The sequence below is a fragment of the Zingiber officinale genome, chromosome 9A (genome assembly GCF_018446385.1).
Source record: "Zingiber officinale cultivar Zhangliang chromosome 9A, Zo_v1.1, whole genome shotgun sequence".
Classification (NCBI taxonomy): Eukaryota; Viridiplantae; Streptophyta; class Magnoliopsida; order Zingiberales; family Zingiberaceae; genus Zingiber; species Zingiber officinale.
The window spans coordinates 24,361,469-24,433,557 of record NC_056002.1 but is presented as its reverse complement, the minus strand read 5'-3'; the positions used below and the strand labels follow the sequence as shown (position 1 = coordinate 24,433,557).

Here is a 72,089-nt window from a genome sequence, read left to right as displayed (position 1 = left end):
ATATATTTGATATTTATTTCTTTAATTTATCAATGGGTAAGATTTAGTTCGATAAATCAATAAGCCCGATAAGTTGGTAAATGGTATCACTTATAGTGTGTGTTGTTGATTATAGAAGGAAACTGTGTCCTAGTAATCTAGGTTGATAATGTCCCAAGAGGAGCTCATAAGGATTGTCATGTTAAACTCTGCAGGTGGACTTAGTCCGACATGACAATAAGGTTGAGTGGTACTACTCTTGGACTAAGATATTAATTAAGTGAGTTATCAGTAACTCATTTAATTAGTGGGCATTCGACATCTTAAACATAGGGAGACTAACACACTCATAATAAGAAGGAGCCCAAAACGTAATTTGGGATTGGTGCGGTAGTTCAATAATAGTTCTTTAGTGGAATGAATTATTATTGATGAAATTAAGTTATGTGTTCGAGGCGAACACGGGATGCTTAATTTCATCGGGAGACCAAAACCGATTCCTCCTCTCGGTCCCTATCGTAGCCTCTTGTATATAAAGATTTATACCCACCACATACTCACCTTTTTACCCATCCTAATGGGGTCGGCCAAGCTAGCTTGGAACCCAAGCTAGGGTCGGCCAAGACCAAGTCGATGAGCCAAGATGGTGGCCGACCAAAACTTGGGGCCCAAGCTTAGGTGGCCGGCCACTAGAATATTAAAAAGGATTTCTTATTTAAATTATTTCTTATGTGGATATCATGTTTTTAAAAGAGAGTTTAAAAATTAAATCTTTCCTTTTAATGCTTTCTACAAAAGATTAAGAAAAGATTTGAAATCTTTCCTTATTTATAGATTGAAAGGAGATTTTATTTTTAAGAAAAACTTTCCTTTTTAACCATGATTATAATTTAAAATAAATATTCTCTTTTATTAGTTTTTACAAAAGATTAAGAAAAGATCTGATATCTTTCCTTATTTGTAGATTGAAAAGAGATATTAATTTTTAGAGATAACTTTCCTTTTTGGAAATTATCCACATGTTTAAAAGAAAGATTTTAATTTATAAAAATTTTTTTTTATTAACCAATCATGAAGGGATTAAAATTATTGGAGAAAATTTTTATAAATTTCCGGAAACAAATTAGGAAGTTTTAATTAAAACTCTCCTTGTTTTAGGAAAATAAGTGGTCGGGCTTTACAATTGTAAAAAGGATTTTAATTTTAATTAAATAAATTTTATTTTCCATGGCAAAAGAATTAAGGAAGTTATTTATTTAAATTTCCTTATTTGCCAAGACCAAGGATTATAAAAGAGGGGGTAGAGGTGCCTTCATGGCTAACGACTCTATTCTTTTCTTCCTCTCTTTTCCTCCTTGGTGTGGCCGACCCTAGGGTCTTCTCTTCTTCTTCTTTTCTCTTCCTCCTTTGTGGCCGGCAGCATCAACACAAGAGCTTTCCATGGTGGTCGGTTCTAGCTAGGAGAAGAAGGAGAGAAAAGAGGTTTTGTTTCTAACATCCCTTGGAGCTTGATGGTGGTGGTCGGACCTCTACTTCTCATGGAGAATTCTTGGTGGCCGAATCTAGCTTGGAGAAGAAGGAGCTTGGTGGTTTTCGTCTCGGAAGATCGTTGCCTACACAACGTCCGAGATTAGAAGAGGAATACGGTAGAAGATCAAGAGGTTATTTTTGCTTACAAAGAAAGATATAACTAGTAATTGTTTTTCGCATCATACTAGTTTTCTTTGTATAGTTATTTTTGGAAATATCAAACACAAGAGGCATATGATTCTAGAGTTTCCGAAATAGTTTTTTTTCGAGTTTGTGTTTTCTTCTTTTTCGAATTTGTGATTCGATTGTTCTTTTTGGTTAACCTAGAGTTATTTAAGGAAATAAATATTAGCTTTCCTTAAAAGGCTTTGCCTAGACGGTGGTGGTTGCTCCCATATCCAAGAAGGTCATGTGCCTCGCCATGCAGTCCTGGGAGCCAATTTTGTAAATTAATATTTATGGAATTAATAACTTAGGTAGATTTGAATCAATAGTGTTAAGTTCCGCTTGCGATTCAAATCTAAACTATTAAGAACAGATAAGTTAAATTTGGAATCAATGATATTTAGTTCCGTCTGTGATTCCTAATTTAATTTTTAAAGAACACAATAGGTTATTTAAGGAAAGGTTCGACACTTGTACAAAAAAATTTTGTACAGTGGAACCGGTACGATTTTCTTAGGACTTACCAACATGCCAAAGGGGGAGGGTTAGGTGGTTAAGTTAGCTAAACCAAAATTGAAAATAAAATCTAACTTAAAAACCTATAAATGCTTTCTTTTACTTGCATTTTTTCACTAACTTAACCAGGTTATCATTCCATCAAAAAGGGGAAGATTGTTGGTGCGGTTAGCACTAACGGTCTAACCCAAGTTTTGATGAATGACAAAATAAGTTAAGTTAGGTTTGTTGTTGATCTAACACTCTGACCGAGTGTGCAGGAGAAGTCCAGACAGGTAGATGGGCTGACCGGATGTCTGGCACAAAGCCAGTTAGGTCGACGGGTCGACCGGATAGCTGGCACGAAGTCCAAACGGGTCGACTTGCTGACCGGACGCTTGGCACGAAGTCCAGACGAGTCGAAGGGCTGCGAGCGCCCCGAGCATCCTATAAAAGGAGGTCAAGGCTGGAGCTTCCAATAACAACTCAGAATTCAAGATCTGCTCTCCTGTGCTCCCCGCGACGCTGCAAAAGCTCTCCGACGACACACTTTGCTTTTCAGTTCTTACTTTCTGTCAGTATTCTCTTTTCTAATAATTCCTGTACTCAATTCTTGTAATCACTTTCTGAATTATTAGTGAATTGCCCATCAAAAGCACCCTTGTGTGCGGGTCTTGGAGTAGGAGTCGCCACAAGCTTCGAACCAAGTAAAAAATTACTTGTGTTAGCCTTGTTTCTTTTCGCTTATATTTTCCGCTGCACTTAACTCTTTTCGAAAGTTTTTAATCGATATTCACCCCCCCTCTATCAAAATTCATGATCCAACAATAAATTTACTATTTGAGTGCATATTATATGTTTGAATAGTCTTAAACTCATTTACTGAATGTCTGTAACATAATTCATAGCATGAGAAAATTTGTAATTGGATCACAACTTATAATTATCTTTACATGTACAATTATGAACGTATTAGAATTTCCCTAGTCATCGAATTGGTGCATTCATACATCATCAATTCTGTAAGACTGACACAGATTATACTCCTCGATTTGTCCAAGCAGTTGTTTCTCACTAGCTGGAGGCATTAGAATGTTGAGAGTTAAACGTGGATGCTAGTTATGATAATAGTTCATTGGAATGGCTTACTATAAGACTTCATATGATTCTCTACATATATGGATATGTCTGTGAAATTCTTATTACAGCTCGAGTGCAAGTTTCCTTAGAGTTGAAGTATACAAGTCACTTTAGTCATGGAGGTTTATACTTTGATATCTTAAACAAGCATCTCCTTGGAGGTGTTGATCCGAGATGATTGGGTATAAGTTAAAGTGTCCAAAGGTCTTTGAATAGCCCATAGAGGATTCACCACTCCTTGCAAGGAGATGTATATCTTATAGCCACTCGCTAGGATTATTACTAAAAGTTTTTGGCCAAAATATCATATGTTAAGAGTATGTTGTTGGGGTTACAAGGTTGCAAACATAGACCTACATTGAAAACACATGGGAAAAATCATGGGTTTATAAGAAAAAAGATATCTTCATTGGCATGAAGCATTTTAGGTAGAGCCCAAGAGAAAAACCATGAGGATTTAGGCTCAAAGTGGACAATATCATACCATTATGGAGATATCTAAATTCTTTTTGATCCTACAATTGATATCAGAGCCTAGACTGCCAGAAGGTTTAACCGCCGACTGTACACAAGAGCTATGGTCTGATTGAGTCATGTGGGTACAATATTAACCTCAAACAAAGAAAGTGGGGACTCCTATGTTCGGATCAAGAGGACCAGACACCAGGCAGGAAGTCCTAGTTGCGTCTAGGTAAGGAAGCCCTAGTAGGTCGGGTGGACCGAGGGGCAGGAAGACCTGGTGGGTTGAGGATTGGACGTGGGAAGCCTGTGGTCCTTTGTTTGAGGGAGGGGATTGTTGGGGTTGCAAGGTTGCAAACATAGTCCTACATTGAAAATACATGGGAAAGATCATGGGTTTATAAGAGAAAAGATATCTCCATTGGCATGAGGCCTTTTTGGTAGAGCCCAAGAGCAAAATCATGAGGGCTTAGGCCCAAAGTGGACAATATCATACCATTGTGGAGATATCTAAATTCTTTTCGATCCTACATATGTAACTCTTGTACACATGAGTAATTTAAATCTGTAGAATGAGGAATTATTAATTGGACTAGATGTGACTTAGTCAGCCTAGTGGGTACAGACACATAGACCATGTCCTAAACCAAATGGGTATAAGACATGAAAGAAACGAGGCACGACTCACTGTAACTACCAAAGGGTTCATAATTAGTTCTGAGATCAATTATGATTTCTGGTTAATTGAGGATTATAATGTACTAGTAGGTATCACTTATGATCATTCCATAATTAAGTAGTTAATTATGTAGGGTTTAAATTAGACCTTCATTATCCAAAAGGGGAAGTTTACCCTTTGGAAAAGGGAGAGGATGAACGAAACCCTCATTTATGCTTTGGTATGAAGAAGAAGTTGAGGTTATGAGATTAGCCTAACTTAAACATATTGTCAAATATCAAAAAGGGAGAAATTATTGGTACAATTTTCCTAGGCTAAGGTTGACTAGATACTAGGCATGAGTGAGTCCCAATAGGTCATGGTTGACCGGATGTTAAGTTTGGGACCCTAGACTTGAATTTATCAAGTTAGGGTTGGTCAATTGATCAACCGATCGATTGAACCAGAGTCAAATCGATCAGTTGATCGATTGGGAGACCTTCACAAACAAAGATAGCTCAATCGATCAACCGATCAATTGAGACTATGCTAATCGATCAACCGATTGATTGGGGCTATGTCAATCGATCAACTGATAGATTGACGACCACTCACGCGAAGAGCACAGTGTGCTCCCTAATCGATCAGGCGATCGATTGGGATACTCCAATCGATCAGTCGATCAATTGGGGCTTATTTTCTCGTGAGATTGGGAGGCAGTTTGAATCAATCAATCAATCAATTCAGGGTTTATCTTCAAGAGTACAGAGGCACTCTGAATCGATTGGTTGATCGATCAAAGCCTCCCTAATCGATTGGTCAATCGATTATGATATGATAATTACGCAAGATGCAGGCTTTGGATGGCTGGGATAATGTGGATCTGATGTAGCAATTGATTGGGAGTAAGCCCAATCGATTTGGAGCCCTAGATCATGACAGGATAAAGATGTTGGCGAGGTTCAAATGCGCACAAGTTCTCCGGTTCTCTTCACCAAGCTCACGACTACTCATCACCGCTTCTTGAATCATCTTGGAGAAAAGTGCTATTGCACGTCCAAGGTCAAGGGGCATCTACAAGCTATACGAGTTCAAGCAAGAAGGAGGTTTTCTCTTGTATTCTTGTATTTATTTCTTGAGTTGAGTTGTATGCTTGTGTGAGTATTGTAAGAGGTTTCTCCACCTCCGGTTGTTCCGAGAAGGAGCTTTTTTCTTAGTGGAGAGTGTGCTCGGTGTGTGGATCCTTGGATTAGTCACCTCTTCTTGAGGTGGATACCAAGTAAATCTTTGTGTTAGCATTGAGAGCTTGCTTCGAGTCTATTTCGCTGCAAATCATCTTTATCGAAGCAACTGAACTAGCGTGACAAGCTATTGACCACTAGCTCCCGAGGTGTCCCAACAAGTGGTATCAGAGCGAGGTAGCTCTTCACTGGACTCATCGCCGGAAAGGAAAATGAGCTAGAGGAAGAAGAAGAAGTTGAAGCTCTAAAGTTAACAAAGTCAAAGACTTTATCAGAAGAGCTCAACTTCAAGATAGCTAGCGAGAAGGACGGCAGTCCGAGGGACGAGGTGCTGCGGAAGAGTACACCGGTGGACGAGAAGGAAGCGCCTGATGGTTCTGAGGGACGAAAGCCGGAGCGGAAGATTGCTCGGGGAGCAAGAGACGCAGCTAGTGAGAAGGACGGCACACGGTGCGTCCGAGGGACGAAGACTACGGATGAGTACGCCGGCGGACGAGAAGGAAACACACGGCGATTCCGAGGGACGAGAAGCCGGAGGGAAGCCCGCTCGAGAAGACCGAAAGTTGGGTTCGGGTGAGCCCTATTCCGGATAGCAGAGATCACCCAATCAAGTGGATCTAGAGCAGAGGACCCGGACGAAAGTCAACTGGAGTTGACTAAGCATCCGGGGCGCCCGGACCAACCCGGGGCGCCCGGACCAACCCGGGGCACCCTGAACCCCTCCAGGCGCCCGGAAGTGAGTTTTTACCGGATCGAATTTTGACTCGATTTGAATATTGGGGGATAAAATTTATCCCCCGTAGGGCGCCCGGAACCCTTCCAGGCGCCCCGACCAAGGCCATAAATATAGCCTTGGTCCAGAAGCTTATCATCAATACAGAACTCAAGCATTCTTTCTACACTTGTACGCTTTTCTGTAGTTTAGCTTCTGTTGTGCGCTTCATTGCTGTAAAAGGCTTCTCCGCCTGAAGGAGACACTAGTGCTACGCTTTCTTGGATTAACAACCTCCCCGGTTGTAACCAAGTAAATCTCGGTGTGCCTTTTACTTTTCTGATTTTATTTATTGCTTTTATTTTATGCAAGTGTCAGTTTAAGAGTTCAAGAAGGGTTGGTTTGTTTTTGAATTTGTAGGCTATCCAACCCCCCCCCTTCTAGCCGGCCGCAACAGTCCTACAAGTGGTATCAAAGCCAAGACGCTTCAGGAGGACTAACCACCGAACGAAGCAATGAGATGGCCAGATCTAACATCTACCGGCCAAAATTCGAGGGGGACTTTGCAAGCTAGAAGAAGCGTATGGAGGTATTTTTCGGTACTGATTTCGATTTATTATTAACAATGGAACTCGGTTTTGAAGCTCCCGAAGGCAAAGTAAAATATCAATGGACGAAGAAAGAACAGGCCGACTACATGACAAACAAGAAAGCATAATTCCATCTTCTAAGCGTACTTCTGCCACAAGAAGTCAACCGTGTCGGCACCTACAACTCGGCAAAGGAGCTTTGGGAGAAGTTCCTTGAACTACACGAAGGAACATCCGAAGCCAAACTTGCGAGATGGGACTTACTTCGCAACCAGCTCACCAACCTCCATCTTGAAGAAGGTGAAACAATTGCACATCTACACTCGAGGATACAGGAGCGCATCACCGGACTTTCGAATCTCGGAGAAGAGGTAAGTAACCGAGATTCACTCAGGTATGCTTTAAATTCCTTTCTAAGAAATTCAAAATGGGCATCACTAATAGATGCCTTTTATATTTCAAAAGACCTAGAAAAAATTTCCTTAGAAGAATTTTTCTCGACATTTGAAGTGCACGAATCAAGATGCGCAGGTTCGAAGGAGCCCAAGAACAACATCGCCCTCAAAGCATCGAGAGACGAACCTGAGTCGGAATCTTCTCTCGACGACGAGGAAATGGTAATGATGGTAAGATGATTTAAGAAGTTATACAATTCTAGAAAAAACTAATCATCCACAGGGTAGAAAGAAAAGAACAATCCGCTGCTACCATTGCGATGAAGAAGGGCACGTCAAGGACAACTGCCCCAAGCTAAAGAACAAGGATAAAGATAAAGGTAAAAAGTCTGTTCAAAAGCGCAAAGCCCTAAAAGTGACATGGGACGATACGTCGTCCGAATCGGAAGTCGAAGCATTCTCCGGACTCGCACTGATGGCGAGTCATCAAGACGACGACTGCGATTCAAATTCCTCCGAGATGAGCATCGAAAGCATCAATGAAGGGGAGCTTCGTCGGAAGAAAACAGTAGTTCAAGGGGAGACACGGACAATGAAATCAACAAGGTAAGTCAGGTACGTTCACTTCCTCCCGATAAACTTTTTAAATTTGTTAAATTAATAACTAAAGACTGCTGCAAGTTAGAAAAAGAAATTAAAATTTTAAAAGGAATATTAGCTAAATCTTGCCCGTTAGAAATGTTAGACAAATCAAAACTAGAAAATGAAAAATTGAAGTTAGAAATTCAAAATTTGAAAATTCAAGTAGAAAACTTAAAAAACCATACATGTCCATCTAAAACCAATTTTAGAAGATCTAATAATTTAAATTGGTACTTTAAATATCACCCTGGACAAATTAGGAACATTTCAAGAAAATATGTCCCTAAAAACTTTTTAATCAATCCAGTAGGTTGGAACCTTTATTGGGTTCCTAAATCTTGCCTAGTTTAAATATTAATAAAAATTAGCGCTTTTAGTGAGAAAATAAAACAATGAATTTCTCTATGGGGCTTCGTCTAAGGAAGTGGTTATTGCTCCAATAACAAAGAAGGTCTAGCGCCTCGCCACGACCTAGAAGCCAAAATATTGAAATAAATGTTTAATTAACTTTCTGTCGAAGCATTAAAATTAAAATTAATTAATGCTTTCAAAGTTTTTTTTTAAACATTTTTTTTCAAAATATTTTTATAATTAGAAAAATACTTTTACGTGAAATTGCCTAAGTCAAATTTTTACTTAGAAAAATTTTCAAAGTTTTAAAAATTTATTTTAAAAATATTTTTACTTAGAATTTTTTTAACTTAGAAAAATTCTCAAAAATCATTTTTTTTAAGTTAAAAACTTTTTCCTGAAACTAAAAATTTCTGCTTAAGTTACTTAGAAAAATTCTTAATTTTTTTAAAAAAAAACTTAGAACTTTTTGACTTAGAAATATTTTTTTTAAAAGTCTTTAACCCTTAGATTGTTTTTGGAACCCCATTTTTTTGTGATCAAAGGGGGAGAAGGATTAGTATAAGTCTAGGGGGAGGTAGACCAAAATAATTTAACTTGTTTTATTTTTTGCACTTAATTGCAAATTTAGTTAAATTTATTTTATGTCTATTTTTACCCTAACTTAACTTGGGTTGCTCACATCAAAAATGGGGAGATTGTTGGAACTCCAAGGTTGTTTTGGTGTGATCAACAAGTTAAGTTAGGTCCTGTTTGTTTCTGACCTTGTGTCTAAGTGTGCAAGAACTTAGGAGCACAGGTAACCGAGCGGAAGACGCAGCTAGCGAGAAGGACGACAGTCCGAGGGACGAGGTGCTGCAGAAGAGTACACCGGCGGACGAGAAGGAAGCGTGCGATGGTTCTGAGAGACGAAAGTCGGAGAGGAAGATTGCTCGGGGAGCAAGAGACGCAGCTAGCGAGAAGGACGGCACACGGTACGTCCGAGGGACGAAGACTGCAGATGACTACACCGGCGGACGAGAAGGAAACACGCGGCGATTCCGAGGGACGAGAAGTCGGAGGGAAGCCCGCTCGAGAAGATCGGAAGTTGGGTTCGGGTGAGCCCTATTCCGGATAGCAGAGATCACCCAATCAAGCAGATTCGGAGCAGAGGACCCGGACGAAAGTCAACTGGAGTTGACTAAGCATCCGGAGCGCCCGGACCAGCCCAGGGCGCCCGGAACCCTTCCGGGCACCAGGAAGTGAGTTTTTACCGGATCGAGCTTTGACTCGATCTGAATGTTGGGGGATAAAATTTACCCCCCCCCCCCCCCCATGGCGCCAGAACCCTTCTAGGCGCCCCGACCAAAGCCATAAATATAGCCTTGGTCCAGAAGCTTATCATCAATTCAGAACTCAAGCATTCTTTCTACACTTGTACGCTTTTCTGTAGTTTAGCTTCTGTTGTACGCTTCATTGCTGTAAAAGGCTTCTCCGCCTGAAGGAGACACTAGTGCTACGCTTTCTTGCATTTACAACCCACTACAACAAAAATGACTTTTCACAGCGCGCAAATTCGCTTTCCGCAGCGCGCATTGCATGCTGCACAATTGAAAGCTGTTGAAAGTTCTAGGTTATTGGCAGCGTGCCTTGCATGCCGCGAATATTATTATCCGCGACGCGCAATGCACGTCGTGGAAAATAATATCCGCAGCATGCGTTGCACGCCGCGGAAAGTGCCTTGCATGCCACAGATATTATTATCCACAGCACGCAATGCAAGCCGTGAAAAATAATATCCGCGACATGCATTGCACGCCGCAGAAAATAATATCTGCAGCATACATTGTGCACTGCGGTTAAAATACCATATAATTATCACAAATATTTATTTAAAATATATAATATAAATATAAAATTTAGACATTATCCCAATTTATACACCACTTAAAATAGAATAAAAATTATAAAATAAAATCAAAATGTGAATACATAATTTTTATTCGTCTAATAATCATTTTACAAAGCTCATCAATTTCTCTATACAACAATATAAATATTGACATGAACCAAAGAAAGACCCTAAGTCTATTGCCTAGTACCAAAGTTATATGGTTGGAACATCTGGATCTATAGTCGCCGTGATGCTTCCTTCTGCATATGGCGTAAATTTTTGTGCAGATGGTGCACAGTAGTATCATAGTTCAAAAACCCCATGAACTAGAATTCATGATTGTCGACCTGAATATACTTTTCAGCATAATTTGTTTTGTTTGTAGAGGGCACAATTGAAGTTAGCTGATGCAAGGGAATTACAACCTGCAAATTAACCATGATGAGAGTTTCAATTGGTAAACTTGATAAAATTAATAAAGCATATATGAGATGAGAAGGAAAATAAGAATACTTCAGATTAATCGTTAAATCACAGATAAGATTAAGTACATTAAATCATAAAAAATTATTAAAACATACTAATTTCTATTACAATCTATTGGTGTATAGAAAAAAAAAGAAACACAGGAGGAAAAAAAAAATCTATGCATGAGGTTGTGTAAAACAATTTGAGGACTCAATGAAGATCTTTATCCAAGTCAATGAAGCAAAAGACATGAGGAGGATGTTATCAGTGGGGACTCAACAAAATAAACTTGTTGAAAATCAAAAGTATGAGCATTAAACTGAAATGTTTTCAAGAAGAAAACAAAATAAGATGACAAAACAAAACAAATAGCATGGGCACAAGGTATATCAATTTAGTGAGAAACCTCTCATATAGTATTAAAAATGATTAAAAAAGGAGTATTGATTATTAAATTTTTAGCTCACTAATAAAAAAAAAAGAGCCTACAATAAATACCTTTAAAAGAACTACTTTTTTAGATTAACTCAAGTTAATGCAGTAGTATGTAGTTTCTCATGCAAACCAAACTTTTTTAACCCATATATATATATATATATATATATATAAAAGTCTTCTATTTTTTTCCCAACTATTTAGAGTCATATCTTATCCCTTCATTAGCTCTACGCAAAGCTATATATTGTATAGCTAGACAAGTTAATAGAGATGAAAGTGTGAAGGATAATGGGAGGAAACGTAACTCTAAATGATGTAATTAAAATGAATTAAGAGAATTGAATATTACTATGATTAAAGTTGCATAAGCTCAATGGATGGATAAACTCTATACAACCTACTTAAATATTTGAGACTATCAAGACTAATTGATGTTGGACATATACTTGAAAGTTTACGTTGTTATAAGCTAAATGGTGTTACATTGATGGAAATGGGAAAGCAATTCGTGTGCACAGTGGCAAAATTAGCAAATTTTGGTGAATTAATTTGAGCAAAAAGTAACCATGCAAGAAAAATAACATTATAATTATCTCAAGATGGACACGGGCATAATAAGTTATGTTTTACCAAAAAAAAAGGGAAATAAACAAAAAGCAATAGTTCACTTCACTGGGCCTTATTGAATAGTGTTTTTCTCTGGTGAATATGTTGCAGAAGGAGTTAAAGGAATGTATGGTTAAAAAGCTGAGAATAAGATAAGATTACAAAACACAATGCATTACAAAGAATTTAGCATAGCTGCATACAATTCTATATAATAACCTAAATTGCAGCCAATGTACTATCCCAACACCAGTTTAAGATAACTGGTCATTCCATTAAACAACAACAAATTAATGGTTTCAACTGTTTCGGATTGGCTATATAGATCTTGTTCCACCATTAAACAGTAAATAAGAATATATAAGGTATCACTTTTGGTAATATCTAAACTTTTTAAATTACCTTTGTTGGGTTCGTCGGGCCGCGAAAACCGCTTTTTCGCGTCGCGGAAACCCCGAGTCACCCAAAGCCGTAGATCCGTGCAAAGATTCGTAAACAAAACTTTTTCGAAAAACTTTTTCTTGTACGAGTTTGTAAAACTTTAGATCTACACTAGATGAAAGTTATACCTTCGAAGCGAAGCCCTTCGCTTATCCCGCTCGTCCAAGGGGTTGCCGGATCTCTAGACCGTCAAGCGCCGGTCCTCTAGAAGTATCCACACGGACACGTAGGTGGAGAAAACCTCACACAAAGGTGTGCTAGCACCTTGGTGAGATTCGGCCAAGCAAGGAGGAGAGGGAGAGGGAGAGCTTGAGAGGAAGAAGGAGGAAGAGTCACCACCCTTGAATCAAAAATGAATTCACACCAAGAAACAAAGTGGCCGGCCACTTCTCAAAAACTCACAAAATTAATTGCATTAATTGCAATTAATATGAAACCATTAAGAGAGTGGCTTTGTAACTTCCATGAGGTGGCACCCATGATGATGTGGAACATCATTATTGGTCCACCTAATGCCAACTCACCAATGAGGTGGCAAAAGGTCAAGTCAAAATTGACCTTTGGTCTTCCTTCTCTAGTCAAGTCAAACTTGACTCAATCTCTACCATGGTTGATCTAATCCAACCATTTGATTCAAGCCAATTTAATATAATGAATCTAATTCATTAAATTAAATTGATTTAATAAGTCATAATCTAAATTAGACTCATTAAATACATGAATCAACTTGAGTCGAACTCAAGTTAGCCCAATTAGGATTACTCTTAATCCAATTTGATTTATCAAATAAATCTAATCCTCTTGGTTCATCATATGAACCTAATCTCCATCTATTTGTCCTAAGTGTGTGACCCTATAGGTTCTTGTAACGTTGGCAATGCCCTAAACCCATTTAGGAGCATAAGTAATGAGCGGTATCTAGCAACACATCATTACTACCCAAGTTACAAGAATGTCGAGATCCGACATCACCTTGTGACTACCAACTGTGACTCCTCACAAAATAATGACAAGTGTCCTTCTATCCTAGACATCTAGATTGATCAATATGAGGCATAGACCGTGTCATCCTCTAATCAATCTAAATCTTGAACTCCAAGTAGACTCACTCGATCAAATGAGCTCAACATCTAATGTTGACTCATTTGGGCATGGTCATGCACTTAGTGGTCTCACTCTATCAAGAATACCGATGTCGCTCCCGTCATATGGGAGGGATAGATCTCATCTACATCACTCACATCCCTCTACATAATTCGTTATATACCCAGTAATCGCCTTTATAGTCCACCCAGTTACGGGTGACGTTTGACGAAACCAAAGCACATAACTCCTTATGTAGGGATCCATGGTGACTTCAGGTCTAAGGACTAATAGTCATACTAATAGCCACATGAGAAAGTATATGACACTCATATAACGATCCATGATACTTTCTCATAGCGGGTCATTCAGTATACATTCTCTAATGCATACCCATGTGTCAGCTTGATATCTCTATATCCATGACTTGTGAGATCAAGTCATCGAGCTGACCTACATGCTAGTCTTATTGTATTAACATTGTCCCTGAATGCTAATACTCGACTAGGAATGATTTAGAGTAGTGTTCCCTATATCATCTCACTATCGATTCAACTAATCGATTGATATAGGTATGAACCTTCTAATCAAGGACGCTATTATACTTAGTCTATTTGGCACTAATATAAATAAGTATAATAACCAAACAAATGCCTTTATTAATATAAAAGAATATGATATACATGAGTCCATACAATCATCAAATGATTGGCTCTAGGGCTCTAACTAACAATCTCCCACCAGCACTAGTGCCAATCAGTATAGGCTCTAAGGACTAAAGACCTAGTGTGACTATCATGCTTCCTCTGTGCCAAAGCCTTGGTCAAGGGATCTGCAATGTTAGCCTCTGTAGGTACTCTGCAAATCTTCACATCTCCTCTATCGATAATCTCTCGAATGAGATGGAAGCGCCGTAGTATATGCTTGGTCCGCTGGTGTTCGCCTGTGCTATAGCTCCATTGTTGTCACAATAGAGCTCAACTGGTCGCGATGTTAGGAACCACCCCAAGTTCGATGATGAACTTGCGGATCCAAACGCCTCCTTTGTTGCCTCCGATGCAACAATATACTCGGCCTCTGTCGTATAATCAGCGCTTCGAACTCTTCCAGGTGACAGCACCACCATTAATGCAAAATACGAACCCGACTGCGATCGGTAATCATCCCGATCGGTCTGAAAGCCGGCATCACCGTAACCCTTTACGCTTAGCTCATCATTGCCTCCATATATCAAGAAATATTCTTTAGTCCTTCGTAAGTACTTAAGAATATTCTTGACCGCTATCCATGACTTTCACCGGATCGGACTAGTATCTGCGTCATGCTCAAAGCATACGAGACATCAGGTCGAGTACATAGCATGGCGTACATGATCGATCCTATGGGTGAGGCATAAGGGATCTGATCCATGCGGTCTCTCTCTCTCTAGAAGAGGGACTTTGAGTCTCGAAAGACTCACGCCATGTGACATCGGTAGAAACCCTTTGGAGTTCTGCATGGTAAACCAAGGAGTACCTTGTCAATGTATGTACTCGACTTAGGCCAAGCAATCTCTTAGATCTATGTCTATAGATCTGTATCCCTAAAATGCGGATGCCTCACCTAAGTCCTTCATTGAGAAGCAACTCCCTAGCCAGGACAGATCAAGCATAGGGATGTCCTTCCCAATGAGTAGTATGTCATCCACATACAATATGAGGAAGACAACTATGTCCCCTACAACCTTCTTGTAGACACAAGGCTCATCTTCGTTCTTGATGAAACCAAACTGTTTGATCGCATCATCGAATCGAAGATTCCAGCTCCGAGAATGGCCTCTAGTCCATAGCCATTTCTCGGAATCTGGTCTACATCACAGCTTCCTGATACATCCTCGAGTAGGTTTCCATTCAGAAACGCGGTTTTGACATCCATCTGTCATATCTCATAGTCATGGTAGGTCGCAATAGCAAGCATGATCCGAATGGACTTAAACATCGCTACTGGAGAAAAGGTTTCATCATAGTCAATACCATGAATCTGCTTGAAACCTTTAGCTACCAAGCGACCCTTATAGATAGGTCCATCCATGTCAGTCTTTCTCTTAAAGACCCACTTACACCCAATGGGTTTTACCCCTTCAGGTGGATCAACCAAAGTCCATACTTGGTTGGTGTACATGGATTCCATTTCGGATCTCATGGCTTCTAGCCATTTCTCGGAATCTGGTCTCATCACAGCTTCCTGATAGGTGGTAGGCTCATCCTCTATGAGCACAATGTCGTCATGGTCAGACAAGAGAAATGAGTATCTCTCAGGCTGACGACGTACCCTATCAGACCTGCGAAGAGGTATGTCTACTTGAACCGGTTGTTGTTCCTCAACTCCTTGTGGAACAACATCATCCACAACACTTTGTGGTTCCAGTTCAATTTCCATCGAGGCATTAGTGCTATTGTTCGCATCTTGAACTTCTTCAAGATCGAACGCGCTCCCACTAGTCTTTCTAGAAACAAAGTCCCTTTCTACCTTTGCCACAACTACCTTGTGCTGACTGGGAATGTAGAAATAATATCCCTTAGTTTCCTTGGGATATCCGATGAAATAGCACTTGTCGGATTTGGGTCCTAATTTGTCTAAGACTTGACGTCGTACGTAAGCCTCACAACCCCAAATCCTCATGAAAGACACCTGGGCATCTCTCCCAGTCCATATCCTATATGGTGTCTTTATCACGGCCTTTGATGGAACTCGGTTGAGTATGAAAGCTGCCGTGTCTAGAGCATATCCCCATAGATATGTCGGAAGATTTGTGTGACTCATCATAGATCGTACCATATCTAATAAGGTACGATTCCTCCTTTCGGATACACCATTCCACTGTGGTGTTCCAGGAGGAGTGAGTTGAGATAAAATCTCACACTCAGCTAAGTAGTCACGGAACTCATGGCTTAAGTATTCACCACCTCGATCTGATCGAAGTATTTTAATACTCTTGCCAAGCTGGTTCTGTACTTCATTCTTGAATTCTTTGAACTTTTCAAAGGATTCGGACTTATGTGTCATCAAGTACACATATCCATATCTACTGAAGTCATCAGTAAATGTGATGAAGTATCTATAACTGCCTCTAGCAGCGACATTGAAAGGGCCACATACATCACTATGTATGAGTCCTAACAAATCAGTTGCTCTCTCGCTATGCCCACTAAAGGGGGTCTTGGTCATCTTGCCTCGTAGGCATGACTCGCATATCTCATATGATTCTAAATCAAATGAGTCCAGCATGTTGGAGTGTATACTGAAAGCCTAATCTGTGTAAACATTCATTATGAATAAAGAATCACATTTGGTCTAATTATCTACATTTGTTTGTAGTTGTTCATTTAATTTATATTGTAGATAACATAGTATGTGGTGTCACATACAGAAGATGATGTTATCAGTACCTTATAAATTATAAACAGTAGCTCACGACCAGAATGGAAAGGAACAAACCATTAGAAGGTCGTAGTGTAATTAGGTATTAGTTTATCTTGACTATATAATTACACTAGTACACTCAGAGTGTATTGAGTAGGACCATTTGAGGTCGTTCCTTTTATACTGACTTTATAAAGGAACAAAGACCTCAGTTATTATGGAAGTGTGTGCTCTTAATCCTAATATAATAACAAGCACATATGTTTGATATTTATTTCTTTAATTTATCAATGGGTGAGATTTAGTTCGATGAATCAATAAACCCGATAAATTGGGAAATGGTATCACTCATAGTGTGTGTTGTTGATTATAGAAGGAAACTGTGTCCTAGTGATACTAGGTTGATAATGTCCTCAAGAGGAGCTCATAAAGATTGTCATGTTAAACCCCGGTGGACTTAGTCCGACATGATAATAAAGTTGAGTGGTACTACTCTTGGACTTAGATATTAATTAAATGAGTTGTCAATAACTCACTTAATTAGTGGACATTCGATATCTTAAACACAGGGAGACTAACACACTCATAATAAGAAGGAGCCCAAAAATGTAATTTGGGATTGGTGCGGTAGTTCAATGATAGTTCTCTAGTGGAATGAATTATCATTGATAAAATTAAGTTGTGTGTTCGGGGCGAACATGGGATGCTTAATTTTATCGGGAGACCAAAACCAATTCCTCCTCTCGGTCCCTATCGTAGCCTCTTATTTATAGAGTACTATACCCACATATACCCACCTTCTATACCCACCTAAAGGGGGCCGGCCAAGCTAGCTTGGGAACCAAGCTAGGGCCGGCCTAAGCTTGGGTTTAAGGTGGCCGGCCCTAGCTTGAACCCAAGCTAGTAGGGTCGGCCATAATTAATTAAAAAGAAAATTAAATTTTAATGTTTATTATTATGTGGAAGATTTAATTTGAAAGAGAATTAAAATTAAAATATCTCTCTTGTAAAAGATTTACAAAAGATTAAAGAAAGAGATTAGATCTCTTTCCTTATTTGTAGATTGGAGAGATGTTTTATTTTCTCTTTAAAATTATTCACATGTTAATAAAATTAAAATTATAGATATTTCCTTTTATTAACCATGAAGAGATTTTAAAGAAATTTTATTTTTTAAAATTTCCGGAAACAAATAAGGAAAGTTTTAATTGTTGATTGAAACTTGTCCAATTTGCTTCCTATTGATTTGGCCAGCCATCATTGTTTAATTGGGGAAATATTATTTTATTTTCCTCAATTAAATCATGTCAAGGAAATTAAGGAAAATTTATTGTAATTAAATTTCCTAATTTACCTAAGCCAAGGAATATAAAAGAAGGGGTGAGGGTGCCTTCACAAGACACAACATCAATTATTCCTCTCCCTCTTTTGTTCCTTGGTGTGGCCGGCCATCATCTCCTTCTCTTCCTCTTGTGGTGGCCGAACCTCTCCCTCTCCCTTGGAGTTCTTTGTGGTGGCCGGATACTACTCAGAGAAGAAGAAGAAGGAGGAGAGAAAGCTAGCATCTCTTGGAGCTTGGTTAGTATTTTGGTTTTTCTCCTTGGTAAAGCTTTTCTTTTGTGGCCGAACCTTGCTTGGAGGAGAAGAAGGTGGTTGGTGGTTTCTCATCTTGGAAGATCGTTGCCCACACAACGTCCGAGGTTAGAAGAGGAATACGGTAGAAGATCAAGAGGTTTTTTCTACAAGGTATAACTAGTAATTTCTATTTCCGCATCATGCTAGTTATTTATGGAAATAATACCAAATACAAGAGGCTTACGTTCTAGTATTTCGAATATGTTTTTTCGAAGTTGTGTTCTTTTGTTTCTTTCTTTTCCTTGTGATTTGATTGTTCTCTTTGGTTAACCTAAAGTTATTTTAGGAAATTAAATATTAGCTTTCTATTAAAGGTTTTGTCTAGTCGGTGGTGGTTGCTCCCATATCCAAGAAGGCCATGTGCCTCGCCACGTCAGTACTGGGAACCTTTTATGGAAATTAATATTTAATGGAATTAATAACTTAAGGAGACTTGGGTCGAACGTGTTAAGTTCCGCAGGAGATCCAAGTCAAAACCTAAAAGAACAAATAGATTAAGTTTTGGATCAAACGTGTTAAGTTCCGCAGGCGATCCAAAATTTAATTTAAAAGAACACATGGTAGCTAGGAAAAGGTTCAGACCTTTGTACAAAATTTTTGTACAGTGGAACCTATAGGTTTTCCAAGTAGCAACCAACAATTGGTATCAGAGCTAGGGTTTTGCCTCTGTGTATTTGGTATTTAGTTTAATTATGCACATGTCATACATAATTTAGGCAGGATAATAGTAGGATGTGCTAACTTTGTGGATGCAGGATCCAACTATTATGGCTTTTAGTTAATTATGTGTGTGATTGGACCCTTGGACATGTCAAGGGCAATTTATATGTGTGTGCATGATTGTATTAAAATACAGCAGGAGCTGTATTTAGTTTTATTAGGATTTTATTTTTGATCTAGATACATGTACATTCCTTTTATGGAATATAGGATCAAAAATGTAAAATTCTATTTATGTCGCGGATCGAATCTTGCAAAGCGTGGAACCTTCTAAGGACCAGAGGCGCAACGGAACTAGGAGCAAGATGGATGCGACAGCTAGACCCTAGGCGGTGGCCAAATATGGCAGCAGCTTGGGATGACAACACACGGAGGACAATTTAGAGATAAAAGCCATAATAGTTGAAAATTAAATTTTCTATTTATTGCTTTTATATTGTGCTGTGTGTGCATGTTAGTTTACAAGTCTAGTAGACTAACATAGTTAAAATTCCTCATTTATAAATAACTAAGTGGGAGAGGGATTTTTAAATAAATCCCATGGTCTCCATTACTGGTTTGTAAGTGATGCAAACAAGCTTGCGCGTTGGCTCTGAGTGCCTTCCTCCATAACGGATGAGCTTGTTTGTGGATCACTAGAATAGACTTTCATTTTTGGATGACTATAGGAAATTAATTAAGAGCGTGTGATCTTCCCCAACGGAAGGGGCATAATCTTATTAATGGACTTAGTGTCAAGTAATGGTATACACTTAGACACATCTAATAGTATCCTCCCCAACGGAGTCACTATTATTATTTGTGTGACCAAATAATACCAACTATTAATTTTATTTGTCAAAAGTTAGGTTGACAAGATAATAAAATTAATGGGTTAAAACCCTCCTTTTACAAATGTTGAATTTGTATACGTCCACACTAACGTGGCATACAAAATTCACGGTGTGATGAGGTGTTGGTTAATTTAAAATAGTATTGTTTGAGGAATCAATATTATTCTAAATTTAGAGTTCTGACCAAAAGTTATTTGTGATTCTTAGGATGACTTTCAACCCATGTCCATCATACTTAAAGAGAATATACTGGACCAAACTACATAGATTGGAAAAGGAACCTGGACATTGTTCTGACTGCTGAAAGCTATAAATTTGTACTGACTGAACCTTGTCCTGATGCACCCACTGGTGAATCTACCCAAGAGGAGATTGAATATCATAAGAGATGGGTAAAGGCAGATGAGATGGCGCGGTGTTACATTTTGGCTTCAATGTCAAATGTATTGCAACATCAGCATCAAGATTTACCAACAGCCTATGATATTATGAACAATCTCAAGGAACTCTTTGGTCATCAGGATAGGGCTTCTAGGCAAGAAGCCATGAGAAAGATAATGACAGCCACCATGCAAGAGGGTACTCCTGTAAGGGATCATATCCTAAAGATGATGGCTTATCTGAACGAGATACAGATCCTTGGAGGAGAAATTGATGGGGAAACCCAGATCGATATGATCCTCCAAACGCTACCTAGAAGTTTTGAGCAGTTTCGCCTGAACTATAATATGAATAAGAGGGTTTATTCATTAGCGGAACTACTGACAGAACTTCAAGCAGCAGAAGGATTATTTCGTCACAATGCTCAAATTCACTATGTTGAAAATGGTTCTACTTCTAAACCGAAAGGAAAGAAGAAGAAGAAACAAGCTGGTTCAGCAAAGAAAGTGAATAAATCTCAGAGTACGGGATTTAAAGCTGGAATGAAGAAGTCGAAGGGCAAGTGCTTCATCTGCAAGCAGGCAGGACATTGGAAGGCGGACTGTCCTCGTAGGAACCAAAACAAAGATATATCTCATACTCTAGTTGTTGAAACATGTTTAGCGGTGTTATCTACCAGCACCTGGTGTGTAGATACGGGAGCCACTGATCATGTCTGCAATTCCTTGCAGGGGTTCCAGGAAACCCGACGACTATCTGAAGGAGAAATTACCGTCTACATGGGCAATGCTACTAAGGTGGCAGCTGTTGCAGTGGGAGACGTCTACTTATCTTTTAGTAGAAATAGGAATTTGGTTTTAAGAAATTGTCTTTATGTACCCAGTTTTAGAAAGAATTTAATTTCAGTTTCTAAACTGTTTTTAGATGGATATTCAGTTTCTTTTAGTAACGATGTAGTTATTAAAAGAAATAAAGTGATTATCTGTTCTGGTGCATTAGTTGGCAATTTGTATATTTTAAATCCAATTTCTTCCACAAAGCAAAACATGGAAATTTATAACTCATCTTCTAATTCTAATAAGAGAAAAGAACCTTCAGAAATGAACCAAGCATATCTTTGGCATCTAAGACTTGGTCATGTTAATTTAAGTAGGATTCAGAGGCTAATAGCCGATGGACTTTTGAGTTCATTAGAGTTGGAAAATTTTCCAACTTGTGAATCTTGCTTAGAAGGTAAAATGACCAAGAGGCCGTTCAAGGCCAAGGGGTATAGAGCCAAAGAAGTGTTAGAGTTGGTTCACTCTGATTTGTGTGGTCCTATGTCTGTCCAGGCAAGAGGAGGTTTTGAATATTTTGTCTCTTTCATAGACGATTATTCAAGATATGGATACATTTACCTAATGCGCCGCAAGTCCGAGTGCTTTGACAAGTTCAAAGAATACAAGGCTGATGTGGAGAAACGATTAGGTAAAAGTATCAAGACACTACGATCTGATCGTGGTGGCGAATACCTCTTAGGAGAGTTTAGGAATTACTTATCAGAGGCTGGGATTCAATCCCAATTGTCTGCACCTGGAACACCCCAACAGAATGGTGTAGCATAACGAAGGAATAGGACTCTTATGGAGATGGTTAGATCGATGATGAGTTATTCAGAATTACCAAATTTGTTTTGGGGATATGCTCAGGAAATAGCAGTTATGTTCTGAACTTAGTACCTTCTAAATCAGTTTCTTCTACTCCCATAGAATTGTGGAATGGGCGAAAACCCAGTCTAAGACATATTCGGATTTGGGGTAGTCACATGTCTGAAACCAGATGCTGATAAGTTAGAATCTCGTACATAAGTTCGCGTGTTTGTAGGATATCCCAAAGGAACGAAGGTGGTTTATTTTATAGTCCTAAAGACCGAAGGTCATTGTTAGCACCAATGCCCGCTTTTAGAAGAAGACTATATAATGGATCACAAGCCCGAGTAAAGTTGTTTTAGAAGAACTTAGAGAGGGCATGTCTACTTCAGTACCAACAAGACAAGATGAAGTACCACAAGAGACCGCAACACGTGTCACACATGATACACAACCACGGATGCCTCGTCGTAGTGGGAGGGTTGTGAGGCACTGAAAGATTCATGTTTTGGGAGAGTCTTGGACTTGATCCGGGTAAACATGCCTGATCCCAGGTCATATGACGAAGCACTCCAAGATATAGATGCGATCTTGGCAAAAGGCAATGAATTCAAATAGAGTCCATGTACTCTAATAAGGTTTGGGAGCTTGTAGAACCACCGATGGTGTAAAAGCCGTTGGATGCAAGTGGATCTACAAAAGGAAAAGAGGGATGGAAGGTAGAAACCTTCAAAGCTAGGCTTGTTGCAAAGGGTACACTCAAAAGAGGGAATCGATTATGAGGAGACCTTTTCACCGTAGCCATGCTTAAGTCTATCCGGATACTCTTATCCATTCGCTCATATGGATTATGAGATTTGGCAAATGGATGTCAAGACGACTTTCCTTAATGGAAGTCTTGAAGAGAACATCCATATGAAGCAACCAAAAGGGTTCATTGAAAAGGCAAAGAGCATCTAGTGTGCAAGCTCAATCGGTCCATTTATGGATGAAGCAAGCTTCAACATCCGGTTTAATGAAGTAATCCAGTCATATGGATTTATTCAAAGTCCGGATGAGTCTTGTGTATATAAGAAGTGTAACGGAAACGTGGTGGTATTTCTTGTACTATACGTAGATGATATTTTGTTAATTGGCAACAATGTCAAGGTATTATCAGACGTAAGGGTATGGTTGTCCAAACAATTTGATATGAAGGACTTAGGAGAATGTGCACACATTCTTGGGATCAAAGTTATAAGGGATCGTAAGAAAAGAATGTTGTGTCTATCCCAAGCTTCATATATAGATACAATCCTTGCTCGTTTTAGCATGCAGGATTCCAAGAAAGGTTTCTTACCTTTTAGACATGGAGTAGCTCTATCTAAAGAGATGTCTCCAAAGACATCAAAAGAGATAGAGGACATGAAAGCAGTTCCTTATGCTTCGGCTGTAGGAAGCCTAATGTATGCAATGCTATATACAAGACCTGATATCTGTTTTGCCGTAGGCATGGTCAGCAGATATCAGAGTAACCCTGGACAAGGACATTGGACTGCGGTAAAGCATATATTAAAGTACCTGAGAAGGACTAGGGATTATATGCTAGTTTACCAAGCAGATGATTTGCTCCCTGTGGGTTACACGGATTCAGATTTTCAATCAGATAGGGACAATAGTAAGTCTACATCAGGCTATGTGTTTACTTTAGGAGGTGGAGCCATTTCATGGAGGAGTGTTAAGCAGAAATGCGTTTCGGACTCAACCATGGAAGCTGAGTATGTAGCAGCCTCTGAGGCAGCTAAAGAAGCAGTATGGCTCAGGAACTTTCTAATGGACTTAGATGTGATTCCTGGTTTGCCCAAGATCATCACAATTTATTGTGATAATAGCGGTGCAGTTGCAAACTCGAAGGAACCACGAGCTCATAAGGCGAGTAAACATATAGAGCGCAAGTACCACCTGATACGAGATATCATGAAGCGAGGAGAAGTTGTCATCGCCAAGATTGCATCAGCGGATAACCTGGCAGATCCTTTCACTAAGGCCCTTCCGGCGAAAGCTTTCGATCGGCATGTGGAGGGAATGGGAATCAGATGTATGGTAGAAGATATGACAGCTTAGTCATTAGTATAAGTGGGAGATTGTTGGAGTGTATACTGAAAGCCTAAGCTTTGTAAACATTCATTATGAATAAAGAATCACATTTGGTCTAATTATCTACATTTGTTTGTAGTTGTTCATTTAATTTATATTGTAGATAACATAGTATGTGGTGTCACATACAGAAGATGATGTTATCAGTACCTTATAAATTATAAACAGTAGCTCACGACCAAAATGGAAAGGAACAAACCATTAGAAGGTCGTAGTGTAATTAGGTATTAGTTTATCTTGACTATATAATTACACTAGTACACTCAGAGTGTATTGAGTAGGACCATTTGAGGTCGTTTCTTTTATACTGACTTTATAAAGGAACAAAGACCTCGATTATTATGGAAGTGTGTGCTCTTAATCCTAATATAATAACAAGCACATATATTTGATATTTATTTCTTTAATTTATCAATGGGTGAGATTTAGTTCGATGAATCAATAAACCCGATAAATTGGGAAATGGTATCACTCATAGTGTGTGTTGTTGATTATAGAAGGAAACCGTGTCCTAGTGATACTAGGTTGATAATGTCCTCAAGAGGAGCTCATAAAGATTGTCATGTTAAACCCTGCAGTGGACTTAGTCCGACATGATAATAAGGTTGAGTGGTACTACTCTTGGACTTAGATATTAATTAAATGAGTTGTCGATAACTCACTTAATTAGTGGACATTCGATATCTTAAACACAGGAGACTAACACACTCATAATAAGAAGGAGCCCAAAATGTAATTTGGGATTGGTGCGGTAGTTCAATGATAGTTCTCTAGTGGAATGAATTATCATTGATAAAATTAAGTTGTGTGTTCGGGCGAACATGGGATGCTTAATTTTATCGGAGACCAAAACCAATTCCTCCTCTCGGTCCCTATCGTAGCCTCTTATTTATAGAGTACTATACCCACATATACCCACCTTCTATACCCACCTAAAGGGGCGGCCAAGCTAGCTTGGGAACCAAGCTAGGGCCGGCCTAAGCTTTAAGGTGGCGGCCCTAGCTGAACCCAAGCTAGTAGGGCCGCCATAATTAATTAAAAGAAAATTTAATTTTAATGTTTATTATTATGTGGAAGATTTAATTTGAAAGAGAATTAAAATTAAAATATCTCTCTTGTAAAAGATTTACAAAAGATTAAAGAAAGAGATTAGATCTCTTTCCTTATTTGTAGATTGGAGAGATGTTTAATTTTCTCTTTAAAATTATTCACATGTTAATAAAATTAAAATTATAGATATTTCCTTTTATTAACCATGAAGAGATTTTAAAGAAATTTTATTTTTTAAAATTTCCGGAAACAAATAAGGAAAGTTTTAATTGTTGATTGAAACTTGTCCAATTTGCTTCCTATTGATTTGGCCGGCCATCATTGTTTAATTGGGGAAATATTATTTTATTTTTCTCAATTAAATCATGTCAAGGAAATTAAGGAAAATTTATTGTAATTAAATTTCCTAATTTACCTAAGCCAAGGAATATAAAAGAAGGGGTGAGGGTGCCTTCACAAGACACAACATCTATTATTCCTCTCCTTCTTTTGTTCCTTGGTGTGGCCGGCCATCATCTCCTTCTCTTCCTCTTGTGGTGGCCGAACCTCTCCCTCTCCCTTGGAGTTCTTGTGGTGGCCGGATACTACTCGGAGAAGAAGAAGAAGAAGGAGAGAAAGCTAGCATCTCTTGGAGCTTGGTTAGTATTTTGGTTTTTCTCCTTGGTAAAGCTTTTCTTTTGTGGCCGAACCTTGCTTGGAGGAGAAGAAGGTGGTTGGTGGTTTCTCATCTTGGAAGATCGTTGCCCACACAACGTCCGAGGTTAGAAGAGGAATACGGTAGAAGATCAAGAGGTTTTTTTCTACAAGGTATAACTAGTAATTTCTATTTCAGCATCATGCTAGTTATTTATGGAAATAATACCAAATACAAGAGGCTTACGTTCTAGTATTTCGAATATGTTTTTTCGAAGTTGTGTTCTTTTGTTTCTTTCTTTTCCTTGTGATTTGATTGTTCTCTTTGGTTAACCTAAAGTTATTTTAGGAAATTAAATATTAGCTTTCTATTAAAGGTTTTGTCTAGTCGGTGGTGGTTGCTCCCATATCCAAGAAGGTCATGTGCCTCGCCACGTCAGTACTGGGAACCTTTTATGGAAATTAATATTTAATGGAATTAATAACTTAAGGAGACTTGGGTCGAACGTGTTAAGTTCCGCAGGAGATCCAAGTCAAAACCTAAAAGAACAAATAGATTAAGTTTTGGATCAAACGTGTTAAGTTCCGCAGGCGATCCAAAATTTAATTTAAAAGAACACATGGTAGCTAGGAAAAGGTTCAGACCTTTGTACAAAATTTTTGTACAGTGGAACCTATAGGTTTTCCGAGTAGCAACCAACACAGCAAACCATCCATATGGAGCTGGGATAAGCGCTTGTCATTTATATGACCTAAGCGACAGTGCCAGAGGTATGTTTGGTTCATGTCATTTGACTTGAACCTCTTGGTACTAATGTTATAGATAGGGTTCTCAAGGTCTAGAATATAGAGTCCGTTTATTAGTGGTGCACTACAATAGAACATATCTTTTAAATAAACAGAACAACATTTGTCTTTTATTATAAAAGAGTATCCTTTCTTGTCTAAACAAGAAACTGAAACTATGTTCTTAGTAAGAGCAGGCACATAACAACAATCATCTAAATCTAGTACAAGCCCAGAGGGCAGAGATAGCTGATAAGTTCCTACAGCAACAGCAGCAACCCGTGCTCCATTGCCTACTCGTAGGTCCACCTCACCCTTTGTCAATGCCCTGCTATTTCTCAGCGCCTGCACATCAGTACAAATGTGAGAAGCACATCCAGTATCTAATACCCATGATGTAGAAATAGATAGATTGACTTCTATAACATATATACCTGAAGTGGAAGTCTCACTTCGCTTCTTCTTAAGATCCTCCAAGTATACCTTGCAGTTCCTCTTCCAGTGCCCGGTCTGACCGCAGTGGAAGCAGGTAGCATCCTTGGCGACCCCTCCTTTAGGCTTCAGTGCCTTGCCTTTGCCCTTGGCTTGGGACTTTCCCTTGCCTTTGGGCTTGCCCTTGCCCTTGTGTTTCTGGACCATCAGAACAGAGTGGGGCTTAACCTTCTTAAGGTTAATCTCAGCAGTTCGTAACATGCTAAGTAGCTCTTGTCAATCTCGTTCATGTTATAGTTGAGAACGAATTGACTATAGCTATCCGGCAAGGACTGCAAGATCAAGTCAGTGGCCAGCTCTTGGCCAAGTGGGAACCCCAGTCTTTGTAGGTTCTCTATGTACCCAATCATCTTGAGTACATAAGGACCTACAGGAGCCCCGTCTGACATCTTGCACTGAAACAGTGCCTTCGAGATCTCAAATCTCTCATGCCTCGCTTGTCCCTGATATAGTTGGCGAAGATGCTCAACCATATCGAAAGCGCCCATCAACTCATGTTGCTTCTGAAGCTCTGAGTTCATGGTCGCGAGCATTAGACAGGACACATCTAATGCGTCGTCTTGATGCTTCTTGTAAGCATCTTTGTCGGCTCGCGGGGCATTGGCAGGAGGAGCCTCCAGAATGGGCTGCTCCAGAACGTACAGCTTACGCTCCTGGGTGAGAACTATTCTCAAGTTCCTGTACCAGTCCAGGAAATTCGCTCCGTTGAGCTTGTCCTTCTCAAGGACAGATCGCAGTGAGAAGGAATTTGTGTTCGACGTCATGGTTATCTACAACAGAAAATTTGTAGAAATAAATATCATATTCTTTAAAACATTTAATTAGGCCTTTAATTAAATGATGCTCCCACTGAATACTATAATTCTTGTGGGACAAGATCCACATCATACTAACCCTTGAGTTAGCTTTGGCTAATACGCCCAAGGCTTAGTATGATCGGTAGGTAACGATTACCAATTACATCTCTATGCAACTCTTGTTTATAGAATAAAATCCTCATTTATATTAAAACTCGAGTTAGCTTTGGCTAATACGCCCGAGAGTTAATATAGATGTGATTTTCACCTATCTTTCCAACTATTGGAAGAATGCCTATAGTTGACTCGATCCAACCGAGTAACTATGAATACTCAATCTAATTGAGTTTGTATTCACCCATGCGTTGATAGGCGGGACCAAGATTGTCCCTCCGTACCCTACCAAGATAATATGTATTGCTCTGCTTTGGCAGATTCAACAATACATGTGATCGAGGTAGTGATAGGTATCACGGCACGGTTAGGCATTTTAGAGTTGGTTCGATCTAGATCTAATCTAATCGAGAAGGATGCATCTTGTGCACGACTTAGATCTAATCTAATCGCAAGGGTGCATCATGTGCACGACTTAGATCTAATCTAATCGTTAAGGCACTAATTAATTAATTAATTATTAAACATGCATCAAATACATAACAATTAATTAATTAATCTATTTGTGATTTAGTCATGGCCCTACTACGATCTTCTCAAGCCAATGAGAAGATCGAATGGTCAACCTAGGGTCAACAGCTTCTCCAAGCTCCTCCCTTTGACCACCTTGTGTTGCTCGTGCCCGCCTCGGAACTCCGTCTCGTGTGGACCCTCCACCGCTCCAATTTGTACATTACAATTTGAAACTCGAGTTACATTCGAGTCTAAATCTAATTTACAACCAGAATATAAGAGAGAGGCACGACTCGCAGGTCGCGAAAATAAAATAAAATTACAAGCACGCACATCATATAACGGCACGCAGGCCGTATTATGAATTACAACACATTGTCCAATCAAATTGGGTCTTTGGGCCATGACTATCACAAATTTAATATATAATCCAAAATTATATATTTTCATAATTTTCTATAATTTTTAAAATTAATTTTTAAAATTTTTACGAGTAAAATCTCCCGGCGGTCCCGTTTAGCGGTTTCGGGCGCAATCGCAGAACGGATCCCCTTGCGGGGCTCAGGGGAAGCGCCCCTACCCGCGATCTAACCATCGCGAGGGTTCCTTTGCGATCCTTCATCCCCTAAACCCGCTGTCCCAAAACGATTTGGGCCGAGACATTGCCGTTTCGGAAAAATCTTCCCGGCGGGTTCGTTTTTAGCGATTTCGGGTGCAATCGCGGAGCAAATCCCCTTGCGGGGTTAGGGGCAGTACCCCTACCCACGATCTAACCATCGTGAGTTGCTCCTTTGCGATCTAATGGCACCCAACCCCGCTGTCCCAAACGAATTTGGGGCAAAACGAAGCCGTTTACAAGAAAACTTTCCGGTAGCCGAAGCCTACAAGTGCCGAGACACTTGTGCTTCGCTTCTACGGAAAAATTACTCATAAAAACTCTAAAAACTCAATTTTTACAGAAAATTACAGAAGGTATATTTTTCATAAAAATACAAATGAACTCGTACAAGTCTTTGTCGGGCCGCGAAAACCGCTTTTTCGCGTCGCGGAAACCCCGAGTCACCCAAAGCCGTAGATCCGTGCAAAGATTCGTAAACAAAACTTTTTCGAAAAACTTTTTCTTGTACGAGTTTGTAAAACTTTAGATCTACACTAGATGAAAGTTATACCTTCGAAGCGAAGCCCTTCGCTTATCCCGCTCGTCCAAGGGGTTGTCGGATCTCTAGACCGTCAAGCGCCGGTCCTCTAGAAGTATCCACACGGACACGTAGGTGGAGAAAACCTCACACAAAGGTGTGCTAGCACCTTGGTGAGATTCGGCCAAGCAAGGAGGAGAGGGAGAGGGAGAGCTTGAGAGGAAGAAGGAGGAAGAGTCACCACCCTTGAATCAAAAATGAATTCACACCAAGAAACAAAGTGGTCGGCCACTTCTCAAAAACTCACAAAATTAATTGCATTAATTGCAATTAATATGAAACTATTAAGAGAGTAGCTTTGTAACTTCCATGAGGTGGCACCCATGATGATGTGGAACATCATTATTGGTCCACCTAATGCCAACTCACCAATGAGGTGGCAAAAGGTCAAGTCAAAATTGACCTTTGGTCTTCCTTCTCTAGTCAAGTCAAACTTGACTCAATCTCTACCATGGTTGATCTAATCCAACCATTTGATTCAAGCCAATTTAATATAATGAATCTAATTCATTAAATTAAATTGATTTAATAAGTCATAATCTAAATTAGACTCATTAAATACATGAATCAACTTGAGTCGAACTCAAGTTAGCCCAATTAGGATTACTCTTAATCCAATTTGATTTATCAAATAAATCTAATCCTCTTGGTTCATCATATGAACCTAATCTCCATCTATTTGTCCTAAGTGTGTGACCCTATAGGTTCTTGTAACGTTGGCAATGCCCTAAACCCATTTAGGAGCATAAGTAATGAGCGGTATCTAGCAACACATCATTACTACCCAAGTTACAAGAATGTCGAGATCCGACATCACCTTGTGACTACCAATTGTGACTCCTCACAAAATAATGACAAGTGTCATTCTATCCTAGACATCTAGATTGATCAATATGAGGCATAGACCGTGTCATCCTCTAATCAATCTAAATCTTGAACTCCAAGTAGACTCACTCGATCAAATGAGCTCAACATCTAATGTTGACTCATTTGGGCATGGCCATGCACTTAGTGGTCTCACTCTATCAAGAATACCGATGTCGCTCCCGTCATATGGGAGGGATAGATCCCATCTACATCACTCACATCCCTCTACATAATTCGTTATATACCCAGTAATCGCCTTTATAGTCCACCCAGTTACGGGTGACGTTTGACGAAACCAAAGCACATAACTCCTTATGTAGGGATCCATGGTGACTTCAGGTCTAAGGACTAATAGTCATACTAATAGCCACATGAGAAAGTATATGACACTCATATAATGATCCATGATACTTTCTCATGGCGGGTCATTCAGTATACATTCTCTAATGCATACCCATGTGTCAGCTTGATATCTCTATATCCATGACTTGTGAGATCAAGTCATCGAGCTGACCTACATGCTAGTCTTATTGTATTAACATTGTCCCTGAATGCTAATACTCGACTATGAATGATTTAGAGTAGTGTTTCCTATATCATCTCACTATCGATTCAACTAATCGATTGATATAGGTATGAACCTTCTACTCAAAGACGCTATTATACTTAGTCTATTTGGCACTAATATAAATAAGTATAATAACCAAACAAATACCTTTATTAATATAAAAGAATATGATATACATGAGTCCATACAATCATCAAATGATTGGCTCTAGGGCTCTAACTAACAACCTTTTTGATTAATAAAAGTTCTTTAGTCTTCCATTCTCTATTTTACCTTGAACTCTAATATGTTTACCTTGAACTCCATTCTCCCTTTTCCAGAATTTGATTAGGATTGCCAACTTTTAGTTACCTGTAAATTTCAGAAATGAGTGAATGAAAAAGGTTCTTAACTAGCTTTCATATCCATTGAAAAAGAATTTCACAAGTAATTTTCTTTATGAATTTTTTCAACTCTATGTTTCTAGAAATTTTACTCTGAAATATGTAATTGCAAAAAAGTTATGCATCCTAAAGAAAAGCTAGCCAAAGATTTGGCTCTGCTAGCTAATAGAGCACAGAGTTGTAAAATCTCCAGGTGTTTTAAGACGGTGAAAATAACCAAATCGAGCCAATACAACGAGAATCAAGACTAACCGAAGAAGACCTTGGTGACTGGTGGACAACCACATCTGCTTGACAACCCTACGCCGACCAACAGATCCAAACCTTGTATGGATCCCGACGAATGATTCACCTTGTGGCGCTCTGGCACTCCACCACTAGCTCCGTCGCTGCCATTATAGTCCCACACCATAGAGACGAGGGTGGCACGGTTGAGTAGGTAGAGAGTGAAGAGGAAGATTGCCTTCAGCCCTTCCTTGATTGACCGGATCGGCATGACCCTGGGGCCGCAGAAGAGATCCAGGAGGGCAGCGATGAGCGGAGCGAGGAAGGCGGAGCGCAAGGCGTAGCGCGGAGGCAAAGAGGGAGGCAGAGCACTGAAGGTTTCGGCAGAGAGAAGGGGTTTCGGCAAAGAGGAAGGGTTTCGCGGCGAAGAGGGTGTTTAAGGTTTACAGCGGAAAACTTTCGGTGAAGAGGGAGTCGCGGGATGCATTTGCGGCAGAAAGAAGTTTGGTTCTAGGGATTTGATGGAAAGAATGGTAGGATTCACAAGGTATTAACAACGTGCTCCATGTGTGTCAATAATATTTAACTAATATTTTAAGTATAATAATATTAACAGCGTGTTCTGCACACCGTTAATATTAAATTTTAACAGCATATTTTGTACGTCGTAGAAAAGTTTATTGACAACATATTTTTTTTATACGTCATTATTTGTATAAACATTATATTATTCGCAGCGCACATAATTGGGTGCGCCGTAAAAACTATTATTAACGGCGCACCCTAATCGCGCGCCGTTGATGATGCGTTGCGGAAAGTCATATTTGTTGTAGTGACCTCCCCAATTGTAACCAAGTAAATCTCGGTGTGCCTTTTACTTTTCTGATTTTATTTATTTCTTTTATTTTATGCAAGTGTCAGTTTAAGAGTTCGAGAAGGGTTGGTTTGTTTTTGAATTTGCAAGCTATCCAACCCCCCTTCTAGCCGGCTGTAACGGTCCTACAGTGATAAGCTGAAGAAGGCCAGTGGCAATTTTGGGCCGCTTTGGTAAGTCAGAGAGGGAGACTCCGGTGGCATGGTGACCTCTGGAGTAGGGTTTTCATTGAGAGATGTAGGGATTTCAGCAGGGATCTCCTTATGAACATGAACATTATGGATAACCATCTCTTCAATGGCTTGAATGGACTTTGTATCATCATCCTTAGCCATAGCAACCTTTTCCTCAACAAGCACTGGTAGTGTAGGTAAAGGCTCCTCCTCTACTGGTGGAGTAGGCTCTTTGACTACCTGTTTCAGAGGCTCCTTCGTAGCTTCCTCTGGCTTCTTCTCCTTAGCCTCAGATGCAGTCTCCTCGACCACATAGTCGGCGAGCTTCTTAGGCCCATTGATGGCTTTGTTTAACTTTGCGAAAGTGTTTGCAAGGCCATCATTATCTGATAGATAACCAAATCCTTAAACCTCATTTATGTCATGTCCTCTAGGAGGAATAATTTTCTCTCTGTCTTGGACGGAAGGAAAATAATACTCATCATCAATCACGGTTAAGCTTGCATTAACACTTTCATCATCTTCTAAAACGACCAAGTCAATATCCTCCATAATCTCTATGCCAAAGAATGCATATTGTGAGGCATTAAATAGAGACCCCTTTCAAATTTGGATTCTTCAGTGTCAAATTACTTCTCTAAGTCATCTTCGAATCCGTCCAAGTTGTCTCAAGTGTCGAAGCTATCATCCTCCATGGAGAAACATAATCATCCTTGGAAAAAATTTAAGTGTACCCAAAAGGAAGAAAGTGATATTTCATTTTCTCCCAATTCTCGATCTTGATTTTTTCCAATTTTTCTTGTGAGCGTTACAAGTGCTCCCACCACACTGATGCTTAATGCTTGAGTATGATGGAAATCATCTTCATATTTATCCAATTCAAAACTTGCTGATAGTCGAATATGTTCACTTTATTAATTCAATCAACAAATTCTTTGTTTGTGACGTACTAAAAAATTCAAATAGATCAACTCAAAATCCGAGGTATCCATGTCGATCCTTTCAACCACGCACCTCATGATCTTCAAGATCTTGTGCCCTCGCTGCTTTGCCTCTGTAAATCCTCAATCTTGTCCTACGTGATATTATCATAGTGCAAGGCTTCCTCGGTCGGAACCTACTAACTCTGAAACAACTGATGTTAGGTGAGATAGCGAATACCCTGTGGGATGACAAAAAGAAGGGTTTGAGGAGAAGACAAGAAGAGAAAATCACTGTCCTCTAAATTTTTCCAAAAAAAGGAACTATTATTTAATAACCAAGGATAATTTCTCAAATAGCTAAACAGACACTTATATAGACTCTAACCCTAAGATACAAAGAGAAAATAAATCCTAACTTATAAACCCCAATTTTTAACTTGTAAAGAAAGAAAATAAATCCTAATAAAAGGAATTTTTTTTTAATAGTCTCACAGTCCTAAAAATTCTAAATAGTCTTAAAATCTAAAAATAGAAAAAATAGAAATTACTAAAAATACCCTAAAGACAAAAAAAAAACTCCGCCCATGATGACCGGTCATGGCCGGTCCCAAGCCCGGATAAAGGAGGAGGGTTGCATTAGGTTGCCAGCCAGCGTCAAACTGTGTGTAACGACCCGCCTTCTACTAACTAGGCTGTGAGGCTGATCGTCACATTATGTTGTGTTAAACTATTCCCTGACCACCATTAGATCTAGGTGCGGAAGCTGTACTAACTGAAATTTTGCTAAACTACTAACATTTCTTGGTTCTATACATGCTAAGGGGTGTAAACTAACTATTCATAACATGTTTTACCTTCCCCATGGTCAAGGAGCTGAACTTAAACATGTTCCCGCTGTTATCAGACCTCCCAATCGATCCACCGATCGATTGGAAGATTCGGATCAATCCAGTGATCGATTCAGCCGACTACTGTATGTGAGACATAGGTTGGATCGATCCAGTGATCGATCCAGCACGCTACTGTGCTCGGGACGATATTCTGGATCGATCGGCTGATCGATCCAGATTGGCCAATCGATCCAGTGATCGATCCCAGAGCCTTCTGTTCGCGACAGAAATTGCCAAACCAATTAAAAATAAACCAAACCCCACTTAAATCTTCTATTTATATTAAGTGGGTAACTCGGCCCAACTTAAATATAAATATAATTGACTCCCCTTTCTTTCAGCACGGCCCTGCTGGGTTCAACTAGCTACTTAAGTGGTCTAAAGGCTTAGCGGACCCGAGAGGTCCCGGGTTCGATTCTCGCTTAAGCTATTTTGCTTTTCTAATTATTTTTGCTACTTCCGCTACTCTAAAAATTCCAGAAAAACATCTAAAAATTCCAGAATAATTATAGAATATTTCTAATATAGTTTTGAGAATTTTCGGGCGTTACAATCCCCCATACCTTATAAAAAGTTCGTCCTCGAACTTAGAATAATTCTGGGTACTTCTGTCTCATGCTGGCTTCTGTCTCCCAAGTTGCCTCTTCTGCTGTGTGACTGTGCCAAATGACTTTGACTAATGGTACTTCCTTGTTCCGTAATTTCTTAACTGCTCGGTCTATTATCTGAATAGGCCGACTGTCATAGCTGAGGTCTTCGCGGATCTGTACCGACTGGGGCATCTGGGATATGCTTCTTCAGCATAGAGACATGAAATACATTGTGGACAGCTGACATTTCCTGGGGTAGCTCTAGCTCATATGCTACCTTGCCCACTCTTCTGCTGATAAGGTATGGTCCCACATATCTGGGACTTAGCTTGCCCTTCTTCCCAAAACGCATTACTCCCTTCATGGGAGCTACTCTGAGGAACACTGAATCCCCAACTGAAAACTCTAAAGGTCTGCGCCGTGTATCAGCATAGCTTTTCTGGCGGCTCTGAGCTGTCTCTATCCTCTGGCGGATCTGCTATATAGCTGTTGTGGTATCTGCTACTAGATCTGTCTGAAGTTCTAGTTCTTTCTGTTCACCACTCTCATACCAGCAGATTGGAGATCTACACCTCCGCCCATAGAGAGCCTCGTAAGGTGTCATACCGATAGTGGCCTGATAGCTGTTGTTGTATGCAAATTCTGCTAGACTCAGATATTTGCACCAACTTCCTTTGAAATCTAGGGCACATGCTTGGAGCATATCTTCGAGTACCTGATTTACTCGCTCCGTCTGTCCATCTGTCTGAGGATGGAAGGCTGTGCTGAACTTTAGTTTCGTGCCCAAAGCTGACTGTACACACTCCCAGAAGTGTGATGTGAACCTACTGTCTCTGTCTGAAATAATGGTTCGTGGGACTCCATGTAATCTAACGATCTCCTTGAGATATAACTGAGCTAGCTGTTCTATGGAGTAGGATATCCTGATAGCTAAGAAGTGGGCTGATTTAGTCAACCTGTCGACTATTACCCAGATGGTATCAAAACCATTCGTGGTTCTAGGTAATCCCACTATGAAATCCATAGAAATGTCTTCCCACTTCCATTCTGGTATTTGTATGGGCTGCAAAACTCCCCCTGGTCTCTAATGTTCTGCCTTAACCCTCTGACAGGTTAGGCAGGTGTTGACATATCGAGCGACGTCTCTCTTCATCCCAGGCCACCAAAAACGTTTCTTCAAGTCCTGATACATTTTGGTGGAGCCAGGATGCATCGCATAGGGAGTCTTGTGAGCCTCATCTAGGATTTTCCTCTGTAGTTCCTCCTGATCCGGAACACATAGCCGGTCACCGAAATACAACACCCCGCTATCTGATATTCTGAACTCTCCACCTTCTGATTCTGCTAAACCTTGCTTGATCCTCTGAATTTCAGGATCCTGCTCCTGAGCTGTCTGGATGTCACCAAGCAAGGTAGACTCTAATGTCATAGTAGAGAGCTGTCCGACTATGAGATCGAGACCAAAATCTGAGATCTCCTTCTGTAGGGGCGGTGACATAGCTGCTAGAGATAATAGGGTAGCGCTGGACTTTCTGCTGAGGGCGTCTGCTACCCTATTCGCTTTTCCTGGATGGTAGAGGATATCTATATCGTAGTCTTTGACCATTCTAGCCATCTGCGCTGTCGCATATTCAGATCCTTCTGAGTGAAGAAATACTTCAGACTCTGATGATCTGTATACACCCTGCACGGAGCTCCATACAAGTAATGTCTCCAAATCTTGAGAGCGAACACTACTGCTGCAAGCTCAAGGTCATGAGTAGGATAGTTCTTCTCATAATCCTTGAGTTGTCTGGAGGCATAGGCGATCACCTTGCCATCTTGCATCAGCACTGCTCCTAGTCCCAACTTCGAGGCATCACTATATATGTCAAAGCTATCTGCATTTTCTGGTAGATTCAGAATAGGTGCACTGGTCAATCTTCTTTTCAGCTCGCTGAAACTGTTCTCACAGTCCTCTGTCCACTGAACTTTTCTGTTCTTTCTGGTAAGAGCTGTCAGTGGGGAGGCTATCCTGGAGAAGTCCTCTACGAATTTCCTGTAGTAACCTGCTAATCCCAGAAAGCTTCTGATCTCGCTGGCATTCTTGGGTCTTTTCCAGTTGCTCACAGCTTCTATCTTACTAGGATCTACCATGATATCATCCTTCGAGATGATGTGACCCAGGAAGGACACCTGATCTAACCAAAATTCATATTTTGTGAACTTGACGTATAGCTGATTCTGCTGAAGGGTCTGCAATACTGTCCTCAGGTGCTCTGCGTGTTCTTCCTGAGTTCTGGAATAGATAAGGATGTCGTCGATGAACACAATAACAAACTTATCTAAATATTCCCTGAATACTCTGTTCATGAGGTCCATGAAAGTAGCTGGAGCATTTGTCACGCCGAAGGGCATGACTACGAACTCGTAGTGTCCGTATCTAGTCCTGAATGTTGTCTTGGGTATATCCCCTTCTTTAACTTTCACCTGATGATAACCTGATCTGAGGTCTATCTTCGAGAACACTGCTGCTCCCTTTAGCTGATGGAATAGGTCGTCTATTCTGGGAAGAGGATACCTGTTCTTGATTGTGACTTGGTTCAGTGCCCGGTAGTCTATACACAAGCGCATGCTCCCGTCTTTCTTCTTCACGAACAATACAGATGCTCCCCATGGTGAGTGACTAGGACGGATGAAGCCCTTGTCAAGCAGCTCCTGTAATTGCTCATGAAGTTTTTTTAGTTCTGCTGGAGCCATGCGATAAGGCGCTTTAGAAATCGGATTGGTACCGGGAATGAGCTCTATCTCAAATTCAATCTCCCTGTCTGGTGCTAATCCTGGTAACTCTTCAGGGAAGACTGCTGGGTAGTCACATACGACTCGGACCTCTGCTAGCTGTTGGTCCTTGTCCTGACTGGTACTGACTACGTGTGCTAAGAACCCCGTACATCCTGAATCCATCATCCTCTGTGCCTTCATAGCTGAGAGAAACTTCTTGGCTTTTCTCCTGGGTCCTCCGACGAATTCGAACTGTGCTTCTGCTTCAGGTTGGAATATGACTTTCTGTTTACGGCACTCGATGGAGGCGCCGTATTTGATCAAGAAGTCCATCCCGAAGATGACATCGTAGTCGGTCATATTAAGCACTATCAGGTCGCAAAAGAGCTCTCTGTCTGCTATAATGACCGGCACTGCTCTGAGCCAGTGCGTAGATGCCATGATTTCTCCCGAAGGTAATGTCGTCAGAAACTGACTACTGAGTACCTCTGGAGGTATTGCTAACTTGTTTGTGAATGCCCTGGCTATATAACAATGGGTTGCCCCAATATCGAATAAGACAGTTTCTATTTGCTGAAAAATACTAATCTGACCTGTAACAACTGTCGAGGCATTTGCTACGTCCTCTCTGGTGAGTGAGTAGATACTCGCATTCGTCGTAGCTGGAGGGGCTTCTAATCTGCCCTGGCTGATATGTGGACCATCTAAAGCGGCCTGCATCTGATGCAACTGTGCTGGCTTGGCTTCATACTGGATCGGCTGTGGTGGAGGAAAGCTAGCCTTGTTCGGACACTGCTTGGCCATGTGCCCTTCCTGTCCACATTCAAAGCATCCTCGTGTGCCCTTACGACAAACTCCAGGGTGGAATTTCCCACAAGTAGCACATCTTGGATAACTGGGCTGCTTGCTAGCTGGTCCTCCTTTTGGGTAGCTCCCTGGTTTGCGCTTGTTGCTGGAGTTCCCTTTCCAGTTAGAGCCATGAGAGCTGTGGCCCTGCTGTTTCTGAGTACCTGAGCCTCCTTGACCTTTGGCTTCTGAGAGGACTTGCTTCTGCTGCTTAATACCGTTCTGGTAGTGCTCGGTGGTCAGAGCACTGCTAACTAGTTCTTCAGTGGTTTGCGGCCTGTGAACGCCGCCAGCCACGTTCACTGCTATTCCCGGCCTCATCATCTTGAGCATCAACCGGACTCGTTCTTTTTCTGTATTGACTAGTTCAGGGCATAGAGAAGCCAATCTGTTGAATTTCTTCACGGCTTCCTCCACTGAAAGGTTGCCCTGGCGAAACTCAGTGAACTCGTCGTAGTGGCGGTTTGTGACCCGCATGTGAAAGAACTCCTCGAAGAATTTTTTCTCGAAGTCAGCCCATGTCATCTGATTGACTGGGCGCTTCACTCTAATTCTCTCCCACCACATGCGTGCATCTCCTGTCAAACAGAAGGAGGCGCACTTCACCTTCTCATGTTCTGGCCAGTCCAGAAGTTCCATCGTACTCTCCAGTGTTTTGAACCAGGTTTGAGCATCCCATGGTTCACTGGTGCCTGAGAAGTTCTCTGGCTTGACTCTCTGCCACTGGATCAGATAGACTTCCCTCTGTGTTCCTGCTGCTGGGGGCTACTGGTACTGTAGGCTGGACTGGTGGAACCTCTAAGATTACTGGTGTCGCTAAGTTTGGTTCCGGGGTGACTGTAGGAGTATTCTGCTGATTAGCCTTTAAGGTGACTATTTCCTGTTGATGTTCGGCTAGCTGCTGCTGTAACTGAGCCACTAATGTTGTAAGGTCTGGAGGAGGCACTGAACTGCCAGCCTTATGCTGGGGCTCAGTAGCTGGTGCCCTTCTAGCTGGGCGTCCTCGTGTCATTTCTAAAGGAACAAAGGACATACATAACTAATACAATCATAATGGAGTAACTATTGTCATCATGATTGTAGAATTTGTACTATCATGTTTAACTAGCTACTATAAGCATGTTAAAGCTATCATATATAAGCATGCTATAATTATCCATAAACATGAAAGCAAGACATAATTAAAGTAGAGATATTCTTACTTGGAAGCTGTAGGTACAATGCTGATGTGTGTGTAGGAAGTATGGAACACTGCTCTGATACCACTCTGTAACGATCCGCCTTCTACTAACTAGGCTGTGAGGCTGATCGTCACATTATGTTGTGCTAAACTATTCCCTGACCACCATTAGATCTAGGTGCGGAAGCTGTACTAACTGAAATTTTGCTAAACTACTAACATTTATTGGTTCTATACATGCTAAGGGGTGTAAACTAACTATTCATAACATGTTTTACCTTCCCCATGGTCAAGGAACTGAACTTAAACATGTTCCCGCTGTTATCAGACCTCCCAATCGATCCACCGATCGATTGGAAGATTCGGATCGATCCAGTGATCGATTCAGCCGACTACTGTATGTGGGACATAGGTTGGATCGATCCAGTGATCGATCCAGCACGCTACTATGCTCGGGACGATATTCTAGATCGATCGGCTGATCGATCCAGATTGGCCAATCGATCCAGTGATCGATCCCAGAGCCTTCTGTTCGCGACAGAAATTGCCGAACCAATTAAAAATAAACCAAACCCCACTTAAATCTTCTATTTATATTAAGTGGGTAACTCGGCCCAACTTAAATATAAATATAATTGACTCCCCTTTCTTTCAGCACGACCCTACTTAAGTAGTCTAAAGGCTTAGCGGACCCGAGAGGTCCCGGGTTCGATTCCCGCTTAAGCTATTTTGCTTTTCTAATTATTTTTACTACTTCCGCTACTCTAAAAATTCCGTAAAAACATCTAAAAATTCCAGAATAATTATAGAATATTTCTAATATAGTTTTGAGAATTTTCGGGCGTTACACTATGGCAAATATTTCATGAATGAATCCATTAAACTATTGTGCTAATGCTAGGTTGTTCCCTGGAAGGAACATGTTGCAGGGTCCGACTGTAATGTCTCGGCAAGGACTGCTACATCTCCAGAACTCAGGTGTAGTGATAAATATGCAAGAGTTCGCGTTACAGGGTCCGACTGTAACGTCTCAGCAAGGACCGCTACATCTCCATGAGAACTTGGGTGTAGTGTTAAATAGGCAAGAGTTCTCAAACCATAGGTTAGATAAGAACAAATATGATAGGAAAACTAATAATCTAAGATTTGGAACATGGAACATAGGAACTCTCACTGGTAAATCAATGGAGGTAGTAGATATGATGATTAGGAGAAAAATTAATATTTTGTGTGTACAAGAGACAAAATGGACAGATGAGAAGGCAAAGATGATAGAGAACTCGGGTTTTAAGTTATGGTACACTGGAAAGAGTAAAACAAGAAATGGAGTGGGTATTATTGTAGATAGTTTATTAAAGGATGAAGTTGTAGGAGTAGTTAGAAAAGGGGATAGAATTATAGCCCTTAAGATAATAGTGGCGAAAGAAACTATGAACATAATTAGCGTATATGCACCACAAGTAGGATTAGATGAAGCTACCAAATTAAGGTTTTGGGAGGACTTAGATGAAATATTACAAAATATTTAATGAAAGGATTTTAATAGGAGGTGATCTAAATGGGCATGTCGGAGTGAAAAATGAGGAATATGAGAGAGTACATGGGAGTTATGGGTTTAGAACAAGGAATGAGGAAGGGAAAACTATATTAGATTTTGCGATAGCATATGACCTTATATTAGCTAATACGTTTTTTAAGAAAAGAGAAGAACACTTAGTCACATTCAAAAGTGGGAATAATAAATCGCAAATTGACTTTCTTATGGTTAGGAAGAAGGATAGAAAGATTTGTAAATATTGCAAAGTCATCCCTGGAGAAAGCTTAACTACCCAACATAGAGTAGTAGTGTTGGATATACGCCTTAAACATAGTATCAATAGAAAGAAAATATATACAATTCCTAGAATTAAGTGGTGGAAGTTAAAGGATGGGAAACAACATATATTTAAGAAGAAGATAGAAGTACAAGCATTAGGTGAAATAGACGATGACTCTAATACAACATGGGATAAGATGGTATCAAAGTTAAAAATAGTAGCTAAGAGTGTCCTCGGTGAGTCAAAGGGGCATGCACCGCTAAGTAAAGAATCTTGGTGGTGGAATGAGAAAGTACAAGAGAAAGTGAAGGAAAAACGAATAGCTTATAAGGAATTATATATTTTTAAAAATGAGGAAAACTTAAAAAAAATATACAATAGCCAAGAAAGAAGCTAAGAAAGTGGTAAGTGAAGCAAAAAATGAAACTTTTGAACGGTTATATCAAAAATTGGATACAAAAGAAGGGGAAAGAGACATTTATAGAATAGCTAAAGTGAGAGAAAGAAAAACAAGAGATCTTAGCCAAATAAAATGTATTAAAGATGAATGTAATAGGGTATTAGTAAGCGATGGAGAAATAAAAGAGCGGTGGAAGAGATATTTTCATGAACTTTTTAATGAAGGTTTAGGAGACCAACTTAACTTGGGTAATTTAATTAGGTCAAATGAGCATCGAAATTTTAATTTTTATCGTAGAATTCAAACTTCAGAACTAAAACAAACTTTAAATGAGATGCACAATGGAAAAGCCGTTGGACCAGATGATATTCCAATAGAGGTATGGAAGTGCTTAGGGAAACAAGGTATCGAATGACTTACAAAATTATTTAACATGATATTGAAAACGAAAAAAATGTCTGATCAATGGAAGATAAGTACTCTAGTTCCCTTATATAAGAATAAGGGAGACGTACAAAATTGTGCAAACTATAGGGGTATTAAACTAATGAGTCATACTATGGAACTTTGGGAAAAAGTAATAGAAAAAAGATTAAGGAAGGAGACCACAGTGACAGAAAATCAATTTGGGTTTATGCCTGGAAGGTCGACAATAGAAGCTATACATCTTCTTAGACAATTAATTGAAAAATATCGGGAGCAAAAATAAGATCTACACATGATATTCATTGACTTAGAAAAAGCGTATGATAGAGTCCCAAGAGAAATTATATGGCGAATTTTAGAAAAGAGAGGTGTTAGCGTAACATATATTGACCTAATTAAGGATATGTATGAGGATGCAACTGTTGGTTGCTACTCGGAAAACCTAGAGGTTCCACTGTACAAAAATTTTGTACAAAGGTCTGAACCTTTTCCTAGCTACCATGTGTTCTTTTAAATTAAATTTTGGATCGCCTGCGGAACTTAACACGTTTGATCCAAAACTTAATCTATTCGTTCTTTTAGGTTTAGACTTGGGTCTCCTGCGGAACTTAACACGTTCGACCCAAATCGTCTTAAGTTATTAATTCCATTAAATATTAGTTTCCATAATTGGTTCCCAGTACTGACGTGGCGAGGCACATGGCCTTCTTGGATATGGGAGCAACCACCACCGACTAGACAAAACCTTTTATAGAAAGCTAATATTTAATTTCCTAAAATAACTTTAGGTTAACCAAAGAGAACAATCAAATCACAAGGAAAAGAAAAAAAAAGAACACAGCATCGAAAAACATATTCGAAATTCTAGAACGTAAGCCTCTTGTATTTGGTATTATTTCCATAAATAACTAGCATGATGTGGAAAGAAAAATTACTAGTTATACCTTGTAGAAAAACCTCTTGATCTTCTACCGTATTCCTCTTCTAACCTCGAACGTTGTGTGGGCAACGATCTTCCGAGATGAGAAACCACCAACCACTTCTTCTCCTCCAAGCAAGGTTCGGCCACAAAGGAAAAACTTCACCAAGGAGGAAAACCAAAATACTAACCAAGCTCCAAGAGATGCTAACTTTCTCTCCTTCTTCTTCTTCATCTCCGAGTAGTATCCGGCCACCACAAGAGCTCCAATGGAAGAGAAGGGTTCGGCCACCACAAGAGGAAGAGAGGGAGAGGATGGTCGGCCACACCAAGGAACAAAAGAGGGAGAGGAATAATAGATGTTGTATCTCATGAAGGCACCCTCACCCCTTCTTTTATATTCCTTGGCCTAGGCAAATTAGGAAATTTAATTACAATAAAATTTCCTCAATTTCCTTGACATGATTTTATTGAGAAAAATAAAATAAAATTTCCCAAATTAAAACCAATGGCCGGCCACATCAACGAAGGAAAAAATTAGACAAGTTTTAATCAACAATTAAAACTTCCTAATTTGTTTCCGGAAATTTTAAAAAATAAAATTTCTCTTTAAAATCTCTTCATGGTTGATAAAAGGAAATTTCTATAATTTTAATTTTATCAACATGTGAATAATTTTTAAAGAGAAAATAAAACATCTCTTCAATCTACAAATAAGGAAAGAGATCTAATCTCTTTCTTTAATCTTTTGTAGATCTTTTACAAGAGAGATATTTTAATTTTAATTCTCTTTAAATTATATCTTCCACATAATAATAAAAATTAAAATTAAATTTCTTTTTTAATTTAATTTGGCCGGCCCTACTAGCTTGGGTTCAAGCTAGGGTCGGCCACCCAATTTTATACCTAGGCCAGCCCTAGCTTGTTTCCAAGCTAGCTTGGCCGGCCCCTATTGGGTGGGAATAGAAGGTGGGTATAGGTGGGTATAGAACTCTACAAATAAGAGGCTACGATAGGGACCGAGAGGAGAAATTGGTTTTGGTCTCCCGATAAAATTAAGCATCCCGTGTTTGCCCCGAACACACAACTTAATTTTATCAATGATAATTCATTCCACTAGAGAACTATCATTGAACTACCGCACCAATCCCAAATTACATTTTTGGGCTCCTTCTTATTATGAGTGTGTTAGTCTCCCTGTGTTTAAGATATCGAATGTCCACTAATTAAGTGAGTTACTAACAACTCATTTAATTAATATCTTAGTCCAAGAGTAGTACCACTCAACCTTATAGTCATGTCGGACTAAGTCCACCTGCAGGGTTTAACATGACAATCCTTATGAGCTCCTCTTGGGGGCATTCTCAACCTAGTATCTCTAGGACACAGTTTCCTTCTATAATCAACAACACACACTATAAGTGATATCATTTCCTAACTTATCGGGCTTATTGATTCATCGAACTAAATCTCACCCATTGATAAATTAAAGAAATAAATATCAAATATATGTGCTTGTTATTATATTAGGATTAAGAGCACACACTTCCATAATAACCGAGGTCTTTGTTTCTTTATAAAATCAGTATAAAAGAAACGACCTCAAATGGTCCTACTCAATACACTCTAAGTGTACTAGTGTAATTATACAGTCAAGATAAACTGATACCTAATTACACTACGACCTTCTAATGGTTTGTTCCTTTCAATTTTGGTCGTGAGCTACTGTTTATAATTTATAAGGTACTGACTTCTGCATATGACACCACATGCTATGTTATCTACAATATAAATTAATTGAACATCTACAAACAAATGTAGATAATTTGACCAAATGTGATTCTTTATTCAAGACAAATGTTTACAAAAGCTTAGGCTTTTAGTATACACTCCAACAGCAACGACCAGAGTAAAGACTTCAGGCGGAGTAACTGAAGCATTTCCAATAAAGATAGGGTTACATCAAGGCTCAACTCTAAGTCCCTATCTTTTTACACTAATTATGGACGAACTCACTACGCACATTCAAGACACAGTACCATGGTGCATGTTATTTGCAGATGATATTATTTTGGTAGATGAGACACGTGAAGGAGTAAATGCTAAGCTAGAATCGTGGAGGGAAACACTAGAAGGGAAAGGTTTTAAGCTTAGTAGATTAAAGATAGAATATATGGAATTTAAGTTTAACAATATTAGAAGTAATGAAATAATTGTTAAGATAGGAGAGGACGAGTTGCCTGGAACCGAACGATTTAAATATTTAGGATCATTTTTACAAAATGATGGAGGGATTGAGAGAGATGTCTTACATAGAATACAAGCAGGATGGGTGAAATGGAGGGGAGCGTCGAGTGTTTTATGTGACCGTAAAGTACCTCTTAAACTTAAAGGTAAGTTCTATAAAATCGCAGTTAGACCTGCTATGTTATATGGAGCTGAATGTTGGGTTATGACTCAAGCACACGAGCAGAAGATGAGAGTTGCAGAGATGAGGATGTTAAGGTGGATGTGTGGACATACGAAGATGGACAAAATAAGAAATGAGACCATTAGAGAGAAAGTCGGAGTTGCATCTATTGAGGGAAAACTCCGAGAGACACGTTTAAGATGGTACGGACATGTACTTAGACGACTAATAAATGTTCCAGTTAGGCGATGTGAAACTATGATAAATATGCATATCAAACGAGGAAGAGGAAGACCAAAAAAGACTTAGTTAGCAACAATAAAATAAGATAAAATTTATTTAAATATAAATGATGATATAATAGGAGATAGAGCTCAATGGTGTAAAAGGATTCATACAGCCGACCCCACCTAGTGGGAAAAGGCTTGGTTGTTGTTGTTGTTGTACCCTAAAGACAAAAAACTCAAAAATTATTAAAAAAAATAAAAATGAACAGAAATATAAATAAAATTATTCAAATCCTCCTCCTACATCAATGTTGAAGGTTGTCTCTTCTCTAAAATAAAATATATTACTGAGGAGCTTTTCCAATGAGTTAAAATAGATGGTGCACATCATATCTCTACATTAAATATTACTAAAAAAATTTATCTAAAACTTCATCCTCTCTTGCTATGTTTGATCCTCATATTTATCGAAATATTATTGAAGCCTTACAATATGTCATTATCACATGGTCAAATATTTCCTTTACCATAAATCGTACTTGTCAGTTTATGCCACTAAACAAAATTGAGAAGGTGCGAAATGAATTTTTCCTATCTCAAAGGTACTATTTTATTTAATCTTTTTCTGTAACATTAATCATCTTGAGAATTATATGAGATCTCATCTGAAAGCTGAGAAGACGGAATGGTGGGAATGATGTGGCTGGAATGTTCACCAAGTCACCATGTCCTAAAGGGGGAGGGTATGATAAGGTATCTTTTTTGTTGACCAAGTCATTAGAAGGTGTCCAGTCAACGCTACTTGTAAACAACGACTAAATTTCCCTTGTCCCTGGCACCCCAAAACTCGAGGCAGACCTAAAAATATATAAGGAGTCCAACAAATAGTGGAATAATGAAATGTGCATAGAATAAGAATGAAAATAGTACCCTGACTCAGGAGACGTCCTCTGATGGATCGGTGAGCTAGTCGTGACACTGACAGAGTCGTCGTGACTTAGAAAAGTAGATGAATGTGAGTCGAATGAGGAGCTGAATCTGACTGCCCAAAGTCGAATGTGGCCTGGATTCGAAAGATGGCCCACGGACCAAAACATGACAATGGCGCGTAGGTCGAGATATAACGTCAACACGCAAGTCGAGATATGGCATCGGCGCGCAGTGCGGGATATCATATCAACGCGTAGGCCGGGATATAACATCAACACGTAGACAGTATATGTCATCGGCACACAGGCCATGATATGACAATGATACGGAGCTAGATAATAACAACGACGCGTAAGCCAAAACACAACAATGGCATAGAGTTAAAACAAGGATGAAATCGACACATGGACTACCGACTGCTGGCATGTAGCAGCTGTTGGCGAGGGGGGCTGTGATAGGAGAAGTGGTTCCGGCGAAGTCGGCGGCGAGGGTGTAGGTCCAAGTTATCGATGTCAGAGGAGGAGGCGGTGCCTCCTTGGCTGGCATCGGTGTTGTTCGGTAGAGGGGAAGGCAGTGCGCGTGATATGAAAGGGGAGAGGATGGTGCGATTGTTGGCCAGCGAGGCTACAACGACCGCTGAAGCAGCAACGACGTATGGCACCTGGGCTGTCGTGCATCTCAAGTGTGGAAAGAGGAGGCTGACGGTGTGGAGAGGGAGAAGGGGGATGACGATTGGTTGCTAGATGTGATGGCAGCCGCTGGGGTGAGAGGAAGAGGGGGCTGCTGGTGCGTGGTGACATGCATGAGAGGAGGCGATAGCGCGGTCGTCGGGAGAAGCGAAAAAAAGAGGCAGCAGTGTCCTCATGTGAGGCAGTGGAGAAGACACGAAAAACCCCTATTTCTATCATCCATGCCAGAGACCAAGAAGGAGGATGCACAATGAACTGACAAAAATACCCCTCCTCTCCTTAATTCCTCTTGGGACCCTAAGATATATCCACATCAACATGCTTATAATGATCAAGATTTGACAAGCTCTCCTAAAACAGACGCTCTACTAGTAGATATATAATATTTCTTGGTTGAAATTTTATTTCATAGAATTAAAAAAAAAACAACCTACAATATCTCATTTAAGCATTAAGGTTGAATATAAAATTATAGCCAAGGCAACATGTAAAATTATTTGACTTCAATCTTTTTATTCTAAACTACATCCACCCATAAATAATGCACCTAAAATTTGATACAAAAATATTGGAGCAATGTATCTTATAGCAAATTTAATTTTTCTTACTAGTACAAAACAAGTGAAAATTGAGAGAATTATTCAATATGATTCTACCAAAACATAAGAAAGAATTATCCAATATAGCTTCTCAAATCAAATTAGGTTTTAGAATAAATCATTAGAATAAGTAAATTTTAATTTATTAATTAGAATTCTATTATTATTGTTGATTAGGTAATGTAAGAATGTATTCCTTTATATCTTTTTTGCTACTATACTCTCCAATTACGCACTCTATTATATTATATTTCATGTGACTATCATAACAAGGTAACTATGTAAGACAGTACAACGTTGAAGAGGAAGAACAATTAAAGTAGTACAATTCTGTTATCTCCTCTATTATTGAGTAGCCGTGGATCATACATCGAGCAATCTCTTTGCGCGGTCAGGTGATAACTGGGTATACGGCTTCCTTGATGATTCCACAAATTCCTCCATCCACACCTCTAGCCATCTTTATATACCCATTGTCCCCCCATCCTGATCCATACGAGTTCTTCAAGAGCCAGTAGTCGGTGTCATTCTGATCAGTGCCGTAGCCCACCACCGTCATGCTATGATTGACTTCATCATCATCTCCGCAACCAATGTCAGTGGCGACACCAGCACCATACAAATGGAAGAATTTTTTATGGTCAAGTATCGAGACAGAGACCGTGACCGGTTGCCTGGCCACAGCCTCCAAAAGTTCCTTCTCATCTTCAGCCCACTCATATTTGCTTATAGTAACGCCACCAGCTTGAGTCTGAAAAGTAGCAGAATTTAGACTGAAATTGCAGGCTCCAGGAACTCCCTTGTACGGGTAGTTGTGTTCAGTTGTCAGACTGCCGTTGTCGATCACAAAGTCAAAAGCCTTTGTTACATAGCCGCAGTCGCATGACGACCTACACTCTTTTTGCGGCGGCACACAGTCTACGAGCTCTTGCTCTGACATCGATACTAATTTACCTGTCTTAATCTGAATGATGCCTTCTATTGCTGCTACGGCAGCGAACGCCCAACAAGAACCTGTTTAATTATTTGCAAGCAATCGACTGCAAACAATGAGCAATGCATGAAAGTAATCGAATTAAGGATATATATATATAGTTGCGTAAATGCTCACCGCAATTTCCTTGAGACTTGACATCAGTGACTGCGCCCTTGTCCCTCCAGTTAATGCTATAAGGTTGAGGTGTACTGCGGTTACCAGGCAAGGACGGCCGGTATAGACGACCACCACGTCGATAGTACGAGAGCCCCCGGTTGGTGTAAGTCTTGGTGAATTCCTCGTGGGTTAAATCGGCGAACTTGTTAGCTTTCAGTGTGAACTTGTGGTTCTTGTGACGATTTTGGTTGAAGGAGTCGATTAACTTGACGTTTTCTGCGTAGATCTTGTGACGCTTTTCTTTCACTGTTTCATTAGGGTACGTACGGTGATACATCCTCATCCACGACTCGTGACTCGGACTTAACGCACTGTAATATATGCCGTGACTTGCCATTGCAACCGAAGCCACGCGCAAAACAAGGAGCGTTACGCCGAAGAATTGGTGGAGAGTGCAGTGGAAAGCCATGCGCACTCTCGCACTCTCTCTCTCTCTCTCTCTCTCTCTCTCTCCCACGCACTGGTGGAGGCTGAGTGAGAGCCAAAGACCAGCAAGAGGCATATTTATAGTCATATTTGCCGTTCTACTTTCTCACCACCGCCGTGCCGTGCACTAGACTCCTAAGTACTGGTGGTGGCAAAGACACAAGACTTGGTGGTTCCAGAAGATGTGGAGATGATGAACCATTGAAGGTGAAACATGCAAGAGTTCCGTAGGAGGTCTACGTCGCGTTTAGTATGTAGTGGAAACAACACCAGTGAAGATGGTTGACTGAAGTCTTCTGACAGTCCAAAGACGTCAGGATTACTTAGACCGTGTCCACTTAGAAAGATAAAACAGAAGAAAACGGTGGTCAACTTATTTTGAATGGAGGTTTGGAGGGTTAGTTGGGTTTCAAGGAGTAAATACTACTGCGGACCAAAAGAGGCTCCGGAGAGGATTGGGTTACAACTTTATATTGCCATGGACAAATATATATTCCGTGTGTCAAATAAATAGTTAGGGTATTTGAAGGTTTATTTTTGATAGTCCAAAGTGATGCGGGAGTATTACAAGTTGCCAGGGTATAAAGAAGCTTAATCGACATGCTTAGCTTGGATAAAAGTTAAGGGGGTCAACGAGACACTCTCTTCCCATTGAGCCGACTCGTCAATTATTCTAGTTGAGTTGAGCCAACCTATCAGTCAGTCTGGCCAGGTTGACTCACCAGTCGAGCCGACGCTTGTCCATTTAATATTCTCAAGCCCTATGACTCAGCTATCATACGACCAACATCACGTGAGACAACATGTCGGTTGTCAGAACACTTAGATCAGCATAGTTGACATAACGTGATCTTACAAGATCTCCTACAGTATCAGAAATGGATGACAAGTCTGATATCTAAGACGTAACATATTTTTAATTACAGATGTAATATTATGTTAGAAGTATTTATTATAAAAGATCACTACATAGGCCAAGTTTTGGTCTCTCATTGCTACAAGTACATATATTTCATTACTTAATTACTGTCCATCTTCTTCACATTTTAATATCTACGGAGATCTAATTTGAGCATCAAAGTGAAAGGATTGAGCAGCCCGATCTCCATTCTAACCTCGTTCTTAGTTCTTTTACTCCTCGCAGGCTCATCAGACGATGAGGAAACATCTCACCTTTTATTCAGAGACTCCGTTATCTGATCGATATCGAAGATAGCCCATTGACCACGCTCTCCTTCCTCATAGTCATGACGACTTAGTCCACATTACAACTAAGTCACCGGTATTCCAAACATCACCAATTTCAAATGGGATCACATATCTTTAATTTTTGAAGGCACAAGTTATTTTTAAAATAGGGCACAAGTAGTATAATCAATAATGAATTTGCTTGAGATCAAATTATTCATAAAAATCAAATTTAATTTGTAGGCATAGAAAATCTTAAAACGTTCTATTTAAGGTCTCATACTGATCAAAGTAAATAATTTTAACAATGCAAGATGATTATTGAATTAGTTTGTGCCTTAAAAGATATCATATAATAAGCATAGATTATTTAAAATTTGATTATTATTAAAATTTAGACATTTTAATTAGAACTTGCGTACTGAGCCCTCCTGATCTTTTAAAATGCTTATTTTGATAAAAAAAAACAACAACAAATTGAAAAATGATTTAGAGTAATTTTTAAGGTGTGATCTGATTTTGCTAATTGGTTTTGTACCTATAAAATCTAAAATTTTGACCAAGCCTTCAATCATATGACTGTAAAATTAAGGGGGCGTTTGGTTTAGGGTAATAGGAGTGGGGAATGAGAATGGGAATCATTGATTCCCATTGTTAATGTTTGGATTATAGGAATAGGAATACAAATAAGGGAATGAATCCTTGAAATTGGGTAATGACTCATTCCCATGTACCTCCCCTTCAATGAGCCATTACCCTATTTTCATCAATCAAAATATTCCCTTATTCCAAAAATACCCTTGACTTAAAACTAAAATTTTTTCCATTAATATCAAATATCAAAATATATATATTTATTTTTTCTTTCATATCACTTATCTCTCCTTATTCTCTCTCATTATATTTTCTCTCTCATCATAGTTTCTCTCTCATCATTTTATCATACACTTTCTCTCTCCTTAATCTCTCCTATCACACTCTTTTTCCTCTTTTTTTCTCATTACACTTTCTCTCTCCTCAATCTCTTCCATCGCACTCTCTTCCTTCTTTTGTTCCTCATCACACTTTCTCTCTCATCACACTTTCTCTCTCCTCAATCTCTCCCATCACACTCTCTTTTCTCTTTTTTCTCATCACACTTTCTCTCTCATCATACTTTCTCTCTCCTCAATCTCTCTTATCACACTTCCTCCTTTTTCTCTCATCACACTTTCTCTCTCATCACACTTTCTCTCTCATCATACTTTATCTCTCCTCAATCTCTCTTATCACACTTCCTCCTTCTTTCTCTCTCATCATACTTTATCTCTCCTCAATCTCTCTTATCACACTTCCTCCTTTTTTCCTCAACACACTTTCTCTCTCATCATACTTTCTCTCTCCTCAATCTCTCCCATCATATTCACTGTTCTCTTTTTCTCTCACCATACTTTCTCTCTCCTCAATCTCTCTCATCACACTCTCTCTCATTTTTCTCACTATATTTTCTCTCTCTTCATCCTCTCCTATCATACTTTCTCTCACATCATACTTTCTCTCATCATGCTCTCTCCAATCACACTGTCTTTTTTCATTTTCTCTCATCACAGTTTCTCTCTCTTCATTCTTTCTTATCACACTTTCTCTCTCATAATACTTTCTCTCTCATCATTCTCTTTCATCATATTTTTCTCTCACATTTATCTTTCTCACACATCTAATTTTTCTCTTATTTTCCTTTAAGGGTAAAAAAGGAAACTTTGATTTATTCCGATAGAAGATATACAGCTAACCAAACATTGCTTTTAAGAGTGATATCCATGTTCATACCCATTCCCATTCCACAATACAATGATTCCCATTCCGATTCCTATTCCTAGGAAAGAACCAAACACCCCATAATACTTTTACTTTGTTAAAAAAGTTCATTCAGCTAAAAAATTCAATCATAAGATATATTTATAAATCAGTTACGCCCGTTCGGTGACAATGTTCAAGGGGTATGGTGCTTTATGTAAAATTTGGGACGAGAAAACTTGATAAATCTGAAAACGGTTATGAGAAATAAACCGTCTAAAATCTTATATAGATCGATTAAGGTGACGTTCGGTTCTCTCTTAGAAATCGGAATGAGAATGAGTATTATAGTATTGTGGAATAGGAATGGGTATGAACTTGGATATCATTCTTAAAATTAATATTTGGTTAGTTGAATATTTTCAATTGGAATGAATCTAAATTTTTTTTTTACCCTTAGAGGATAATAAGAGAAAAAATTAGATAGAAGAGAAAGTTGAATGTGAGAGAAACATATGATGAGAGAGAATGTGTGATGAGAAAAAATGAAGAGTGGGAAAATATGATGAGAGAAAATGAGGAGAGAGAGCATAATAGGAGAGATTGAGAAGAGAAAAAGTATGATGAGAGAGAAAGTGTGCTGAGAGAGAAAGAGTGATGGGAAAGAAATGAAGAGAGAGAAAGTGTGATGAGAGAAAATGAGAGATTGAGGAGAGGGAGTATGATGAGAAAACATGATGAAAGAGAAAGTGTGATGGGAAAATGAAGAGAGAGAAAGTGTGATAAAAGAAAATGAGGAGAGAGAGTGTGATGGAAGAGAATAAAGAGAGAGAAACTGTGATGAGAGAAAATGCAGAGAGAGTATTGTAAGAGAGATTGATGAGAGAGAAAGTATGATGAAAAATGAGAAGTGAATGAAGAGAGAGAAAATGATGAGAGAGAGTGTGTGATGAGAGAGAATACAGAGAGAAAATGGTAGAGAATGAGTGATGAGAGAGAATGAGGAGAGAGAAATTATATTGAGAGAGAAAGTGTGAAGATAGAATGAGGAGAGAGAAAGTATCATGAGAGAGAACAAGGAGAGAGAGTGGAATGAAAGAAAAATTGAACAAATATACTAAGGGTATTTTTGTTCAAAAATTAATTCTCATTCCCATTCCATCAAAACCCAAGGGAGGGGGTGAGTTTCATCCATACCCAAGTTTTTGGATTTCATTTCAAAATTTTGATTCCATTCTCATCAATCAAACATAAGGTTTGAGAATAAATCCATTCCCTCATTCCCAAACTTCTAAACCAAATGCCATGTAAGAATTTTAAATCTTAAATTGAAAAGGTCAAAAATTAAATTGTCCTAAATACTATAAATAGATATTTTTAATAAATATATATATAATTTAATATATCTTCTCAAACTCACGATACTATAACTAGAAATATTAATCAGAGTTTGTCAGACAAAAAATAGAAGCGCAAAGCAGAATGAGCCTTGGTTAACATATCAACTATCTGCAGTAAGAAAGGAACAAAAGGCAACATGATAGTACCAAGCTATAGATTATGACGAGTAAAATGACAATTAATCTCAATATGTTTGGTTCTCTCATGAAAAATTATATTGCGCATAATCTGATTATCATAATGAAGAGGAGTAGGTTGCCGAAGAAAAATTCTTATATCTGCAAGTAACTAATATAGCCAAACAATCTCGCAAGTGGTAATAGTTCACTAAAAAAAGTAGCTAATAGCGACATAATTTAAGACGACCATTAAAATTCCATCGCTATATGGCAACAGACATGTTAATTCTCTTCACAATTAGCAACAGACTAAAACTATCCATCACTACTCCATGTATGTTTAGCCGTCAGAGCGCTAAACTCTAATTTTTGGCGTCGTGTTAACGATGGATGGATGACTGTTGCTAATAGCGACAGATTATTTAATCCCTCACTATCCTTTTTATGTAGCCCAGACATCTACCTTTTTTGGAGTGTAAACCGTAGCGACGGATAATTAAATAATTCATTGCTAATAGCGATAAATAATTAAATAATCCATCACTATCAACAACATATTATCAAATAATCTATTGCTATTAGCGATAGTTAAATAAATAATCTGTCACTACTAGTGACGGATTATTTAATAATCCATTGCTAGTCCTTGCATTTTGTCGACAGGAAAATTGATTTGCGACGGATTTTTTTCGTCACTATATTTAGGATATTGGGGATCCTACATTCGATCTCTTCCTTATGTGAATAGTGCTTGCTTGCTCCGGCGATTTCCTTCCTGCTTCAGCAATCGACTTCTCCTTCTCCAGCTTCTCCTCCTCCGATGTTCAGGTACTCTCTTCTCCTCCTCCTTCTTCTCTGCCTCCAGCCCGCTATGGCCGAGCAATGCAGCGGCCGCGGCTAACAGTGCTAGCTAGAGTCGCGGTGAGTGTTGCCCGACGGTGATCAGCAGTGCCCGGTAATGGCCAATAGTGTCGCGGCCACGGCGAGCATTGCCCGGCTGCGGCCGGCAATGTCAAGCTGCAGTCGGTAGTGCCAGGCTATGGTCGGCACAGCTCGGCCGTCATCGGCACTACTCGATCACCGCCAGCACTACTCAGCCACCGCCGGCACTGCTCAACCTCGTCTAACATTGATCAGGAAAGAATATAATTATGCTTGCATAGTTTGAAAATATAATTATCATATTTAGAGTATTAATAATATTTATCCATATTGATATTAATTGTATGATTAACCATATTGATATTACTTGTATGATTAACTATATTGATATTACTTGCATGATTAAGATTTCACATGTCCTAACGTAATTCACAAAGGCTTACATATAATTCCGGTGTTTGCGTAAAAGGATCCATAAATAACAATGATACTCAATTTGATTATTATGGTAGACTTGAGGAAATCATCGATATTGAGTATCTAGCTTTACCTTTAAAAACGTGTGTATTATTCATACGTTCATGGTATGATCTAACTCCAAGAATAGATACTAAAATACACTGTTTCTATAATTTAATTGAGATTAACACAAACAAAAGATTCAATAAGTTTGAGTCTTTCATCTTTGCGGTACAAGCTAGTGAGGCTTAAGTACCCAACACAGAGAAAAAGAACTAGTGAGCAATGTGTCAGATAAAGTCTCGGTCAACCATAGAAATTCTGAACATCATAACTATCTAAAACCATGATGCATATCAAAATGAACAAGTTGAAATATACTAAGTTGATTCAAAAATAGAATCCATATTATAATTACTTGGAGATGTTAATGTCACTTACAAGAAAATAGATAATAGAGAGATGTTTAGTAGTGAGGAAGTTGATGTACCAATGGAGTCTAACGATGATAACTTATAAAATATTAATTTAGTTTATTCAGAATGACATCATGTGATTAAAAATAATTAACAATGTTATAATATATTGTATGGATTTTTTTTTTTATTTTTTCATCTCCCTAGTTAGAAGATAATATTATATAAAATGTGTATATCTTATAATGTGATTTTGTATATATAGTCATGTAGCCAGCATAGAGATCACGTGGTGACCAAACTATTTTGCGAGTTGGTGACTGGTAAGTAATTATATATTTAGTAATTATTTCAGTACTTTATCTTCTTTTTAATTATCACACATATTTAATACATGGTATTTTTTCATGTAGTTTTGTCCTAGATGGTCACCAAGTATCATCATATATATCAAAAAAGTTTAAAGAATGATTGTTAGAAACATATTTAAAGTTAATATGATATTAATTGTCAAAATATATTATTGTAGAAAAGATATGTTTGGGAGGAGAAACAAGAGGAAATGTTCAAAAAAATTTAGAATAACTACTGCTCTAAATTGTACAGGGATATATTGTACAAGTGGAGGCAGAAGAGCACCAGGACATCAAAGGTCCCTGATGCAGTTTGGCAGTCTTGGAGAGCCATTTGGGATGCCCAACATTGGTAGGACAATTCAGTGATTGCACGCAGCAATCGTAATTCAGAGCCTGCTAAGCCGAGCACCGAATCCACAAAGCATACTGTTGGATTCCGTTTGATTGTGGAGCATGCCTCTAACTTGGTATGTTTAAAATTAAGTTATACAAATATTTTTACATATGTTTTGTTATTAGTTTTAATGTATTTGTATTTTCTGTACATAAGCTGCTGAATTACAGAGACCTCCCACTTATTCGGAGATATTTAACAAAACTTATAAAAAGAAAGATTGGTCATTTGTCGATCGGCATTTCTCAACAATTAACATAAAAATATTAAATTTTGTGAATATATTTGTAGACTTTATCTAGAGGTTAATAAAATCATTATTCTGGCACAAGAAGTAATGCCCACTACAGTTGCTGAGGCATCTCATCTTGGAGTAGAGGGAAAGGGATCATAGCATCTTTCCACCGATGCAGTTAATGACATTTATTATGATGTCGTCGGTGGAAGGAAGACGACATCCATCTACGGACTTGGCTCTCAGACCAAAGTTATGTATGGGTAGATGAGGACTCCAGGGATCAAGGGTCGTCATACTTCCTCATCTAGTGAGGTATGAGAATTACAGGAGGAAAATGAGGACCTGTGGACTCGACTATCGTCAATGGAGGAGACGATGGCTGGGAGGGATGCAAAGATACGAGAGATGTGACAGTGACATGCTCAGACTAAGACGATAGTTTATCATATGCAAGCATTTGTAGTGATATTGTCTCCGGATTCACATATATATTGCCCGCATCATTTAGAGTCCCAAGATACACAGGATCCCGAACATTCCCTTGTAGAGTTGACTATTTTAAAGTATATATCATTTATCTTAACTTTTAATTTCAGTTAAAAATAATATTATTTTTTTATAATTATATACATCTCTGATTATATTATACATTTCCATGATCATTTTAGATTTGGCATATTTTTATCCTATGGATGCAGGTATGTATTTTCAAAGAATGTCCACTAGCTACTACTTATCAGTTTAAGATAAATAGTTATATCTTTTGTAGTTTAACATCACATTTTCTATTTACAACTAATCTCAATGAAATTTCATGCGAGACATAGAGATGATTTTGTTTTTTATTTTGATTATGTATTATATTGGATTACTTTGTCTTGTTCCTTATTTTGATTAGAGTAATGATATGCATAGGAAAAAATCTCAAGAAAATGCTCAGGGATAGACACATAAATTCATGACCCACCATTTCATTTTTTGTGAGCTCCATTTTGTGTGTCTATCCTTGAATATTTCCTTGAGATTCTTTCCCTGTGCATATCATTTTTCTTTTAATTAGGATAATAAAATTTATCTTATATTAGATTTGGACATGTGTTTGAATTTATTATTATGTATATATTGTTCATTTTAGTTCAACTAGATTGTTGTGTTATTTATGATGTGTTTTGCATTTGTTATGTGTTGTGAGTTTATTATGTTATAATTGTTGATGTGTAGTAAGTTTGTTGTGAGTTTTGTTATTATGTATTATGAGTATATTGTGAAAACCATCGCTTATGATGGTTGAAGCGATTTAGATTTATATATAAACAGGGAAAATAGGAAAAATGAAAAGGACATGTCTAACTGTAGCATAGTTTAGTGACGGAAATTAATTTTTCATCACTGATTGTGACAAATATTTGAAATATTTGTCACCAACAGCAACGGAATATTTCAAATATCTGTCGCAATCAATGACGGAAAATTAAATTTTCGTCGCCATTAGCAATGTAATGGATATTTGAAATATCTGTCGCAAATGGTTGAGCATTGATACACTTTTTGATACTTTTTGATACTGCTAATTAGCGATTAGCGATGAATATTTCATATATCAGTTACAATTAATGATGAAAAGTTAAAATTCTATCGCTATTAGAGAAGGATATTTGAAATATCCATCTCTAATAGCAACAGATATTTGAAAAATTCGTCTCTAATAGAAACGGATATTTGAAATATCCATCTCTAATAGAAACATGTGAAATATTCATTGCTAATGGTTGAACATTACTGCATATTAGCAATTAATGACAGATATTTCAGATATCCGTCACTACTTGAGATGAAATTTTAAATACCTGTCACTAATACTTTAACAAAAAATTTACTTTGTTTGGCTAGTAATGACGGAAATTAAAATATCTATCGCTATATATAGCGATGGATATATATAAATATTTGTCGATATATATAGCGACAAATATTTAATATCCATATTACAGTAACAACGACTGATATCTATGCCACGGTGTGCAGTCCATTGCTATTTCATCGCAATATGTATTTAGTGGCAGAATAGCGATGGATATATTCTATCGCTATTTGGTATATTTTTTAGTTATGGTCATGACACAATACTCAACTTATGTGGAAGATCTGAAAATAATATCTTGCTTCTTACTCTTCCAAGAGATAAGAAAATCTTCAAGAAAAATATAGAAATCGATGGTCGACTTATGATCCATAGGGTCATCTGCCCAATCAGCATCAGTATACACATAGCTCTAACGAGAAAGTAGAAGAGAATAAAAGACTCTGAAACTGAGTTCCCCAAAGATACCGGAGAATGAGAAAAACAGCAGCCTAATGAACTATGGTTGGTGCAGTGACAAACTGACTAACTGTTGGTGCAATATTCCCTAGGTCAATGTTGACTTGGTTGACTGAGCTTGAATTGGTTCAAGCTCGAGTCTTGATGTTTGGGTTTCGATGTTTGACAATATATGGAGACAAGACATGGAGATTGTAGGTGCAATTGTTCATGTGGTGAGATTGTGAAAGAGAGTCAAGTATGTCAAGGTTGACTGGATACTTGACTGGAAAATCCTGGTGAGTGAAGCCAGGTAAAAGTCCTAATTGGGAGGTTAGGCAGAAGGAAAATCCTAGTGAGTGAAGCTAGGTGAAAGTCCCGGTGAGTGAAACCAGGCAGAAGGAAAGACCTAGTAAGTGAAGCTAGACAGAAGGAAAATCCTTGTGAGTGAAGCCAGGTGAAAGACCTAGAGAGTGAAGCTAGGCAGTATGGAAAGTCCTGGAGAGTGAAGCCAGGCAAATAAGAAGTCCTAGTGAGTGAAGCTAGGCAGAAAGAAAATCCTAGTGAGTGAAGCTAGGTGAAAGTCCTGGTGAGTGAAGCCAGGCACAGAAAATCCAGATGGATCAAGTTTGATCAGACATCTGGTGTTGGGAAGTCCAAGTAGGTCAAAGGGATTGACCGGATACTTGGCACGGGAAATTAAGGTCGATCAAGGTTGATCGGACACCTGGTGGAGAAAAGTCCAAGTGGGTCAAAGGGATTGACCGGACACTTGGTAAAGGAGTCTTAGCAGGTCAAGGGTGACCGGATGCTAGGCATGATGGACCAACAAGAAATGGATGACTGAATGTTGGTCTAGGGGACTTTGGACTTGTTTTTGGGCAAAAACAAGAGCTGGATCGATCAGCCGATCGATTGGGAGAGTCCCCGCGACAAGCCTTCTCCCAATCGATCGGTGGATCGATTGGGGAGAAGTGTCGCGCGAATAGAAAGCCTCCCAATCGATCAGTCGATCGATTGGGAGCCTTCGATCGATTGGGAGGTGCAATTCTGTGCAATAAGCCCTGGATCGATCGGTAAATCGATCTAGGCGTTTCCCGAGAGCACAGAGGCACTTTGGATCAATCGACCGATCGATCCAAAGCCTCCCCGATCGATTGGGAGCAATCCAATCGATCGGGATCCGACCGTTGGCGCAAGATTTAGCCGTTGGCGTGCGATTCCTTCAGCAGTTCTTCGATTCCACCACACATGTGATCACAGCAGCTTCTCTACAGCGTTTTTCCACTCTCACCGCCAGTACTTAAAGCATCTTGGAGAGACATCCAAGTCAAGAGGCGTGACTACAACAAGAAGAAGAAGCTAGGGTTAGGGTTTTCATTGCATATCTTGTAAGATATTTCTTGTATTTGTCTTCCCTTGCTTTCTTGTTGTATTGAGAGTATTGTAGGGCTTCTCTGCCTTCGGTAGTTACCGAGAATGAGTGTTTTCATAGTGGAGGGTGTGTGAGTGTGTGGATCCTTGGATTAGTCACCTCTTCTTGAGATGGATACCAAGTAAATCCTTAGTGTTAGGATTGAGTGTTGTTTCTTTGTATATTCCGCTGCATATCTTTGAAGAAACAAGCAACGACGAGCACGAGATCGCGCCGAGCTATTCACCCCCCCTCTAGCTACATAATCGGTCCCAACAAGTGGTATCAGAGCAAGGCCGCTCTTCACCGAAATCATCACCGGAAGGGGCAAAGAGCTAGAGGGTGAAGAAGTTGGAACAAAATTCTTCAAGTCGAAGATTTCTTCAAGCTCAACTTCAACATGGAATTCCAAGACGGACTTGGATTCAACACAAGGGTGCCTCCACCATATGTATCTATAAGCTTCGATTCTTGGAGATCAAGAATCAAAAATTTCTTGATGATGGAGATAGAGCAATGGTTTGCTCTAATGGAAGGCTTCGAGGCTCCAAGAAATTCAAAGGGCAAAATCCTCAAGAAGAGCAAATGGAGCCAAGAACAAATTCAAAGGTGTGAGGCGAATAACAAGGTAACCAAATTATTGGTTAATTTATTGCCAAGTACCATTCTTTGCAAAATTGGAGAATTTGAAGATACAAAGGAATTGTGGAGCAAGTTGGCCAAACTTCATGAAGAACCCTCCATTGTACCAAATCAAGATAAATCCAAAGAGGGCGACTCATTGGAGCAAGACCAAGAGAAAGAGGACTCAGAAGTTGAGAGATGCTCAACTTCCGAAGAAGAAGAAGTCCAAGAAGCCTCATCTTCAAAGGAATGCAACGAAAATGACAAAGAGGGTGCATACTCTTTGTTTCTTGTAGAAGATGAAGATAAAGAAGCCTCCACCTCTAGGATTGAGGGGGAGCAATTTTCGATGACACCGGATCAAGAAGAAAGAGAAGTCTCCACATCCGGGTCAAGAGAAGAAGAGGATGAAGAAGCTCCACCTCCACAAGTCGTCGAATCTATTGGAGAAGCATCGTTATCGGATCAAGAGGAAGCCTCTACCTCCGGATCAAAAGGAGAAGATGTCATCCCTACACATGAAGGTATAAATGTTTCAAATAAAAATAAAAAAACATATCATATGTTTTGAGTGTAGGGAGCATGGGCATTATAAGAGCAAATGCCCTAAATTGGCCAAGAAAAAGAGTCAACTGGCACCAAAGGGTAAGAAGAAGCCCAAAGAGACCGCTCCCTCAACAAAGAAGAGCAAGGAGCACATTGTGTGCTTTTTGTGCAACCAAAAGGGACATTATAGAAGTCAATGTCCCAAGGGGAAGAAAGCGGTCAAGGCTCAAGAAGGAAGCACAAGTCAAGGGGGAGCCTCCAAGGTAAAACGAAAGGTATCATTTATTGAGCCTACCCCTTTAAATAATGGTAAAAAGCATGCTAGTTCTAATTTATATCATTTTAATGCTATTTACCATAAACATAGGAAGCATGATAGCATTAAGGGAAATCATATGACTCTTCATGCTAAAACTACCACACCCAGGGTTAGGAAAGTAGATAAGAATTTAGACAATAACTCTAAGGATTTTAGTTATAAGCCTAGAAATAGAAATGCTCATGGACTTAATGATAAATCAAAAACTAAGTATTTATGGAAAGAAAATCAAGTCTTGAGGTCAAGACTTGATAAAATGGAAAGGACCCTAAAAAGGATGGAAGATATCCTAAAAGGGTAAAATGAGCAAAACCTAGGTTTATGACAACAAAAGTCATCCAATTGCCATAGAGGTTTGGGATACAAACTTAAGGCTAAGAAGGATGTAATTTCTTACCATAGGATTTCATATAGCTATGGAACCGAGTCTAGGTCTAAGGGTCAAGTCAAAAGTACAAGAGAAGTTATCCCTAGGAGTATTTTTGCAACTAAGGTGACTAAGACTTTTAAGAAGTCTAACAAAGTCACTAAAAAGGTCACAAGGGAAGAAATCCCTAGAGTTGACCTAGAAAAGGTGACCAAGGCTTCTAAGAAGCCAAACAAAGTCACTAGGAAGGTATCTAAGGAGGTTATCCCTAGCGAGTACCTAGAGCATCTAAGGAGCACCAATAGGTTTTGGGTTCCTAGGAGCATTTTCTCTATCCCATAGATGGGTTAGAGAGTGTCAACTCAAATTGAAATGGTAGTTAACCTAATCATGATGAAGTTGACACTCAAGGAGCATTTTCAAGGTTATTATTAACCTTTTAAAATGAAAAGGATCATCATTTACTCTTAATTGGAGTAATATGTGCTATGAGTTGAGAAGTTTTGATGTATTTTCAATGACACGACAAAATATGAGTAAAAGAAATGTCAATTTGGGATTTTGACATTTTCTTAGAAAGTTAAGGGCAATTTAGGCCTTATTTTTAAATGGTTACTCTTGTAAGAGTAAAATGTGCCAAACCTTGAGGAATTGTGTTTCTAAATTAAATTGGCACAATTGGGATAATAATAAGAACTACCAAGTTGATATTTTGGTAGTTTCTTAAGGGATTAAAGGCAATCTATGCCTTAACTCAAATGGTTACTCTTGGAAGAGTAGATTGTGCCAAAATTTGAGGAATATAGTTAATTTCAATTGGCACAACAAATTAAGAGTAAAAGAAATGTCAAGTTGGGAGTTTGGAATTTTATGAGGGACTTAAGGGCAATCTAAGACTTAAATTTTAAGTTAGCGAAGGTTTTAGGATACTTAGATAGGTAATCTAGGTATTTTATTTATGCTAAAACTTGTCATGATTGTTTGCCTTTTATATGCCATGACATCATATTTATTTGCTTTGGCATTCATACCTTATTATGAAAAATACAAAAATATCATGCAATGTCATACATACATCATATAGTCATAGGAAATTTTCTTTTGAAAATTATTTTTCTTTGATGTATGCCATAACATTATCATGCATTAGTTTATTCCTTGCAATTAAGAACTAATGGCATTTATTAACAAGTAACATCCTTTGTGGATGTTCATAACCTCAAAATGCCTAGGTAGATATATATGATCCCTAGATTAGGGCAAAACCAAGACTTACATCTCACAAAGAACTATAAGGTGGCTTGTATGTGTTTGTGTACACATTAGATGCAAGTGAGATGTTAGGATGATGAACAAAACTCAAGATGTGATTTAGTACATTCTTTTGAGCTTTAGGTTCATCAAAACACATAGTTATGTGTTTTCCAATCATTGGGAAAGCTAATGTACAAGTCATGTGCATTGAGCCTAAGGAACATGGTTGGATATTGGTTTTGAAAATCATTTTAAAATGCTTTTGGAAAACCTTGGTGAAGACTATCTTTTGATAGTAATCATCATTGAATAGTTTTGTAAAATACCGAACTAGATAATAATTAAATAATAAAATTAATGAGTGAATAATCTTATGGGAAATTTCAGGAATTTTTAGAAATTTTTTGGGAATTAATTGGAGCTCGTTTGATAAATTTAAGGGGATAAATTTATAGGCTTGGTAAAAAGTCGTTTAGATATCCCAATTAAATTAGGAGTTTGATTGATTAAATTAATCTAAAGTTAGTTAATTTAAGTATAGGTATAAAAATATAACCTAGGTTTGCTTTTCCCTTATCACGCCAATTTACTTTCCTCCCCAACCCTCTCTCGGTGCCGCCGAACCTACCTCCCTCTCGCGCTCGCACGCGCAGGCGGCACTGTGTGTCGTGCCCGACGCCGCTTCTTCCTCCTTTGTTGGTCTTCTGCTCCCTCTCATCTCCTCCGTGAGCACCCTTCACCCTAACCATCGTCATCGGCGTCGAGAGCCACCAGCCGAATGCCACCCGACGATGCCCTAGGACGCAGTCGTCGTTGATCTTTGGGCTACCCCTCCACCCTTCGATCGATCGAGCAGTGCCCTAGCCTGTTTACGCGAGCGAGGATTGGTGATGCTACAACCACCGCCGGCACTCAAGATCCTTCACACCTGTGGACGCCACCTCTTCTCCCTTCGGCCACCAGCAAGATGTCTTCTCCTTAGACGATGTTCCTAATCAGAGGTAGTTTGAGGTGTCAGCTGCTCGTGCCCTAATCACACTCTCCCGAGCCCCTTTCTTCCTCTCACGAGCACCACCATTGCTGCCCTACCGCCGGCTGCCACTAGCCGATAGCCAATAGCCGACATCATGTGCTCAACCAGCATCACGTGTCACCCCTGTTGATGATGAGCCAGGCTATCCTTCTTCATCTTCCCCATTGCTCAAGTGCCGACGCTAACTCCGTCAGTCTCGGTGCTGCTACTTACTGTAGTCACAAGACTTGTCCCCATCGACAAAAGGGTATGATCTGATCTGTAGTATACAACCTTGTTGAAGTCCAGCCGACAAGCATTGATTTGGAGTGCTCGATTGGGAAGACAACAACTCTGCTTTGCTCCAATCATGGAATTCCGGCAGCAACAGTTTCAGCCGAGGGTCATCAGAGATGTCCTCGAGGTTGGGTAAGTCATGGAGGTAATGTCGAATATGAACTAGATTCGATTCTAATTATGGAACAGTTAGGTGTTCTAATTCTATTTAAATGTGATCTGTCGCTTAGATGGGTACGAAGAGATACATCATATTAGGTTGGAGATTCTATAGATTGTTGTTACTTGGTTAATTAGGGGTTAGCGGATTTAGAATGATTTATGATGAGTTTTCATTAGTAAGCAATTGGTAATGAATTAAGTGATTTATGATGTTAGGTCCAGTTATATATGAATTACTAGATATCAATTTGGATTGGAAGATGAAACAATCGGTTGATTGAGGATTATTTGATTATCATTAATTAGGGTTGATCAATGATCGATTCGTTTAGGGTTTTTCTCTGTTAGTTTAGGTCTTGAAGCTTGGCTAATGGTTGTAGACGTGATTAGTTAAACTATACACCACGTGATTTATAGGATGTTGATTCGGGACGAACGCCTCGACGTGAGACTGCTTGACACGATCTACGTATAAAGGCGGGTATTTCTTGCTTTATCTCTTTAGTCCTTTGAACTTGGTGCATGAGCTATTTTTGGATAAGAATTGCTTTACCTTGACTCCACTCGTAATGTTTCCTATGCTTGATACTTCCAATCAAAACCTTTGAGTTACTCGTTTTTATATCCATACAGTCTCTTGTTGTTGTCCATGATCAGTAGCAGATACTAGATACCATGTTTGTATGTTTTGACTGTTTCTTATTTATGTACGATATTGAGCATGCTAGCTTCATGTAGCATACCTGCTTCTGCTTATATATATATATATATATATGATGACTGTTGCATTGTTCGCATCATGTCATTGCATGCATGCTGCATCCTCGACCACTCGAGAGAGTGGTAGCTGGAGTTGATGCCGCTTGTCCTGTCGTGCCGCACTCGGTCATTCGTGTGAGTGGTAGCTGGAGTACGAGCAGCAGGGACCCCGTCGCAGATGTAGCTAGTTAGCTACTATGCAACTGTCCCCTCGGCCACTCGTGTGAGTGGTAGCTGGAGTGGTGTACAGTCTGTCACTGACCCGGCCTCTCGACCATACAGAGGTCATGGTGCAGAGAGGTGGGCGGGAGTGACCATCCGTGCATACGCTGTTGTTATTATATTTGTTTTGGCTGTTGCTGTCTATATTGTTGGAACCCCAAGGTTGTTTTGGTGTGATCAACAAGTTAAGTTAGGTCCTGTTTGTTTCTAACCTTGTGTCTAAGTGTGCAGGAGCTTAGGAGCACAGGTACTCGAGCGGAAGACGCAGCTAGCGAGAAGGACGGCACGCGGTGCGTCCGAGGGACGAGGCGTTGCGGAAGAGTACACCGGCGGACGAGAAGGAAGTGCGCGCGATGGTTCCGAGGTACGAAAGTCGAAGCGGAAGATTGCTCGGGGAGCAAGAGACGCAGCTAGCGCGAAGGTCGGCACGGGGTGCGATCGAGGGACGAAGTCTGCGGATGAGTACGCTGGTGGACGAGAAGGGACACGCGGCAATTCCGAGGGACGAGAAGCCGGAGGGAAGCACGCTCGAGAAGACCGGAAGATGGGTTCGGGTGAGCCCTATTCCGGATGTCAGAGATCACCCAATCAAGCGGATCCGGAGCGGAAGAACCGGACCGAGGCGGGACTGAACCAGAGAAGCGGTCCCAGATAAAAAAGTCAACTGTGTTGACTTTCGGGGTCCGGGGCGCCCGGACCCCTCCGGGGCGCCCGGAACAGTAATTTTGACCAGATCGAGAATTATCTCGATCCGAACGTTGGGGGATAAATTTTATCCCCCCCAGGGCGCCCGGAACCCTTCCAGGCGCCCCGACCAAGGCTATAAATATAGCCTTGGTCCAGAAGCTTTCAATCAGTTCAGAAATTGTAAACAACACTTGTGTGCTTCCACTGTTTTGATTAGCTTCCTTCTTTTTGTGCCTACACTGCTGTAAACGAGGCTTCTCCGCCTGAAGGAGTTCTTAGTGCAATCATCTTCCTTGGATTAACAACCTCCCCGGTTGTAACCAAGTCAAATCCGGTGCCTTGTTTTTATGCTTTACTTTTTGATTAATCTATTTTTCAAGTGTTAGCTTAATTGTTCGAGAAAGGGTTGTGTTTAATTCAGGGCTATTCAACCCCCCCTTCTAGCCGGCCCAACGGTCCTACAAGTGGTATCAGAGCCGAGGCGCTTCAGGAGGACTAACCGCCGAACGAAGCAACGAAATGGCCGGACCAAGCATCCACCCGCCGAAATACGAAGGGGATTTCACCACATGGAAAAAACTGATGCAGGTATTTCTTAAAACCGATATTGAACTATTTTTAACGATGAAATTTGGCTTTGAAGCTCCAGAGGACAAGGAAATAGATAAATGGACAAAAAAGGAGCAGGCTGACTTCGTGGCGAACGGCAAAGCAGAGTACCATCTGCTAAGCGTACTTCCGCCTCAAGAAGTCAACAGGATCGGTAAATACAACTCGGCAAAGGAACTTTGGGAAAAGTTCCTCGAGCTGCACGAAGGGACGTCCGAAGCCAAGCTCGCCAGAAGAGATCTGCTTCGGAATCAGCTCACAAACCTGCGACTTGGGGAAGACGAGACAGTCGCACATCTGCACTCCAGAATTAAAGAAATAATCACCGGACTCACGAATCTCGGAGAAGAGGTAAGTAACCGAGATTCGCTCAGGTACGCGTTAAATTCATTTCCAAGAAATTCAAAATGGACATCACTAGTAGATGCCTTTTACATTTCTAAGGACTTAGAAAAAATTTCATTAGAAGAATTTTTTTCAACATTTGAAGTCCATGAGTCAAGATGTGCAGGAATGAAGGAGCCCAAGAACAACGTCGCCCTCAAAGCTTCGAGAGACGAACCTGAGTCGGAATCCTCTCTCGACGACGAGGAAATGGTAATGATGGTAAGAAGATTCAAGAAACTTTGTAAATCTAGATCTGCTAACCATCCGCAGGGGAAGAAGAAAAGGATGATCCGCTGCTACCACTGCGACGAAGAAGGGCACGTCAAGGACAACTGCCCCAAGCTGAAGAACAAAGACAAGGAGAAGGGAAAGAAGCCTATCCAGAAGCGAAAGGCCCTGAAAGCGACGTGGGACGATACGTCGTCCGAATCCGAAGTCGAAGCATTCTCCGGACTCGCACTAATGGCGAGCCATCAAAACGACGACTGCGATTCAAGCTCTTCCAAATGAGCATCGAGAGCATCGATGAAGGGGAGACACGTCGGAAGAAAGCGGCAGCTAGAAGCGGACAACGAGATCGACAAGGTAAGTCAGGTACGATCTCTTCCTCCCGATAAAATGTTTAAGTTCGTTAAACTTTTAACAAAAGACTGCTGCAACTTAGAAAGTGAAAATAAAAATTTAAAAGTAATTCTAGCTAAGTCTTGTCTCTTAGAAGAATTAGATAAATTAAAATTGAAAAATGAAAAATTGGAATTAGAAAATCAAATTTTGAAAATTCAAATAGATAACTTACAGAACTATGCATGTTCATCTAAAACCAATTTTAGAAGATTTAATAATTTAAATTGGTACTTTAAATATCACCCAGGACAAATCAGGAACATCTCAAGAAAACATGTCCCTAAAAACCTTTTAGTTAATCCAGTAGGTTGGAACCTGTATTGGGTTCCTAAATCATGCTTAAATTAATTTTAAAATTAAAATTAGCGCTTTAAGTGAGAGAATTAAACAAATAATTTCTTTATGAGGCTTTGTCTAAGGAAGTGGTTGTTGCTCCAATAACCAAGAAGGCCTAGTGCCTCGCCACGACCTGGAAGCCAAAATATTGAAATAAATGTTTAATTAACTTACTAATGAAGCATTAATACAAGAATTAATTAATGCTTGAAAAGGTTATTCAAAACATTTTATTTCAAATTAGAAATTTACTTAGAATTTTTTTTATATTCTCAAAAATCATTTTTGTAAGTTAAGAATCTTTCTAAACAAGAAATCTCAGCTTAAATGACTTAGAAAAATTTTCTAAATTTCTTAAAAACTTAGAAATTTTTTTACTTTTTCTAAGTATTTAACCCTTAGATTGTTTTTCTTGGAACCCCATTTTTTGTGATCAAAGGGGGAGAAGGGAAAGTATAAGTCTAGGGGGAGGTAGATAGATTTAATTTGATTTTTATCTTTTCTCTATCTTTTTGCACTTAAATTAAAAATTAAGTTAATTTACTTAATGTTATTTAATGTCTATTTTTAGCCCTAGCTTAACTTGGGTTGATCACACCAAAAAGGGGGAGATTGTTGGAACCCCAAGGTTGTTTTGGTGTGATCAACAAGTTAAGTTAGGTCCTGTTTGTTTCTAACCTTGTGTCTAAGTGTGCAGGAGCTTAGGAGCACAGGTACTCGAGCGGAAGACGCAGCTAGCGAGAAGGACGGCACGCGGTGCGTCCGAGGGACGAGGCGCTGCGGAAGAGTACACCGGCGGACGAGAAGGAAGTGCGCGCGATGGTTCCGAGGTACGAAAGCCGGAGCGGAAGATTGCTCGGGGAGCAAGAGACGCAGCTAGCGCGAAGGTCGGCACGGGGTGCGATCGAGGGACGAAGTCTGCGGATGAGTACGCTGGTGGACGAGAAGGGACACGCGGCAATTCCGAGGGACGAGAAGCCGGAGGGAAGCACGCTCGAGAAGACCGGAAGATGGGTTCGGGTGAGCCCTATTCCGGATGTCAGAGATCACCCAATCAAGCGGATCCGGAGCGGAAGAACCGGACCGAGGCGGGACTGAACCAGAGAAGCGGTCCCGGATAAAAAAGTCAACTGTGTTGACTTTCGGGGTCCGGGGCGCCCGGAACTGACCGGGGCGCCCGGAACAGTAATTTTGACCAGATCGAGAATTATCTCGATCCGAACGTTGGGGGATAAATTTTATCCCCCCCAGGGCGCCCGGAACCCTTCCAGGCGCCCCGACCAAGGCTATAAATATAGCCTTGGCCCAGAAGCTTTCAATCAGTTCAGAAATTGTAAACAACACTTGTGTGCTTCCACTATTTTGATTAGCTTCCTTCTTTTTGTGCCTACACTGCTGTAAACGAGGCTTCTCCGCCTGAAGGAGTTCTTAGTGCAATCATCTTCCTTGGATTAACAACCTCCCCGGTTGTAACCAAGTCAAATCCGGTGCCTTGTTTTAATGCTTTATTTTTTGCTTAATCTATTTTTCAAGTGTTAGCTTAATTGTTCGAGAAAGGGTTGTTTTTAATTCAGGGCTATTCAACCCCCCTTCTAGCCGGCCCAACGGTCCTACATATATATGCTGTTATTACTTACTGCTGTTGTTCACGTATGCTGATATGCTTACTTGTGTTGAGATATATTCTCATTGTAGATGTTTAGATACTGGTTTATTCATTGGAAATTTGTATATACCTTGTTTATTACCTCTGTAATTATGAGCAGTATGATAGCAGATTAGTATCGGTTCTGACTTACTATATCTAGCCTAGGATATGGTTTCAGGTATGAGCGTTTATTTTGGTTCTATTATAGTATCTGCTATTTCTTTTATGAGACTGTATACGTTTGGCACTTTCTATCTGTATGTTATGTTCATGCACTATCTCTTTCCTTACCCGCTGAGTTCCAACACTCACCATCCCGTAAAATGATTTTCTTTCGCCAGGTAACAGGTAGATGAGTCATAGATGCTTGGAGAGTCTCGGCTGCCGGTCCCACGTCACACTCGAGGATAGTTCTTTTTCTGGTTTTAGTTTCCAACGCTATTTATGTTTTGGTTTTGTGAACTTGGTATTGTATGCTTCGATATAGTTTATGGAGTTTAGTCTGTTGATTGCAGGTAATTTAGTTAGTGTCTTTGTCGGTCACACATTCGTTTTCCTTTTGTGATTTTCGCTGTGTTTACATCCAGTCGTGCGGGTTGAGTATTTATTGTTCTGTCTTCTGCTGTGTCTGTTTCTATGTTGTTCCAGCCATGTAGGCTGATGGTTATGGATGATGTTGGTATGTCAGTTATTATTTTTATTCAGCCGTATAGGCTTATTAAACTGCGTGGTTGTGATAGTTATATTTCTATTGTATACATATTCCAGCCGAGTGTGGCTGATGTATATTTTGTATGTAGTAATGTTTCATATTGTCCGTCGTACAGGGGAGGTGCTGTCGAAATTTCTTCGGACAGGGACTCCTCTGGGGCGTGACAAGTTTAGCACAAACTTAAAGAAAACACTAAATTATTTACAAGTTTTCAAGTTTGTGTCAATCTTTGAAAATATGAAGTATTTTCTTAGAAAACTATTTTTCCATAATACTATATGCCCTAAATAATGTCTACAACGATTTTTATGATTTTTGGAATTTTGTAGATTTTTCTAGGGGTTTCTGAAATTGACTGAAATAGAATTTCAGCTTTTTCAGAGTTTCAATCGATCACCCGATTGATTGAAGGGTCTCAATCGATCGTGCGATCGATTGAGAGCAAGCTCCTCGCGAACAGAAGCTTCCTGGATCGATCCACTGATTGATCCAGCCCTCCTGAATCGATCAGTGGATCGATTCAAGCAGGTTCAATCGATTGGGACCTAACTCCAATCGATTGGGAATGCTGATTTTGACTGGTAAAGCCTGATTTCAGCATTTTGGACCATCTTTAGGCTAGGTAACCATTCCTAACCTCTCAAAACATATTTATACACATTTAAGGGGAGTTTTCATGTTGAGAACAAGGATGGATTGATTAATGAAGACTAAGTCGAAGTTTA

The 72,089-nt window shown here is 39.5% G+C and overlaps 1 protein-coding gene and 1 long non-coding RNA gene across 2 annotated transcripts; both read right to left on the bottom strand.

The window, feature by feature from the left end:
• Positions 1-12,013: 12,013 nt before the first annotated feature.
• On the bottom strand, positions 12,014-31,762 carry LOC122018796. Its single transcript, XR_006121912.1, has 3 exons — positions 31,653-31,762; positions 31,245-31,368; positions 12,014-12,144 (listed from the first exon to the last, which is right to left on the bottom strand). It is a non-coding gene; the product is annotated as an uncharacterized LOC122018796 (long non-coding RNA).
• Positions 31,763-48,506: 16,744 nt separating this feature from the next.
• Positions 48,507-49,906, bottom strand: LOC122020808 (zingipain-2-like). The gene is made up of 2 exons (XM_042578837.1): positions 49,390-49,906; positions 48,507-49,292 (listed from the first exon to the last, which is right to left on the bottom strand). The coding sequence occupies exons 1-2, from the start codon at positions 49,838-49,840 to the stop codon at positions 48,670-48,672; spliced, it is 1,074 nt and encodes a 357-aa protein (XP_042434771.1). The 5' UTR covers positions 49,841-49,906; the 3' UTR covers positions 48,507-48,669.
• Positions 49,907-72,089: the final 22,183 nt, after the last annotated feature.

Excerpts from the sequence above, each read along its gene's own strand:
- LOC122020808 (XM_042578837.1), bottom strand. The coding sequence starts at position 49,840 with ATGGCTTTCCACTGCACTCTCCACCAATTCTTCGGCGTAACGCTCCTT. Across the intron at positions 49,293-49,389 it reads CAAGTCTCAAGGAAATTGCG|GTTCTTGTTGGGCGTTCGCT; the intron begins GTGAGCATTTAC and ends ATAATTAAACAG.